Source organism: Dioscorea cayenensis, chromosome 15 (genome assembly GCF_009730915.1).
Source record: "Dioscorea cayenensis subsp. rotundata cultivar TDr96_F1 chromosome 15, TDr96_F1_v2_PseudoChromosome.rev07_lg8_w22 25.fasta, whole genome shotgun sequence".
Lineage (NCBI taxonomy): Eukaryota > Viridiplantae > Streptophyta > Magnoliopsida > Dioscoreales > Dioscoreaceae > Dioscorea > Dioscorea cayenensis.
In genome coordinates this window covers 14565065-14637153 of record NC_052485.1, presented here as the reverse complement: position 1 = coordinate 14637153, position 72089 = coordinate 14565065, and the positions used below count along the sequence as shown (strand labels likewise).

The 72089-nt window shown below is 35.5% G+C and overlaps 5 protein-coding genes across 6 annotated transcripts; 1 reads left to right on the top strand and 4 right to left on the bottom strand.

The window, feature by feature from the left end:
- The first annotated feature begins 19781 nt into the window (after nt 1-19781).
- Nucleotides 19782-21766, top strand: LOC120277718. The gene is made up of 8 exons (XM_039284570.1): nt 19782-20055; nt 20133-20447; nt 20597-20738; nt 20850-21004; nt 21060-21178; nt 21347-21430; nt 21629-21634; nt 21746-21766. The coding sequence occupies exons 1-8, from the start codon at nt 19782-19784 to the stop codon at nt 21764-21766; spliced, it is 1116 nt and encodes a 371-aa protein (XP_039140504.1).
- A 9622-nt stretch (nt 21767-31388) lies between these two features.
- Nucleotides 31389-32437, bottom strand: LOC120277880. The gene has a single exon (XM_039284728.1). It carries the CDS (start codon nt 32067-32069, stop codon nt 31461-31463), a length of 609 nt encoding a protein of 202 aa, XP_039140662.1. The 5' UTR covers nt 32070-32437; the 3' UTR covers nt 31389-31460.
- Nucleotides 32438-32930: 493 nt separating this feature from the next.
- Nucleotides 32931-47020, bottom strand: LOC120277970 (DExH-box ATP-dependent RNA helicase DExH6-like). 2 transcript variants are annotated; one of them, XM_039284847.1, is made up of 14 exons: nt 46784-47020; nt 44894-44984; nt 43762-44074; nt 43553-43627; nt 42381-42425; nt 41633-41723; nt 41468-41526; nt 40557-40718; nt 37883-37935; nt 37016-37049; nt 36805-36894; nt 35346-36350; nt 34173-35252; nt 32931-33812 (listed from the first exon to the last, which is right to left on the bottom strand). In XM_039284847.1, exons 1-14 carry the CDS (start codon nt 46902-46904, stop codon nt 33333-33335), a joined length of 3699 nt encoding a protein of 1232 aa, XP_039140781.1. In that variant the 5' UTR covers nt 46905-47020; the 3' UTR covers nt 32931-33332. The 2 variants fall into 2 exon arrangements, with proteins under 2 accessions (XP_039140781.1, XP_039140782.1); XM_039284848.1 differs by lacking the exons at nt 43762-44074; nt 44894-44984; nt 46784-47020 and having other exon boundaries at nt 42350-42425; nt 43553-43614.
- Nucleotides 47021-47658: 638 nt separating this feature from the next.
- Nucleotides 47659-48360, bottom strand: LOC120277716. Its single transcript, XM_039284569.1, has one exon. The coding sequence runs from the start codon at nt 48358-48360 to the stop codon at nt 47659-47661; it is 702 nt and encodes a 233-aa protein (XP_039140503.1).
- A 5215-nt stretch (nt 48361-53575) lies between these two features.
- LOC120277715 (rRNA 2'-O-methyltransferase fibrillarin-like) lies at nt 53576-54124 on the bottom strand. Its single transcript, XM_039284568.1, has one exon. The coding sequence runs from the start codon at nt 54122-54124 to the stop codon at nt 53576-53578; it is 549 nt and encodes a 182-aa protein (XP_039140502.1).
- Between the last annotated feature and the right edge of the window lie 17965 nt (nt 54125-72089).

The window sequence follows — 72089 nt, the reverse complement described above, 5'->3', positions numbered from 1 at the left end:
AGGCTTGAGGTTCAAAATTTTGGACAAGGTATAACAATTAGTCACCTGAATCAACAACAATTGAATTCTTCAATGGAATCTCTACCATATATGCGATCACTATAAATAGATAATTAGATAGTGTATGTATGTATATGTATATATATACAGATATACTTACTATCAAATACTTGCCACAAGCAGCTTGTCCTGGAGGTCCTACAGAGCCACATAATGCAGTTCATCCATACTTTTGCCTCCAAGTAAGACGCTTTTCATCATCCTATGCTACACAATATGCATTCAATGCTCTCAAAAGTCAGATGCGTGGATGAAACTTATGCTTGACATGTTCTGCTATGTTAGATGCTTGTTCATGGTTGAAATGTTCTGATTTTTTAATTTTTTTTATGTGATGTTCATGATGTGAAATTTTTTTGGTTAGATATTGTGATGGTATTTGGATCATGTGAATATATTTAAGTGTCTAATTTTCCTTTTTATTTTTTTGCTTAAGATTATAGAGTTATGTTTTTGTAATTTTGTTACTGTTTGTAGATGTGGTATTTATTTGCTATATCGGATGATTTCTTAAAGCTAGGTAGTTGGCTTGGGCTTCAGTAGTGGATTGAGCTCATAGATGAGTGTAAATTTGGTGCTTTTGTAACATTTTTTTAAATATAGAGATGTTCTTGATTTTTTTTTTTGTGAGATGAATTTGTTAGGACCATCATACGTACGCATAAATATATCTTCCTGCATAGAAACATTGGTTATATATTTATGAATATATTTGCCATCAAATGTATAGGCAATATAAGCAAGGATCATTAACAATTATAATATATAACTCAATACATTTGTGTCCATAAATCAAGCCTACTAGAAACTTTAGATATATTATATAGAGAATTTTGTCCAATTTGCATTTATTTCCAATTGAATTTCTTTGGTGTAGGATGGCTGTTTGTAAAGAGTACATTATCATCTACCACCATGGGGGGACATTATTAATATAAGAGGTTAGATATGTCAGTAGGGTAGTGAATAAATTTGTTGAAGACCCTGACAAAATTTGTTATTGGGATTTGTTAGAAGATGTGAAGAACATGCAATATGATACCAAGAAGGATGTGAGTTTGTGGTATATGGATGATGAAGGAGCATTAAAAATAATTTGTGATGATCAGGCTATGTTGGGATTGAGTGAAAGATTAAAAAGCACATAGGATTGTAGACATTTATGTTGAAATATCATATGTTAGGTATAAAAATAGGTTACCCGAAGCTCTACAGTCTAATTCTGATTCTAATGGTGTCAGTGATAATAGTAGTGGAGGCAATAAAGATGATGAGGAGATGTTGGTGGATGTTTCATTCATAACTTACAATTCATATTTTGATGAGGAAACTGAAGAGGCTAGGGTTAAAATTCATAGATATGTCCAATTAAAGAAGAAAATAGATAGTAATTGTGGTGAAGGTGATAATGAAGATGGAGATACAGAATGACCTACTAATGGTGAAGAAGGCCCTACTGCAAGCAATGTGAGAGCTCTTGGTATTAAGAGCGTCAAAGTTATTGGCTATGAGAGTGATTACATGGACTACTCAAACCATAGAAGTTATGAAGATACTAGTGAGGGATCAGATGCAGATGATACAAGGAGGCAAAGGTTGAGAAAGAATTGTTACGATACAAATGCCTTGTTAGAGGATTTCTTTCTAGGACTTCACTTTCAAGATTTGAAATTGTTTAAAGGTGAGCTTGTTGAGTTCTCAACAAGGAGATGATTTAAGTTTAACTATATTAAAAATGATGCAGTTAGGGTGAGAGCCAAGTATTTTGCTAAAGGATGCAAGTGGCTTATTTTGTGTTCATGGTGAAATAACGGAAAAACATATATTGTGAAACATTATATGGCAGATCATTCATGCTTGCTTGGAGCTACTATTAATAGAAGGGTAACAGCTAGCATGGTTACAAAAAATTTGGAGGGGTGATAAGGGGTATGACATTCATTAGACCTTGGCATTTGAAGGTATTGATTAGAAAATAGTTGGGTGTGTATGTTTCCAACAAGGGTTGCAGGAATGCAAAGGCATTGGTGTTGAAAAAAATTGGGAAGCAGTAAGGTCCTGAACAATTATGTTTTAGAGTTGAAGACCCCAAACACTAGTAGTAATGTGTGTCTTGTGTTTGAAAGGCAAATTGTGGAAGGGATCCCTATTTTTAAGAAGATTTACATATGCTTGACAACCATAAAAGGAGGCTTTATTGCTGGTTGTAGAAGAGTCATAGGGCTTGATGGGTGTTTCTTGGAAGAGCTCTTAAAAGGACAGCAATTGGTGGCGGTAGACAAGATGGGAGCAATCAAATGTTCCCTGTGGCATGGGAAATTGTTGAAAAGGAAAACAATGAAAGTTGGGCATGGTTTATAGAAACCTAAAGTCTAATCTAGGCAATAGAGATGGCCTTGGTTGGTCAATAATTAGTGATATGCAAAAGTTATGTAAATAAACTATCTATGAATTTTCCCTTGGACTAAAATTATAATTAAAAATTGTCATTGTTTGTTATGTAGGGCCACATTCATGCTGTAAGGACACTTTTTCCTTTAATTGAGCATCGGATGTGTGCTAGTTACATATATGCCAAACGGGGGAAGAAACATCTTGGAAAAGAACTGCAACTTCACTTTTGGAATTTTGGCAGGCCCACAAATCTTATTGAGATGAAAACCATTTAAAGAACATGAGAAATTTGCAGGGAGAAGACAAGGTTGTTGAAGTGTTGTTAAGTGATTGGCCCATAGAAGGATGGTGCAGTGTACTCTTCAATGATGTAGTGAAATGTGATGTTATTGATGATAATATATGTGTGAATCCTTCAATGGAGTGATGCCGGAAGCTAGGAATAAACCTATTATAACCCTACTTGAAGACATCATATAGTATATGATGAGTATAATAGCTATAAAAAAGGGGTATGTATTGAAATGGAAAGCTGAATGTGGGCCTAGGATAGTAAAAAAAATTGAAAAAAAAGGAAGAAGAGTGGAAAATGGCAAATAGAATGGAATGGGAGTAGAAAGCATGAGGTTTTTTACGATAATTTGGTGTTACATGCTAGGAAGGGTCATGTTGTCTTACTACAAAGCCAGAGTTGCCCCTGCGGGAAATAGGACAAGAGTGGTATACATTGTCAACATGAAATGGCTACAATTGCATTTAAAGGGGCAAATCCATTTGATTATATGGCTGAATGGTTCAAGAAGGAGACATATTTAAAACTTATCAATTTCCTGTCAATCCAGTGAGAGGAAGGTAATTTTGGCCAACAAGTGAAGAAGGTCCAATGTTGGCACCTACAGTGAAAAAGATGCTTAGTTGATTTGCAAGGAAAAGACGGAGGCTTAGAAGGCAAAAATAGAAGCCGAACAAAACTTTTCAATGAAGGCAGAGTGATGAAGTGCAGAATTTGCCATGTTGAAGGTCATAATAGGCTTCGATGTCCACAAACAATAAATATTGTAAGTTTTCTACTGCAAATTGTTTTTATGTGAGTTTTTTTCCTTCATTATCATGCTGATGAGTGTCGCCATGTAGTCCATATCTAATAACTCCCAGGTTAAGCCAACTCATAAAGAAAATGCTGCTTTTTTAGGTTAGAATAAAACTAAAACAAGAGGTGATGCTACTCATGTTGTTAGTTCAAGTGGGAAGAAAGAAAAACAGAAGGTGTTGCCACTCATGTTGCTAGTTCAAGTGAATTAATTGATCTCCTTATGTGGTAATTAAATATACTTATTGTCCTTATGTCAATTAGATTGTGGAAATTGTTGTCCTTTTGCAGGTTAGAGCTAACAACATCCAAGTTGAAACATCCCCGCCAAGAAATACAGCCACCTCAGTCGGGGAAAAAAGGAATGCTTCAAGTGTTGTTACCACATTAGTTGGTTCAATAACTGTTTTGAGAGTACGAAGCAACACACAAAATACAATAAGAACTCATTTAAATTGATGAGTTTTGATTAGTTTTGTAAGTTGCAATCAAGTGATATATGTCTTTCATGTGTTGCAGGGTGCTCATACTGGCCAACTAATTATTAAAAGGGGAATGGATCATGGTTATTCATTCATTACAAGCAGTGAATTAATGGTAAATATGTTCTCATTTTCAACATTTTTAACATTATATTGCCTATATTTTGGTTGCAATTAAATGTTATTGGTGTTTGTGATTGCAGGATCGAAAGAATAATAGAATTGCTGGATTGAGAAACCAAATTGAAGAGTTGAGTTAACAACCCTCTGCAATAGATGAATATCCAGAAATTCCAACACAACAAAGCAGAATAGATACTACCATTGAAGCAAATCCTTGTTAATTTGAAGCACTGAAGCAATTACCTGTGAAAACTCTTTTGAATAGGGTTTTGTTTTATTAGCATAAATCTGATGTTTTGTTATTTTGTATAATAGATGTACTAAACCAGTTTGTTAATATGGTTTACATATGTACTAAACATAGTCAATCAATTGTGAAATGTTCAAAACTTTATGATCAATGAAGTTGGATGTTTTCCATTTCTCAAATTGTGAAATGGACTTTATTGTTACTTTTATTCAATAGAAACTTTTAGGAAAAATTCCCTAGTTGTCTTTAAACCAAGTTTTATTTATTTTAAATTGTAGTTCTATTCTTGAACACATTATTGTATTTGTTTGAGAAAAAGTCTCCATTTAATGGAGTATGCATTTACAGTATTACATAGTTGTTTTAGCCATTGTTGCAGATATATGATGGTTCTACATTTGCATCTTCTAGCATTGCTAGGAAGATGTGAACGAAAAAAAATTCAAGGTAAACTCCACGAACTTCACTAACAAGATTATGTAAACCGTATTCACTAAATTTTGAAATTTTATAACTTTTTAAAAAATACATAAAAATCCTCCATTAATCAATACATCAAAACAACAAATTAAACAATTCTTTAAAAATATCCTAGATTTTTGAAAACATACACAAATTTAGCCTAACACTATGAAAATAGTTCTTCTTGTTTGCTACAAAAAATAATTCTCCATTAATTCAGAGGATTTCTTAAGTCACAATGCTTGGACTGGTGCCCTCTTTTGGGATTGTTATTATCACTACGATTGAAGCTGCGTGGAGGAAAATGGAATCAATAGTGATAACAACAGTGGTGATGTCACCGGTTCCCGATACTTTGGCAGCGCGACTGTATGGAGGAGGAGAAGAACAAAGAACGAGAAGGGAAGATGAATAATATTAAAGGACAAAGGAGAAAAGGAAGGGAGAAAGGGAAAGTGTTTCAAGTTCCATATTCGGATCCGAAAACTTGATCATCTTACTTTAGAGCTATTTTTTAATTTATTATATTTTAAAAATATTTTAATCTCAAAAAATGCCACAGTAGCGAAGAACGACAGTGGAATTGATGCCGATTAGAATTTGGACCTAATTGACCCAATTGAAATAGTAAAGGAATGAAAGGGGAACAAATTCAAAACTAGGGAAGAAAAAGGAAGAGAGAAAAATAGAGGGATCAATTCTGGTATTATACCATTTTAATGATATTGAAATCTTGCATATTTGGTAGGAAAAAAAGAATATAGAAATTTTTGAAAATTATTTTCAAAAATTCGGAATTTGGGAAGATGGAGAAGCATTTTTGTCAATAATAGAATAGAAAATTTAAAGATGAATAAGTGGAGAAGAATGTAACTTTTGTTTGAGAATATGAGTGTATTTATAAAGATAAAATTAAAAAATTAAAAAAAAAATAACCGTCGTATAATATTTACATTTTCAAAAACCCATGGGTCCCATGTTAATAATTTGAATATGTTGAAAAACCAATTGTTAAATTAAAATCCATAAATGGAACCCACCTTTTGACCACTCTGTGGTCATTTAGCCCTTAATGGCCACTAGGCACTTCTAACGAGCACTCATTGAGTAAGCACCAAACTACCATTAAAGTTGCTCTAATATCAACTACATCTCTAGAAAACGCATCCTCCTATAAACATACATATTGAATAGTTAAACATATAAATTATATGTTTAAATTTTATTTTTTAAAATTTATTTATTATATATATATATTCTAAAGATATGCCCTTGTGATGCATGGAGACATAATTACAATACATGATTTTAATAATAATATTCACACATAATACATAATTATGATTGATGAATTTGATAATAATTATTAAAAGTTAACTAAACATAATTGAATCAAATAATATTAAAGCACCAAATAAACAATATTAATTCCATTAGAAATTATTGCTTACACGTTCAAAAACAACCTGCTTAATCTCAATTATGAAAAACATCCCCGTTGATTCTCCTATTGGAAGGTTTTCCAACTTTTTTAAAAAAACTTTTTTTACACACTAGGCGATAAACACCCCCATTTAAGGTTAATAGTCAAAAATATGCACTGATGTGGAACGCATCCTCAAGCTCAACAACATCGTGCCCTCATCTTGCGTATGTTTCGATCTAGGGTTTCTCAGAAAAGAGAACCTTACATAAGAGATTCGGTACTAATAGACCAAAAAGTCGTTGGTTTTAAAAAAACTTATTTGAACACCCATAAGAAGTTTGAAAAAGAAAAATATTGACAAACTATGGAAATATTAAAATGATATAATTAATGCAATTATTGATGATGCATATAGATGGTGCATGGTTAATCAAATTAATTATTTTTCTATTCTTCAATCAAGGTCAATAGCCACGGATTTAATATGGTATAGTACCAGAATTGGTCTCTCTATTTTTTTCTCTCTTTACTTTTGGTCTCTCTACTAAAAAATGCTCCCACTTAGTCCCTCTACTCTTGAAAATAAGTCTATTTAGTCCTTCTACACTTGAAAATGACCCAATTATTCCCTATATTTTCAAGAGTAAAGGAACTAGTTGGGAAGAGACTAAAAGTAGCAAGACTAAGTGGGTCTTTTTTCAAGAGTAGAGAGACTAGTTGGGAACATTTCTAAGTAGAGGAACCAAAAGGGAAGAGAGAGAAAAGTAGAGGGACCAATTCGGGTATTAATTTAATATTAATATTTATAGCAAATGATACAATCAAACAATATACTTTCTTCAAAACTAAAATATTGTTCAAGTCTATGGAGTTAAAGTGACAAAAAACACAAATATGATCATCCTTTATAAATTTACAAAAAAAACTAAGATAAAATTAGGTATAATACCCATATTGGTCACTCTACTTTTCTCTCTCTTCCCTTTTGGTCCCCTTACTTATAAATGCTCCTAACTAGTCCATCTACTCTTGAAAATGGGCCCACTTAGTCCCTCTACGCTTGGAAATAGCCCAACTAGTCCTATATTTTTAAAAGTAAAGGGCTAGTTGGGCAGAGACTAAAAGTAGACGGACTAAGTGGGTCTATTTTCAAGAGTAGAGGAACTAGTTGGGAGCATTTCTGAGTAGAGGGACCAATTCGGGTATTATACCATAAAATTATGCATTACAAAATTTTTTCCTTACTTCATTTTTATCTTTTTTTTACTTGAAATGTAAATAGTTGGAATGCCATCTACTGTACTTTCTAATGAATTATCATTGATCTTAATATAAAATTTTGTCTTAGAAACCTTTCATCCAAGTTTGTGTTTATGGTATGTAGTCTTATATTTCATATAATTGCACCTAATTACAAAATTACTTATAGTTTTCTTTCGTGAATCAACACTTTGAAAGATCCAAATAAATTTTTTATTATTGCATGAATTCTTCTACTATACCTATTGAGGGAAAATTAAATAATAGTATGAAAATAAATCATAGAGGAATTGCTCAAAAGGTCCAAAACATCACCACATGTCCAAAAAACCCTTAAATTTTTCCAAATCCCTTTAAAGTCCCCCCTTTTTCACCGAATTTCTATTAAGCCCAACAGCTAGATAACCCCGTTAACTTTCAAAGAAAATGACCATGTTGCCCTTTACACATTCAGTTTTCACTGATTTGAAAGATTTGAAGAATGGGAAGTTTATAAAAAAATTATAACATAATAACCATCATAGCAGCAACTTCTTCTTCTGCCGAGACAAGTGGAGGCTTTTCATCTTCAACCGAGTTAAAAGCCATCCTCACTGGAGGTGAAGGAATTACCACCGGAGAACGAAGAAGAGCATTGGACTGGACTAATATCGATGCTCGTGCGCCTAATTACAAGTAGGCATGAAAGGCCTACAATTTCTATGGCTTTATTTTCATTTATGTTCTTGCGTATTGTTAGGTTAATTGGTTTTATTGTGCATTCTATGATGGAGCATGAAATTTTTTAGTAAATGAAACAATATTTCTTCTAAACCATTTGATCTTGTAATTTCTATCTAATGGTTAGTGTGATTACTTTGTGCCCTAATTTGCGATGAAACTAACAAAATTGTTTATATTTGTGTAAGAAAGTAGATTCTTGTCCAGAATCTTTATAGGTTATTTGTTAAAAATCACTGAGATGAAACTAACAAAATTGTATAAATTTGTGTAAGAAAGTAGATTTTTGTCCAGAATCTTTACAGGTTGTTTGTTATAAATCACTGAATTCAAATCTTATTATGCTGTGTTTGCAGAATTTTCTCAATATGCTGTGTTTGCAGAATTTTCTCAATATGCTATGTTTACATATTGTTAGTTATAAATCACCAATATCAAAACCACTATACATTTATAGTTTGCATCTTATTAATTTGGTTATCGGAATTGTTTTATGTATGGCAATATTTTCAGCATTTAATGCTTAATTTTGTTCTTTATTGTTCATTCAAATGATAGCACTTAATATGTTGAATGGATATGATTGTTGTTGCTATTTAGTTTTTTACAAACATGTTTAGTATCATCAGCAATAATCACCCAAATGTGTATGTATTGTTTGTGCAATCAGGAAAGTTATGCTTAGCCAGTCAGGAAATCTGGTGAATGGACATTGCTACTTAGCACCACTCATGGACACTGTATGCCAGTTGAAAGATAAGATGACACGAAAACACTGGGAGTTACTCTGACAAATACCATTTAGTCATCTGATGGATATTGAGCTAATAGCACAAGAGCGTAATGTATTGGATGCGTTGATGCAGGTTTTTGATGCACAGACCACAACCTTCAATTTGGGAGATAGTTATTTACAATTCAGGCCTAAAGATGTTTCAATGATGCTTGGACTAAAATGTGATGGTGTCGCAATAGATTTCACAAGGAAGAAGGAACATTGCACACTGGAGGAGTTCTTAACCAAAAGAGTAGACCGAACAAGGGAGTGCTTGGCGAGGACTTTAATGAGTTTGGTTAGCAAGAAAGAAGGCAAGAAATAAGACAAGAAATTAAGAAGAAAATTTAATAAAGCTTTTATTGATATACACCATGGGATCCTTATTTTCCCCACCACTTCATGTACATCTCCAGCTTGGTTAGCCTAATATGTGGAAGACCCATCAATGGTAGATTAATATGCATGGGCCCAAGCTACCTACAGGTGGATTATGGATGATTTGCCCACTGCAGCCGCCGATGTAAAGGACAGATGTTATGGGAAGCAACCATGCATAGGGTATTTGCAAGGATGTATAGTTGCATTGACAATTTGGTTCTATGAAGTAACGGGGACTGGGAAGAAGACCCACTTTGGAAGAACACCACGCATTCTCTATTATGGTGAAGCCAGTATCAAGAAGCAAGTAGGCTTCAGTGCCTTGCTCAAGTCATTGGAGGGAAAAAAGGTATGCAAATTAGAATTGATTGAGTATTTTCTTTTACAATTTTACTTTTTTGTCATTCTCATTGCTTTTATTCATAGATCATTAGTATCCATGTTTACTGCTCCGTATCACATTTAACCATTTAATATTCATGGTTTTTCTATTTTATATCGATTATAGTTTAGTATCTTGTACATTTATTTAGTTTTTTTATTGGATGTTCAATTTTGAGAATAATATGTATATGTCATTGTTAGTGTTTGTTATTGTGTACATTTGCTAGTTTTCCCCACTTATGCCTGAGAGATAATTTAAAGTTGACCTCATTGGTTCGGGAAAGATTGAGCTCAGCTTTGCAAGGACAACTTTGGATCCATCCGGTGCAACCAAAGCACCAAAAACCATCAAGGCATTGAAAGTAGAAGGTAAGAGGAAACAATGGGGAAAGGCCTCCCGTACAACAGATAAAACAAGTGAGAAGTCAGAGAGCCCACCAAGGGAGTTCATAAAATCATTATCTTCGAGTCCAGAGAGGAAATAGATGAAAGATAACAAATATGAAATATTGATAGCTGAGGTGATAGCACTTCGCCGAAGCTTGATATACTTGAAGAAAGCTTGATATACGAAGCTTGATAACAAATGACATTGACCCGGCTCTACCAGCCAAAAGAGCCAAGAGAGTGGCATCAGGCCACGAGCAACCAAACCAACACTATAAGAAGCCTCAGAGATGACTCAGGCAGAGAAACATGTCACTCGTGCCTCGAAGATAGAGACAACCGCACAACCAAAGAAAGTTACTCAAGTAAAAGATGCACCAGCAACCAGAGGTAGGAAACAAGATGCACCAACTCTATCCCAATTAAGTGTAGTGGACAAGTAAACAACAAAGGACATTGACAATGTGATAGAATCGCTAGTACAGCTAAAAACTAGGAACTCAATATACATACCCAAGGAAAAAGATACAGAAGGCGAAACAGAGAAATTGATAGAACAACCTGCCCCGCGAACCAATTTCAATCCAACCAAAAAAAGGCCTACCAGATTTGGCCAACTGCAAAAGATACACTAAATGTCATTAAGCGTTTTTCTTAATCGGAAAATTGGAGAGTAAGCACATTATTCACATTTTTTGTATCAGAATTTTAATTATGCAATTCGGAGTTGCAATCCACTTTTTTGCTAGAGTAATCTATATTTGAATTGGTTGATGTTTATTAATACATAATATTTACTTTAAGTATTAAGCATATAATATTTGAAATTACTATTTATTATTTAGCATACCACATTAGTTTCCAATCATATATATGTACTATCATGAACATGCATCACACTATCGGCTACCAAATTAATTGACTTTTCTATATTACATCAGAACATTGGTTAGCGAGAAGGGTCACACATCCACTTCTTATCTGTATGCACTGATTGATGTCAAACAAATGGTACCTGATAATGTAGTTAACGTCTTTGTTCTCATGTTACTTGATACTCTGAAGAAATCACCGAATGTGTATAAGATGACCTTAAAATATATACACCAAAAGCTAATACAAAACAACAAAAACACAAAGTACTCATTACAGTTAAAACCACATGGTAAAGCCAAAAAAAAACATTAAATAGAGATAGGACATGAGAATGTTTTAAAGTAAATATATTCAGCTGAAATAGAATGACAACTGCGCATAGTATTCTGATTGAATTATTTGTATGCATACCTTATCGAGTCGACCATGTTACAGATAGGTAGATGTCGTGCCTCCCTAATCCATGCATTGAAAGATTATGCAACATTCGAATACATCTCTCCCCAACATTGTCTACTAAACAAGTAATTGCACCAATGCAACATGTCCAACTTTCGAAATAACCAATTATGGGCCTATGTTGATGCCGCTGACAAGGCACCCATTGTTGCATCAAACTCTGAGGATGTGCATGCATACGCAATCTTGACAATCAACTCCAACACTCATTTTTTAATCTTTTCCTTAGGTAACCATTAGCCTTCAAAAAGTTTGCTTGGAGATGTCACAAACAATAGCAATGTGGAGCAGAGGGGAAGACTTTGGCAATAGCATTAACAAGTCCCTTAGAACGGTCTGAAATGAATGTGATAATTTTGTGGTAGTCATCTTGACCATATATTGCATCACTCAAAGTGGAAATGAACCACGTCCAGTTATCGTCAATTTCATTATCAACAATAGCAATAGCTAGATGAAACAAACCTTCATTATCGTCTTTTGCAGTTGTGCCTAGTAGGATGCCACCATATTTATCTAGCAAATTGGTGCCATCGAGAAATAACATAGGTCTACAACCACACTTAAAACCTTGAAGAGATGCATGAAAGAAAATAAAAACCACGCTTAAAGCGTTCTCCATCCCTCTCAACGATAATGATGCTACCTAGGTTGGTCTCAGAAACCTTACCTGAATACCATATCAACATATCATAACTTGCAACATCGCTTATATGGAGAATTCCCTTTGCCACCTTTTTACCCATTCAAGCTTGTTTGTATGGTAGCCGAACACCATGGTCACGCAATATATCATGTTGTATGTCTACGGTCCGGTATAGGGGACGATCTCATAATTTCCTTATTACTTGCCTACTAACCCATTTTTTAGAAGCCCTTGGATGAGATGCTATGCCAATATCCCCATCACATCTATGAGTATTTTAAGTTGTTTTGATTCTAAATGTGGGGAGGTTGCTATATCTTGAGACATGGACACGCCATTGACATACCTCGGCAACATGTAACAATAACTCTGTCTCTATCATTTTTTATGAACCTGAAGTTGAAATTATGGTTAATGGCTAAGTCACACAATGCATCCTTGAATTCTTTTTCATTTTTGAAGCGTTGCCAAACCACGAAAATTTTAGATTCTGTATCTTGTGAAGAAGTGCTTATAGTTATGGCTCCTCCATGTATCACTGGCAACAACGTCGGTAGTGTATTTGGCGATGTTGGTTCCCTTATATGCATTCGGTAAACAGTTAGTAAAACAAATAAACAACAACAATTTAAAACTAAATAGTTATGGCAAAAAGCTTCGACAATACCAAAAACTAATATCAAACAAACGATACCATACCCAAACACATATTAATGACCACATATGTGAAAATGAAATATAATACAAATCGTTGCCACATTATATAAGATATTTACAGTGGCATTGGTGAAGTAGAGATGACCTCCGTTGTTACATTCACAGTCTCTATGATCATGTCCACCACGGTCTTTTTGAATAAATGGTGAACATTTCACATGTTATGAAAGTCATCCTCTGAGCTAATGGAACACATGCCTTATGCTCGTCTAGGATTATATACTTTACTCACACTATAGGAGGTTCAAGAGCCCAATATGTGCATATCTCCTCAAATAATGTCTGTCATCCAGTCAAGACAATGAAATCCAACACATAACCATCCCCTTTATACTTCGCAACACTATAAAACATATCCATAGAGGGTCTGCATCAAGAAAAACCACTATAGATGAAGGACCGATGAACGTGATACAAGGAACGTCATAGTTAGTAAAACATATTAATAAGACCAAGATATACACCTTGATGGGGATCTAAGAGATACCTTCACACGTTCTTTGGGATAGAGTTCTGTCAAGTTAGCTCGCCGCCGATAAACATAGATAGGGAAATAAAGATGGGTGATAAAAAAAAAAGGATCACTCCAAATCCAACGCTAAGGAGGAAGAAAAGAAAATGAAATGAAGAAGATGCAAGCTTCTCCAGCAAGACACAAGGTAAGGAAGAAGAGTTTTGAGGTATGTTAAAGTACAAGCACCATGCTTCTTTAAGAAGACATGGCAGCAGATTTTGCTCCCAAAAAGCAAAGGGTGATGTTGGGTTTTTGAAAAATATAAACGGACAAATGTGAAGGGAGGGATGAAATGGAAATAGTTGTAAAAAGGAGGGACTGCAGAGTATAATATGTCATAAAGGCTTATTGGGATAAAAAAAATTCTGGGACTAATAAGTAATTTTCCCTAAATCATATCATATATATTATAGTCAAAAAGTCTAAGGACACGTGTCAAGTTAGGAAAAAAAATTTCCTGCATTGTGTGTTATAATAATTCAGATAGGTGATTTTATTTGTATTAATTTTTGTTATTTTAACTCATTTGATTAAAGATTATTATTTAATTTCAATGAAGATAATATAATTTATTTATATCATTTGCTATAAATATTAATAAAATTGTATTGGACATCAAAATCCCAAAAATTGAAGAAAATTAAATTGAATCATTTAGGAAAATAAAATATTAATAAACATATGTATATAACCAAATATTTAGCATATATATATATATAACCAAATATTATTAAATAAGTTTGTTTTCTCATTACCAAAACATCTAATTCTATTATATTCTTCTAAAATTAATGCACTACTTACGTGCAATAATTATTATATTGACTTATATATTTTCAATATAAAATTAATTTTAAATTTACTTAATCATTTTGTAATTAAGAATTATGAATAAATTATTGATGGACTATTAACTTCGGAGTGAAATAAAATTGTTAGATTATTATTATGTAGCCGAGTGAAAAAAATATTATCATATTATTATTGCATCAATTAACTTGGGTGAACATTAAAAATAAAGAATAATTTATGCTACCAGTTATAATATATGGCAATTATGTCTATGTTGCGAGCATTATTATTAACATCATCTATTGTGTTCATCTCTTTCGTTCATAGCACGGTTATACACTAGTATTTAAATAAACAAAAAAAAAACATTGTATAAAAATTTAACAGTAAAGCATGTAATTCTTACTTATAGGAAAAAACCAATTTTTGATATACCAAAATACATATAACACCACCCATGCAATAGCATGGTTGGTATTTCATCTTCTAGTTAACATGTAGCTTGTCCACATTTCTAAAAAAAAATAAATAAATAAATGCTTGCACAAAAATTTATATTTAACTAATAAAGCAATGTGTTAAAAAAAATGTTATCCATGAAAACTATCTCAATACTATTAATATTTAACTAATCAATAAATTCTTTCCTATTTTCAAAATTTATTTTAAAAATAATACTAATCTTAGAATTTAAATTAGTAAAATGTTAGGAAAAATTAAAAATTTCATGAACTTCTGATTTATACCTTAAGTATTCATGGTAAAAAATTAACTTTGATTTATTATAAACTAAGATAACTTATATTAATTTAAAAAATTAAATGTTATTAAAATAAAAAAAATCAATGGCATAAATTTTTAATATATTATAAGATAAGAGCCCGCCATATTTTAAAAAGTTATTTTATCAAAATTGAAATAATAATGACAAAAATTTAATTTTAACATATTATCATATAAGATTATCTACATCTATTTTAAGAAATTAATCCTAGGATTTAAATCAGCATTGAAATAACTAACAAGTGATTGACATAAATTAAGTTTAATATATGATAAAATAAATTAATCAATATATGTGTTAAAAAAAAGTTATTTTAAAACCCTCCCTTTCTTTTACGCTATGTTTGGATTGAGGGCCGGCAAGAGAAAGTAAAGTGAGGGTTTTGGAGGGTCAGAGTTGGCCTTTCCCTCTTTTGGATAGATTTTTTTAGTTTCACGAAAGGAAAAAATGGTTAACTCTGGCCCTCCAAAACCCCATTTTTCTAGCCCCCGATTTGAGGTGCCGGGGGAGAGAGAATCTCCTAAAAATTTTAATTTTTTTAAAAGACCTTAATACCCTTCATTTTTTAAATTAATTACATAATGACACTTCATAAGTTTCTTCTTTTACTTTTTTCAATCTAATTTTATTTTAATCAAGCATTCACATGACACTCATCACATATCCTTATTTTTATGTATCTTTTAATTTGCTTATTTGTTTATTTGTTTGTTTATGTTGTGTTTTTTATTTGTCAATTCATCTTTAGAAAAATTTATCTCAATAAACTTCTTTAATATCCAAATTTTATTCAAAGTACAAATAAAATTAAATTTTCTTTGAGTGAGAAAAAAACTAATAATTATCTAATTCAACATAATTATTATGCTATGAACTAAAATATTAGAATATTTTTACTAACAATAAGATAAAGTGATCTTGTGATGATCCAATAGAGTTGTAGGAGAAATTGATCTTTAAATAATGTATGATATACTTTCAAAGAAAAAATAAATGGTGGTATTTGAGAAAAGGTAAAATTAAAGTATAAAAATCAAAATCAAAATAATAATGATAATTTTAATAATTTTAATATTTATTAAAAACTATGTTTAAAGTGTGAATTTATTTGAGATATTCATAATACGTGTGTTTAAATAGAAATAAATATTTTTTTATATAATAATAAGAACATCATTGGTAAATCATATTATTATATGTCCCTTCCTTTCTCTTACTTTCTGTAACCAAACAAGGTATATCGGAAAACTCCTCTTTCCTTTCCCTCCAAAATATTTGTCTATCCAAACAAGAGTTGAACATGTCCTTTCCTTTCCCTTCCCTTACTTTCCCTCCCTTTCCCTTCCCTCCCCTTACTTTTCTTTCCACTTTTGAATCTAGATACTATACTACTTTCCCTCATCAAAGATCAATCCAAACATTGCATAAAAAATTATTTTATGAATATATTAATCTTATATAAGTTTGTATTAGTTAGGGATGTCAATGAGCCCCGGCCCCGATGGGGAACCCGATTCCCCGACCCGTCGGGGCCGGGGTCGGGGAATTTTTTCGGGGGCCGGGGCCGGGGCCGGGGGCATGAAAAAATTCCCCGTCGGGGTCGGGGCCGGGGTCGGGGAATACCCTCCCCGCCCCGCCCCGGCCCCGAAATAATAAATATTTAATATATATATATATTATAAATATGAAATATCTAAATAAAAATTAAACAAAATAGACATATTTAATATTTAATAAATTTATTTAATATTCTATTTAAATATATTTTATTTATTTAAGTTAATGGATTATGTTTATTTAAATGGATTAAGTTAAAGCATTAAAATATTTTAAATGCAATTTTTTTATTTAATTTCATATTTATGAGAATTTTATAATATAATATAAATTTTAAATTAAATAATAATAATAATAATTTAATTTATTAGTCGGGGTCGGGGAATCCCCGAAACCGAAAAATCCTCGCCGGGACGGGGACGGGGAAAAAAAATCCCCGTATTCGGATTCGGGGCCGGGGTCGGGGATAGGGGTGGAAAATCGGGGCCGGGGCCGGGGAATGTATCCCCCGGTAAATCCCCGCCCCGTTGACATCCCTAGTATTAGTGTAATATTTACATAAACAAACTTTATAATTTATAAAGACAAAGTAATCTAGGAACTTTTTGAAAAAGTTATTTTAGAAAGATATTAATATCACGGAATTGAATTAGTAATGAAATAAACAATTATTCACGGAGGTATCAAAATCAACATAAGATAATCTATAAAAAAAACGTTATTTTAAAAATTAATTTTTAAAATATATCAAATTACTATAAATTAACTTTAATACTTTTATTTTAAAATAAAATAATATACTTTACAATATAATACAATAAATATTTTAATATTATTATATTATTATGTATATTAAATAAGTTTTAGCAAAAAAAGTAACCATTATTTAACACGTGGCACTTTACGGTAAATATAATGTTATGCCCATACGAAAAAAATAAATATATGTTAAAAATAATATTTGACAACACATTTAATCTAAAATTAAAAAATTATTTTATAGATTCTCTCATTATTATGAACGATTTTATAACTTAGCTTTTAGTTAAATAAAGTGATGTTATATATATATATATATATATATATATATATATATATATAATGAATTCATGTTGCATATTATTTATAATTTACTCTCTTTAATAAATCATAAATCATAAATAATTTAAGACTAAATTATAAATACTTTTGTGGTTTAGCAAAAACAGAATTACAAATATTTTTATGTTGTTGCAATACAACCCTCTAATAATCTACAATTAATTACAGCTTGTATTTCAACGATATTTTTTTTATAAAACTTTAATCAATTTTAAATATTATTAATACTTTATGAATTTTAAATATTTTTGAAATTATAAAACAACCTAAATGGTCCGCTAGCTTATAGTGTGTTTTCATTCGGTCACCCACCTTTAAAAAGTTATGATTTGGTTCCTTACCTTTGTTATGATTATGTTAACAGGGATCACATATGGCGTACTAAGTGGCATATCTTTGCTGACCTAACATGTTATTTGATGTTAATGGCATCTGCTCGAGTGACCAAACCATAACTTTTTAAAGATGGGTGACTAAAATGAAAACATAGGAAAAAGTAAGGGACCATTTAGGTTGTTTACCTTTTAAATTTTTAATACAAAAATAGAGATAATTATAAATATTTAAATATTGTTATAATATTATATGATATTGATTAGTAAAAAAACAATATAATATGATATTGGCAAAAAAAAATCATTAATAATGGCTGTGGCTTTTCTACTTTAATATATATATATATATATATATATGATAGTTTAGATAATGCTGAAAATTTAATATACAATTGAAACTTGAAAGACGATTGTTAGCGATGACCATTATTTATCATTAAATATTACTTAGATAAACTTGGAAATACACCCTTACAAAATTGTTAAATTGCATAATAATGTCTTAAAAAAGAATATATTATTCTTATTTTTATCAAACCACACTATAAACAATATATATATAGGGAAAATTTTTTGGGAGGTACCCAAACTATACCTTAATTTCACTTTGGGGTCCATACTTCAATTTGTATCAAAATGGTGTCCCAAGATCTATTCCTGTATCACCAGCTGGTTACCCGCTAATTTCCGTATCTATTCTTGTATCTATTCCTGTCTAAATAATCATGTTGTGGCCAAATAATCAGTTGGGAAGTTGATGTCAGCACTCTTTGGACACCCTGGAACTCCCTATGCTCCTCCACGTAGGATTATTTGACACCAACACCTGGGGGTTGCCACGTCGGTCATCTCCCACGTGTGAGCATTCAGACACAACGTGTCATAGAAGCCCCATTCTTTTCCTTGGTCATGGTGAGAGGTCGGTGAAAGGGTTCAGACACAGTTCAGTCCCCTTGTTTCTAGGGGTTTTAGTCTACGAGGGTAGCAATCATTGGTTTTTTGCTAGGAAGCAAGACATTGATCGTGTGCATCCTTCAACCCTACGAGGAGACCAAGCAGAGCAAAGACTGAGGGTTCAAGCTATGGCAATGAACTTGGAAGTAAGAGCCCAAGGGGAGGAGCCACCCGAATACTATAAGTCTCCTCTTGAATGTCTTGATTCGGAGAGATTGTAGTTTAATTCTAGCAGAAGCGTTGTGGTCCCTCTTTGTTTGTACTCATTTTTATTTTTTATATGTGTGAGGTGGTCCATTTGTAATGAGATTGATGACACAAGATCCATATGTGGTCCTTGACCATTATTGAAACTCTGACTTTAGAAATGGAGCTTCTGTATTTATTTGCAAACTGGATTTTTAAGTTTGGAAACAATACTTAAGCAACATGGCATGGCACTATGAAACTATAACTAAAAAATCAAACTTCTACACCAGTTGCAGTATGAAAGTATGGGCACTACAAAACTAAAGTTGAAGTTGAGTGGCAAGTATAGTAAGAAATTGAAAGAACCAGGTGTAAGTAAAGGTATAATTGCAATTAGTATACTTTAATTTGGTTTAACTGTCATTACATTTGATGATTACCTTTGTCTAATTTCAAATAGATTAATCACCTTAGTACTTTACTTGGTATAACTGCAATTAGTATACTTTAATTCTATTTAACTGTAATTACCTCTGACGATTAATTAATTTTGTCTAATTTCAAATATATCAATGGCCGTAGTACTTTACTTGGTATACTTGTAATTAGTGTACTTCAATTAGGTTTTCCAGTAATTAACCATGTTTAACAGTACTTACATGTATGTTGTTTACCTGTGATGACCCATGTTTAAATGCACTTACATTCACTTTGGTTGATACAAGTGATTGCAGTAAAGAAGTTGATGTTTATTTAAAAAAAATTGCTAACAATGAGGAAGGTGTACAGGGTGTAAAGGAAGAAACTGAAATAGATGAAATGACAGTAGGTTTGGTAGATGTTGACTGTGAGGAGAGTGAGGAGGGTGAGGAAGGTGAGGAATATGATGAGAGTGAAGAGTATGAGGAGGAAGGAGACCTGGAGGAAGTTCTGTTAGGTAAGGGAAATGGAAGGGATATAGTTGATAAAGACATGCCTTCCATGATAGTGACTACAGTTTTGATGATGAAACAGATGAGGAGGAAGTGGTTAATACTACTAGAGTTAGGGTAGAAGTAGAAGTAGAGGTAGAAGTTGATAGTGATGGTGATGTGGAGACCGAGTATGCAAGGTCTGAAGAGTTGCAGTCATGCTCTTCAACAGATGAGGATTACATGATCCCTATAAAGCCTAAGTTTGCAGAATTTAATGAGGAAGTGGATATGAGGAACCCACAGTTCAAGATAGGGATGAAATTTAGGAGTTTTAAGCAATTTAAAGATCCTGTGAAAAATTATGGGATCAAGAACCGTTATAGCATGAAATTTAAGCCCAACGATAAAAGGAAATGTAAGGCTTTTTGTAGCAAAGGATGTCCCTTCTACCTATGGGCTTCTCCTATGGTGACTGACAGGAAAACAGTTTAGATAAAGACAAGTTGTTTAGTACATGAATGCACCAGGGGTCATGTAAATAGGCAAATAGGCATGTTAATGCAGATTGGATTGCAAGAAATTATTTGGAACAATTTAGGGCTGATCCTACATGGAAGATTGTTGGAGTAATACAAGCTATCAAGACCAACCAAGAAGTTGACATCACAAGGTTGCAAGCTTACAAGGCAAAATGCATTGCCTACAGGTGATTCCCAATATTTGAGCAATGTCAATTTTCAGTTATATTCAGGATGCCTGAATTTTTTTTCTTACTTCTATCTGTGTATTTTTTTTTTTTGTTTTTCTTTGATCAAAGGCTTATAGATGGAGATGAGGAATCCCAAATGAAGAGCTTATATGATTACAGGTTGGAGTTGTTGAAGACTCATCCTGGTTCAACAGTGATTGTGTCATGCACTGATGAAGGAGTTTTCAAGTCATTTTATGTCAGCTTGGCACCACTGAAGACAGGTTTTTTTGGAAGGGTGCGGGAATTTGGTCTCAAGTGATGGATGTTTTCTCAAAGGAGTCTATGGAGGGCAGCTTCTATGTGCAGTTGGGATAGATGGCAATGATTGCATCGATCCCATTGCCTGGTCCATGGTGAGTAAAGAGAACAGGGAAACTTGGAAGGACTTATTGCAGGTATTTTTTTTATTGCTTTAATTACTGCTTTGAGTTATATGGTGAGGGTAATTAGACATCATCGCAGTACTAATTTAGTATTGCTATTTGCTCTGCAGGAGTTTGACATTACTTTTATCTAGAAATTATTGATATCTTATTTATTTGTAATTGTCCTTCATGTGACAGAAAATTACCCAATTGCAGGTGCTGGCCCAAGATTTAAATATCACTAATAGCAGACAGTGGGTGTTTATGTCTGATAGACAAAAGGTAAAATAAGCTTTTGTTAATGCAATTGAATGTTCATGAATGAAAATGAGTGTGTTTATGAATGAAAGACAATGTATTTTGTTCACATTTACTGATTGAACAATAGCTGAACATTTCTTTTTTATTTTCTAAATTGTCTGGAAATGAGAAGCAATTTTCCAACAGGTCTTGATATATATTCATGTACTACCATAACAGGTATTGGTATGTAGCAATTGTAGTTCATCAACAGTGTTCAATTTGCTGATTTACCTTTATATGACTGCAAGTCATTAGCAATGTTCATTTTGCTAATTTACTTTTAATTGAATGCAGTTCATTGACAATGTTCAGTAAACACAAATTCGACTTCATTGTTATTTCTGCAATTTATCAACTGTAGATTCTAAATTAAAAACAACATTCAACAACACCATTTTGCTAATTTACTTTTAATTGAATGCAGTTCATTGACAATGTTTTGTAAACACAAATTCAACTTCACTGTTATTTCTACAATTTATCAACTGTAAATTCTAAATTAAGAATAACATTAAACAACAATATAAAAAGAAAAAAATTCATTCACATCTTAAGAGCTTGTATAGAGCTTGTATAACATCCAAAGTGATTAGTCACAAGCTCAAAATCTGAAACCATTAAAACAACATTCATTACAAAAATAAGAAACCTAAGCTAAGATCACCACCGATTCCTCCCTTATCGGTGAACATCTCACTAATCCCTGCAGATAAAAACAAGATCGCCCGTCTCCACCATGCTGCCTTTCTATCCTAGCTGAAGAACCCTAGCCAGGGGGTTTACATCATAAAGATGGATACTCACACGTGGGAGATGACCGATGTGGCAACCCCTGGGTGGTGTGGCCAAATAATCCTATGTGGAGGAGCACAGGGAGTTCTAGGGTGTCCAAAGAGTGCTGACATCAACTTCTTGGCTGCCAGCTTAGCAGGATCTGACTGAAAATTAGCAAGTAACCAGTCGGTGATACAGGAATAGATCTTGGGACACCAATTTGATACAAATTGAAGTATGGACCCCAAAGTGAAATTAACGTATAGTTTGGGTACCTCCCAAAAAAAATTCCCTATATATATATATATATATATTAAGATGCTTTATAACTTCATGAAAGACTCTCCCATTTTGACAGTAATATTAAGATATAAGGGTCCATTTGGATACAAGGATTGATCCCCAATTCATATTTGGGCATGCACCAAGGGACATAGGAAGGGATTGAGGGGGGATTGTATGCCCCTCAACCCGTTCATGCTCATCCCGCTCATTTTGGGGGGATTGAGCATGCCTGGTAAGCTAATGACATTTGTATCCTCTACAAATTACAAAATGACATGCTATATATTTATGAATTCCTCTCTCCCACTGACCTTGCGTCTGAACCCTACCTCCACTATAATCGTCTTCACCTTATTGTTACCGCTATCGCCACCTGTTGCTACCGCTGCCGCCACGATCGCGATTGCTGCCGCCATAGTCGCCACCAGAGGATCAAGTCTTCCTGGTTAGTTAGGAATCTGGCTAATAGTTTTTTTACACTTATTTTTTTAATAATAGTGGAGATCTAGAGAGAAAGGGAGATTTAAAGGGATAATCACTAGGCTGGATCTTTGGTCAAGAGGATTTTTCGCAACAAGTTTGGATTTAGTTTTATTTCTTATTTTGGATAATTATGAATTATGTTTATTATTTTTTTTAATATAAAATTCGGTGAAATTCTTTAAAGATTTGAATAGGGTATCATTTTTTTTTTAATCCATTCTGTTATATGACTTGTGTGAATTTTAATACACTTTTTTTAATATCACGGGATGATTAAAAGAATGTATTATAATTATGTTTAATAAAATGGCCATTATGCTCAAGGATGAATGATATACTTTACCCAGGCTTAAAAATGAGGATTCTCAGTTAACAAATAAAAATTATGTTTTAATTTAATTTAAATTCTTATGAAGATTCTCTTGATTAATAGTAATTCAAACACACACATATTCTTCATTCGAGTTATATACTTATATTAGGTCTAGTAAATAGTCTAATTAATTTAGTGGTAATACTTTTTAATAAATTATAAAAATTTATATGAAATTTAAGATTTCTGAGAGTTGTTTCATGGATCCGCAAGAGCGTACTTGGGTTCTCCAATATTCATATTTAAAAGTTTCCCAAAATACAGTGAAAGCTGGAAAATTTAGAACAATTTGGGACACCTCAAACTAATCCAATGTTATCCCCATAGAAGAATAATGCAAACTTTAGGTAAAATGACCAATATATATGAGGTACGAAGAACAAAAAATAACCACAGAACCAAACATCAATCATGCAAAGTTGAACAACTCTATGATTTCCTCCCATTTATTATGTAATCCTCCAAACAAATACAAATATATGAGAAGTAAATTGGAGCAATTGGATGTAAAAAAAAAAAAAGAGGGAAACAAAAGCAATGACTTCTGTAATGGCCTAAAACAATAAGATACTTCTTGCCAATAGGAGGCAAGTTTCTTCTCATTGCTGTTCAAAAAGAGCTTCATACCTAAACACTTTAAAAAAGCAAGCATTCATTAGTTGAAGGAAGGAATTTGAATGCCATTAAGTTTGATTGTTTTCTTAGTTACTTGGTTTAGGGGGATGGGTTGGATAAGTTTTAATTTTTAATTTTTTGCTTAGATTATACTTTTATGTTGTATTAATTTATTAACTAACTACTCTAAGAAATATTATCATGCCTCTAAAAATGTATCTCAACTTGATTGTTTCTTAATATATATCTTTTGATTTTGATCCTGCCTTTAGATCTCATTGTTTATTCTTCAGGATTATGTAAAATTTAATGCATTGTTTATTCTTGTTTTTCCTATATTATGAATTAGTCATGCTTTTACACAGTGTTTATTCTTGCCCAATTTAATGCGTTGTTAAATTTCATTTTAGAAATGGACATCAATGAAATGGACGAGTTGGAAGAGCTTAAACTATATGCAATGTATATGTGCTATTTTTTTTTTTGTAATGAACGTTATAATCATGGCATGTGCGATAAGGCACCGTGCTCTTAGAAATGGTGTGATTGAAGATGCGATTGACTCAACATCTACTAGGCGACACAAACAACTTGACTATCTCCAACCTGTAATTTATGAAAGTGATGTAAAATGCATTGATAAACTACGCATGGATCAACATAGTTTTCATCGATTATGTCAACTATTAAGTATGACTGGTGGGCTACGAGGCACGAAAAATGTCATGGTTGAACAAATGGTTGCAATGTTTCTGAACATTCTAGCACTCCATGTAAAAAATAGGATAATCAAATTTGATTTCATCAGATATGGTGAGACAGTTAGCAGATTCTTTCATGCCGTCTTAAAGTCAACAATACTCTGCCATAGTGTCTTGTTAAAAAAATTAGAACCCATCCTAGAAAATTCAACTGATCATACATGGAAGTGGTTTAAGGTATTATTGAAGTCCATTATTTTTTAAAATAAATAATTATTTTTTTTTAGATAGTAATATTTTATTTTTTATTTAATATGGAATTGCAATGGAGCATTAGATGGAACTCAAATTAGAGTGAATGTGCCAAAAGCTGATCGAGCAAGATATCGATCAAGAAAACCTGAAATAACTACTAATGTACTCGGTGTCTGTAGTCAAGATATGCAATTTATATATGTCTTGTCTGGCTGGGAGGGTTCAGCTCATGATGGCCGAGTTCTTAGGGATGCGATAACAAAGCACAATAGATTAAAGGTTCCAAATGGTAAATAAATTATAATTACAATGTTCTTTAGATGCTATTAGTTAGTCCTTACAACAAATTTCTAATAATAATTATTTGTTTGTTAGGATTTTACTATTTGGTAGATTCTGGATATGCAAATTGCCATGGATTTCTTGCGCCTTTTCGAGAGCAACGGTATCATTTGAGTTCTTGATGCCTTAGTGGAGCTATCAACAAATTCAATGTGGTGGGCGGAGAATGGATTTTGCAATGACTATCTCGTTCAATTAGAAATAATGATAAAAGAAAAACTTCCACAGCATGATAAAAGCTTCACCTAATATCGAGTCTAGGGTGAAGCTATTAAGGAAACAGACTGCTGAAATAAGTGACATCTTACAAATTAGTGGGTTCATTTGGAATTATGAAAAGTGCGTTATTGAGTGTGAGAAAAGCGCATATGATGAATATATTAAGGTACATATCACTACATTTCATGGTTAATTAATAATTTAATGGATATATTTTACTTATATCACTTATTTTCTTATTTGATGCAATGTAGAACCATAAAGAAGCAGCTGGTCTTTACAGGAAGTGTTTTCCATTTTTCAATGATCTTGCTCCAGACAAAAGATAGAGCACAGGAAACTACATGGGGTGACATTGGAGATGATACAGAACAATATGCTCAGGGAAACATTAGTTTGGATGAGGACATGGGGTTCTCTCAGTTACCAATTGATGAGTTTTCCACGCCTATGCAAGAACCTGCATCACATCAATCACCTGTGGATTCAGAAGGTACTAGTACCTCCAAATCCCGCCGAAAACGAAAAATTATTGGTCGGGACCCTTCCATAGACACACTGAATGAAAATTTCTGTAACTTTGTAGAAATAGTTAGACCAGGATTTAGGTCAATGGTCGATGCAATTGCTACAAATGATGCTAATCGTGAAGAGCATGAAGAAAGGAGGAAATTGCTACCTCAAATACTTCCATTGGTTGAAGGTCTCTCTATCCATGAAGTGATGTTTATCTTGCAGGTTTTGCCAAAACATGAAGATAAACTCAAAACATTTATTGAGTTACCAGGTAGCATGAAACTACCATTTTGCCATGTACTTCTAGCAAAACTTGGATATATACCGCCTAGTCGATGAACTATGCATATCAATGGTGTTATGTTCCTTGTTTTAATGCTTTATAAATTATATATAATGGTGTTATGTTTCTTGTTTTTATGCTTGGCTATGTAATGGATCCATCATATTATGTCAAACTCAAACTTTGAACTTTCATGTAATATGTCTACTTCCATGTGAATTTTATGATTTTCTTAATTGGGCACAGGGGTGGAACCAAGAGGGGGCTAGCGGGGGCTTCAACCCCTCCTCAGCTCCGGCGATCTCTTTATCCGGCCGGCGAAACCAGCGGCCCCTTTATCCCTTTCAGCCCTTCCATCCCCTTCACTTCTAGGCTCCACTTCTATTAGTTTAATCACGGAGCCTTGCCTATTAGCTCACATGGTGGCGATGAAGGCCGCTAGGGATGCCGGAGCTTTCTCTCTTATGATCCAAATGTTAGGCTTCCTTTGTGGCCTTCTAAACAGGCTGCCCGTGAAGGCATCATGAGTATTTGGAAACATGCTAATTTCATTAAAGTAAGTATATATATATATATATATATATATATATATATATATATATATATATATATAAGCAAAAAACCTAATCAGAAGAAGAAGAATACCAGATCTACAACAAGAAGAAGATAAACAGTTACAAGATATGTAGAGATTCAAGGACAATCACTCCACTCCAAAACCATTCCTAATCCATTACTTCTTGAAACTCACCACATATATCTATTACAAAAGAACTGACAACCACATTACACCTTTGCCCATTACAACCAAATTGACCCAGCCAAACCAGTTTAATACAAACCTCTCAAAATGCCTCGCACTTACACACAGGATTTGATGATTCAATCTCAGCCCTTCAATTCAATTCTACAATTCCCTCCAGAGAGCAACTGTAACAACTAACTGCATCACTCCTTAAGCTTCATCAATTCATCCCGAATTTTTGCAGCTGAGTAGTCTTCAGTCACCCCAACAATTTTGTATCATGATCAACGTTTATAGATAGATATCATTTGTTTGATATATTTATATTAATGGTGTTGTTTTGAAATTGATCAGGTGAGTGATGATGAGGTTGCTTTCTTAACATAAGGAGATCCTTACAATGAGGATGTGGTTCTTTCACTCTGGTATGAAGGTCTTAAGCTGCTTCTTGTTACTGATGGAGAGGAGGGTTGCAGATACTTCGCTAAGGTTCATCAATTAATTAATCTACTTAATTAATTATCATTTGGATATCTCATATATATTAATATATATAACATAGAAGGTAATTATTCAAATAAATTGATTTGTTTTTTATTATTTCTGAATTTCAAAGGCAAGGTTGGAGGGTATTCAGTGAAGACAATGGATACCACTGGAGCTGGTGATGCTTTTGTTGGAGTTTTCTTGTTCACTGTTGCTTCTGTTGTTGAGAGATCTCTCTTTGAGGTATTAATTTTTAGTACAATTTTCACATCATAATTTTTATTTTTTTTTAAAAAGAAACAAAACAAAACATAAATAATAAGCTATAATGGAACAAACATATCAATTTACAATAATTATTTATTATAATATTCATTCAGATGTTGTATTAATTAATTATTTATTCAGGGAGTAGATCTGAGGCCATGCAATCTTGTATTTCTATATATTATTAAATAAGCTATAATGGAAAACACATATCAATTTACAATAATCTCTGTGTATATATTTATACCGCCAAACAAATTTTCTAACTAACTTGATCTAATCAATTGACTAAACTTTACCTGTTCAATTGTTACGATAAATGAATCTTTTTCTACATTTTGCCTTCAGCCCCCCTATCAATAAGTTCTGGTTCCGTCCCTGATTGGGCATTCCCATAATGTGTTTTTTTTTTCTATTGGTGCATAATATCTCAAAATTTTTTAGGAATGTTCTTGTGATTTTTAAAATGAGAAGAAGCCATGTTGATTTTATTTTTAATTTTTGAATAATGTTTTGGATGGAAATTAATAATCTCATTATGGTTTATATTTATTTTTGAAATATTAGATTTATTAAAATTTTGGTGATTTAAAAATAATGAAATTTGGACATTTGTTTATTTTAATTAAAAATAATTAAATTGTATTTGTCAATTAAAATGTATAAATTTAAAATTTTATTAAAAAAATAAATATATCAATAACTCATTTAAATATTATTAATAGAAATTGGTGTCATTTAATAATTGTTTCTTTTACAATTAAAATACATTATTTAATTAAATTATTCAAGGGTACAAAAGTAATTTTATTAAAATTTTCCCCTATACCCTCTCATATTCCTATCCCCATTCCCTTCAACCAAACATTACAAAATTGTAAAAAAATCATTTTTGATATTATAATTTAATTATTTATTTATCTAAATACTTTAAATTAAAATTTTCAAAATTTTATGTATGGGGGCATTTTGGTAAATATAAAGGTATATTAAAAATTTGTGCAAAAAATTAATTTTTGAAATTATAATTTAACTATTTATTTATCTAAATACTTTAAATTATATTTTTCAAAATTTTATATGTAGGTGTAATTTGGTAAATACAAACGTATTTTAAGAATTTGTGAAAAAATAATTTTTAATATTATAATTTATTTATTTATTTATCTAAATACTTTAAATTATATTTTTAAAATTTTATATATAGGGGTATTCTGGTAAATTTAACATGATTACTATGACCAACCAAAAATATAAATTTTTAACCAAACATGATAATACTGCGAACCAAACGGCCCCTTATTACCATTCCCAATCCCATATTCCTATTCTTATCCCCATCCCTATCCCCGTATTCCAATTCCCTCTAACCAAACGGAAGATGTTAAAATAATTAAAATATCAATTTTTTTGGTCCACTTTTTCAATTTAACCAGTTTACGTGTTTATCAGCTTAAAAAAAAAACTAGAGAAATCGTTTAAGAAATTCTTGTTCCTATTTCGCAAAATTAGAAAATCATGAGGTTTTTTTTATATTTTTCTTTAATTTATCTCCCAAAAACAACCCTCATATTTTTCATATTTAAGTATATATTAAACTTATCCCCACAAAATTATCTTGATTTTGATTAATTAATATATCTGCTTATGACTATAAAAGAAAAAATTAGAAGATAAATACATCATATAAAGATAAGATTGAAAAACTCAACTTTTGATGAATTTTAATTCGAGATCGGTTTAATTATATGATTTTATTTATTTTCTTCTTAAAAAAAACCATTATTCACAATGCACCCCAACCCATTATTTTTTTAAAAAAAAATCAAATTAAATCCAAACCATCAAATTTCTATTTATCTAATAATAATAATAGTAATAATAATAATCTAATTCCAAAAAATAAAATTATATGCATATATTTAATAAAAAAAAATTTGAAACCCAAAACTAGTATTACAATGATAAATTTATCTCCAAAAACAACCCTCATTTTTTAAAATTTAAGTATATTAAATTCAAATTGATTTTGATTTAGGGAAAATTACTGTTTACCCCTCAAGAATTTGAAAACTTTCCAAACAGCCCCTGTAAGTTTTGAATATCTCAGACAACCCTTCTTTTATTGTTTAACTTCCTTTTTGCCCCTGTAAGTCACTAGGACTGGCTCCATGTTATGAAATTCCATCGTTGCCCTTAAAAATAGTGGGAAAATAACCGCCTAATGTTAAAACTTTTTGCATACATTTTTTTATTCTTTTTCATTCCTTTTTGTTAAACAGAAACATAAACAAAAGAATATGTTAAACAGAGAACTCATTTCTTAAACAGAGAACTCATTTTTTTTAAACAGAAACCTCATTTCTTAAATAAAGAACTAAACTCATTTCTTAAACAAAAATCTCATTTTTTAAATAGAAATATTCATATTTAAACAGAAAAACAAATATTGACCTGACAAATTAATCTTGTGTATAAAAACCAATTAATCTTGGTCACTTGTACATATTTAAATAGAAACAATAATATTTAAGCAATTTTTTAAATGTAAACACAATATATTAAATAAAAACATCGATAGTTAAATAAAGATAACTAAGCATAAAGATAGCCGTTCTTTATTATATGGAGATAACGATATTTACATTAAAAATTTAATAAGTCTGTGGAAAAGAATTTAGGTTAGCATGATTACATTATAACTATAAATAAGCTTATAACTACAAAAAGAATATAGAGGTTAGGTTAGCATGAAGAGAATGAATGTACTCAGAGAAATTATTTCTTAAACAGAGAACTCATTTTTAAACAAAAACCTCATTTTTTAAACAAAAAAACTCATTTTTAAATGGAAACATTGATCGTTTTTAAACAGAAAAACCAATATTTACGTAACAAATTAATTTTGGGTATAAAAACCAATTAATCTTGGTCACTCGTACATATTTAAATAGAAACAATGATATTTAAACACTTTTTAAATGTAAACACAATATAATAAATAAAAACATCGATAGTTAAATAAAGACAACCAAGCATAAATACGGTCGTTTTTTATCATATGGATATAAAGATATTAAATTAAAAATTTAATAAGTTTCTGGAAAAGAATTTAAGTTAACATGATTACATTATAACTACAAATAAAAGAATTTAGGTTAACATGAACACTGATGCATGAACTTATTTCTTAAACAGAAAACTTATTTTTTTAACAAAACCTCATAACAGTTGCTACAACTTCCCACGCAAGGGTCAATTTTGTCCAAAAAATTCTAAATTAACTCTATCAATTAGATGCTTGGGGAAGGGTTTTTTTTTTATGGATATTCAAATTTAGGGGGGAGAATATGTACATACTACTTACTTTGGGGTGGTTTTAGTAATTTTCAGATTTATTAATATATTATATATCTTATTATTAATATAAAAGGAAAAATTAGAAGATAAATACATAATATAAAGACAAGATTCCAAAACCCAACGTTTCACAAACAATAAAATAAAATAAATCCAATCCAATCCAATCCATCAAATTACTATTTATGTAAAGTATATACATATATTAATATCTATATATATATATATAGTTTGAAAACCAAAACCAGTTTTACTTTTTTTAAAAAAAACAAATAAAGAAAAAAAAAATAAAGAACTAGTTTTACTCAGTGTGAAGAGTCCATCTTCTTCTCATGCTGAGAAGGAGCAGAGCCGATGAACCGAAGGACGGCGGCGAGGGCGGCGCCGGAGGCATCGGCGCCGGTGGTTGTATCAACGACGATCTTCTCAACATCAGCACCATCCATATCATAATCGGTGCAGCCACCATAGCCTTGCAGCAACCTCTGAAGCTCCTCCCAAGACCTCGGTTTATGCCAGCTATCCCCAACCCTAGTTTCGATCCTGCGCTTCCACTCAGCGATATCGCCGGCGACGCACTCAACGACGATGAGGCGAGCGGAGTGGCGGCGGGAGAGATCAAGGAGGCGATCGAGGTGGGATCGGCGAGAGAGAGGGGAGTCGATGACGAGGGAGATTCGGAGGAGGAGCTGGGTGTTGGCGAGGTTCCAGAGGGTGGAGTAGGAGAGATCGTTGAGGAGGGGGATGGAGATTGGGTGGTGGAGCTCGAGAGGGAGAGTGGCGTCGCGAACGTCGTCTTTGTCGAGAAGAGGGCAATGGAGAGAGGCGGCGATGGAGCGAGCTAGGGTGCTCTTGCCTGTGCCTGGATGACCCTTCATTGCTACGATGATCAACGGTCCAGATCTTTCCTCCATCTTTTCTTTTCTTTTCTTTTCTTTTCTTTTCTTTGTGTGGAGCTAGCTAGTCGTCGTTCTCGTGTGGTTGGATATATATATATATATAGTGATTGTTTGGAATTTAGATTTTTGGTTTTTATTTTGAGATTTTATCCACGTCAGCGTTAGAGATTGATATGAACTTTATTTTATTTTTTTAATTTTTCTATTTTTGTATTTGAGAAGGATAAGGATTGTGCTATGATTCGTCAGCTAGTTATTTGGCTTATTTCAAGTAAAAGGGATATATATATATATATATATTAAATAATGATTTTATGCGTAAGAATGGGTACCGTTAGGGACCTAGGGTAGAATTTTATGCTTTTTTAAGAAGCATCGTCATGGATGCACTCAATTGCTTTGGTTTTTTTTTTTCTCACTTTTAGAGAAAGCACTAAAAAGGGGAATTATATAAATAGAATGAAACCATAAATTCCTATGTGGAACCAATGACTCCTTATTTTTCACAAATAACAATTCGAATCACTATTAATGAAATATTTCTAAGAGTATACACATATTTCTTCACCCTTGCTCTACCAAAGCATTTACTTTTTTGCTTTTTTTTTTTACCTAATTGCTTATCTTGACAAAATAAAATAAAATAAAATAAAATATATTCATGTATTTATTTTCTTTTCTCCTGAGAATTGAGTTTGTTTTTATAAAATACCTCAGCAACTTCGTAACATAATGAAAGCTACATATATTGGTTTAGATAATAGGAAGACAGACAATAATAATATAAAAAATAGAACACAAAAGTAAAATAAAGTTCAATTCCTTTTTTTTAAATCAAGAACTTAATTTAGACGGTCTATAAATAGTGTTCAAAGATCAGGAAAACAAATGCTAGTTTAAACAACAGGAATCTGATGGTCTGACAAAGAATTATACAGAAGATTAATAAGATCAGGAGTAATCTTTCAAGAAAAAACTTAATTTAGACAGCTGTGTAGATAATGCTGAGAAATGAGAAACGAAATACCAACGGAAGATAAGTTCCAGCAACCTTGCAGCCCTTGTGTTGATTTCTTGGATCTTTTCATTTTGTTGGGAAACCTCATAAAAAAAGAGTATGATTCCAAGTAGCAATGGAGACACCAACACTTCAATTGGGAGACCAACTGCAGAGCTCACACTGATGATGACTGATTTTTCCAATTAAGCACAACTGATTGATCTCCACTGCATCAAGTGTTATCTTCTTCTCCACCATTTGATCTGGATACAGAGAACTTAAGCTTTAGTTTCAGTAATTATGTCAGTAGGTTTTTCAATAGACTTGGACTTGCGTTTCCAGGTGCCACTGCCTCGTCGCCTTTTCTTGGATTTTTTTGCAGGAGCAGGGTTGCTTGAAGCTGGTGGGGCTTGAGACTGGGGATTCAAGTAAGGCAGCTCAGCTTGATTGTTAGGAGGTGTTGTGAGAGGACCACCATTGGAGAATGTCACAGCCCGGAGCATGCGTGAATGGGGATGGATAATTCGGGCCTGGTCATACATTAGAGATTGCAAGTATTCAATGGATCTGGTACTAGAACTCTGACCCTTCAGTCGATTATCTGGAATAGACCAGCCTTTGCTATCCACATCAATCGTTGGTGGTGGATCATCAGGCAGTGGTGGTATGCATGACAACCCATCATATGATAGGATGCAGGCAATGGCAAATATTGAAGCGCCAAGGGCTGGAGGCAAAACTTCCCGCGGATATTTGACCTGCGAAATAGTAGGTTTAACATTGAGTGTGGAAGCATAGAAAGAGAATCTAGGGAATGCAATTGAAATACCTACAAAAATCAATACAACAATAAATGGAGGAATTAAGATGGACAGCGAACAAATGAAAATGTATTGATAGAATTTGCTTTTCATTCCCTTAGTTTCAATTATAATCATCTCTATTCATTCTTGCACATGTACAGTGGACTTTAAAGATGACCGCAATACCAAAAATAGCATATTTGACACTGAATTGGCCATCTCAAATTTATGAAAATGGCAATGAAAAAATAATTAATAACCTGCTTGCAAATAGGAGTTGGTGCAAGGAAGAAAACCAAGTTTAAGAAGACTTACTTTAAATAAGATTGCCGCAGATAATCTCTCTCGAAGGCAGTATATCTGAGCAACATCCAGTGCAGTTGAGTCAAACTTAAGCCATCGATCAACAATAACTGTAACAACATTCTCCGGTGAAGACATGATTTGCTTGCTGCGATGCCCAGAAGATGGTATATCTGTACCCTCATCATCTTCCTCCCCACTGGAAACTTCTGCATCTTCATCACTGTCATCATCATCATCATCTGGAGGGGCAACAACCAATTCCATTGACAATAAAAGCAAGGGGTATGGTCCAACTAATGAGCAGTTCTTGATGTACATCCCCGAATCACCACGAGTTATCTCATCATAAATGATAAGCGGGGAACCAACAGATTTACTAAATGACAAGTTGAAATTAGAAGAGTGAGGGTGCAAGCTAACTTTAGCACCGCTAGCTGTCTCCACAACAGCCCGCCTATTTTGTTTGCGGCGGGGAAGCAATCTTCCCACCATGGGATAAGCACCTGCCAACAGGACAGCCCTTAGGATTCCTGGATCTTTGGCATTCAAGCTACAGCAGGAAACATCGCTGGGAATGAATCCAATTTTAACAAGTTCCTTTTGAAGTTGTTTGCGCATAAGAAATAACATCTTCATGATATTTGGGGAGACAAAATATCTGGAACAGTACTCTTTTTCCTCACCCCTTTTTTTTGCTTGCCGCCAACATTCAAAGGCAGCAACAATAGTAAGCTGATCACTATATCCACCATACAAGGAAGCGAGCTCAACTTTGGCAAGTGCTGACTTTTTCTTCTCATCTGGTGCCATGGGTAAAATAAACGGATCTCTGAAGTCTGATGCACAAGCTAGAGTTAGCGCAGGATCAAGACAATTCATCAAGATGGCAAACAAAAGCATCTTGCTTGTTGATGGATGAACAGGAAGAAAACCCATTTTCTCCCCAAGCTCAGTGAGCTTTTCATCGTGGGTTAAAGCACCAATATCTTGAAGAACAACAATTCCATTGCGTATAGTTTCAAGAATTGGAGGATCCAAAGTTTTCTGAAGAAAATCTGTTATATTACAATTCGGATCAAGCAATTTCACCTGCCAAAAGAACAACAAAATTCAGCAACATGATTTTCAGACAAGAAGAAGAGCCAAATAATGCCAATGTTTCAGAACATTGCTAATTCTTGCCTGCAAACATAATTCTTCAATTGGCATCCTTTTTATCTCAGGAACTTGGTAATCTAGCAAGGAATTTGCCCGAGCCTTGGAGAAAAGATGGTAACAAATTCCAGGCTGACAACGCCCAGCACGTCCTTCACGTTGCCTTGCACTGGCTTTAGAAACCCATGAGGAATGGAGAGTAGAGACATTATTATAAGGATCATAACTCTTCTCTTTCATTCGACCACTGTCAATAACATATACAACATCATCAATGGTAACTGCAGTCTCAGCAATGTTAGTTGAGAGAATAATTTTACGGACACCTGCAGGAGGCTGTTTGAAAACCTTCTTCTGCTCCGCAGAAGGAACCATAGAATGAAGAGAGTGAATTACATACTTCGAAGAGTCCCTAAAATAGGAAGAAGAAAATAACCTCCCTCTAGTTTGATTTATGTCATCCCAGCCTGGAAGAAAAATCAATATAGCTCCTTCACTAGAATCTGTGGTGATTTTTCTTAATAATCGCTCTATAAGTGAAATATCAATGTGTTCTGGGTTGATGCCCGTCAAATAGTTGTTAAGTAGCTCTTCCTCTTCCACTGACTTAGGTATATCTTTTGCTATGTGTTTTTTTATAACTTCACAAGCTTGGAGGTGATTCTCCCTTTGAGCCCAGTCGAGTGCAGTGCTACCATCCTTTGCTCTCAAAGAGCAGTCAGCACCATATGTAAGGAGCCTACAGACTTCACCAAGTTTACCTTTCCCAGCAAACACCATCAGTGGAGTGACACCAGTTGAAGCATGCTGGTAGTTGAATATGTTTGGACTTGCCTCAGCAGAAACTAGTTCCAGTAAAGGATCAAGCTCGTCACTTGACAATGCCAAGTTGATTGCTTCATCAAGTGCAGCTTTGTACCCTTCGGTCAACAGAGCATCCTCTGCCTCATTGCTTATGAAAGGGGTGTTCAAGTGATTGTCACTTTTTGATTTCAAGATACAGAGCACATCCTCCAAATAGTAAGCCGTGACCTAAAATAGCAATGCAAGTAAGAGCATATATGAATAATCATAAAGTATCAAAAATTTTAAAATCCAGACTAAACTGATAAAACCAATGCACAAATCATAATTTGTGACTGCCTAACAATTTTTAAAGTAATCTACCAAAATCCTATAATTTACTTGTGATATTTCTCTCAGGAGTTATATAGAAAATTAACACTTATCATAACTTTTATTGTACAACTAAAACGCCCAAACTAAAACCAAAATTTAAATATCTTTCGGCAATTCCAATTAATTAATCCCAAATGATTCCAAAATCTTGAATTGTTTAGCATCATAAAGTTTTAAGTGTTGGCGAGAAGATGGTTAAGAGCAAGAAAAAAAGAATTCGGGAAAGAAAATAGTTGAATGATCAGATAAACAGTATATCAATTTAAATAAATCAAAAGATACTCAAGTTCGTGGATAAAATACTCACAGGGTAAGTAAATCCAGGGACCTGTATTATCGGGCAACCACCAAAATACTGTGAAAACCGCTCAGCATCTATTGTCGCACTCATAAGCACCTATTAGATTAAAGGAAACACTAACTGATACAGCACAAAAGGAAAGTATTCTTTCTGAAATTTGCAGAAGCAAATCACAAAAGCACAAATGCAAAATAAGGAAAGGGAACATTCTACTAACCAAATGTAGGTGGGGACAGAAATTCAACAAATCTCTACAAAAAATAAAAAATAAAAAAAATAAAAATATAAGAACACACAAATGAAATAAATTAATTGCAAAAAAAAAAATGATATTGCAAATCAAAAAAGGAAAAAAAAATTCTATAATGCTTGGATCCGAAATTTTCAAGCATTTCAGTTATTGAGACCTACTTATCCCACATCCATGGGTGGCTAGTGGAGCACCAAGACGGACCACTCTTAATAGAACATAATGTGTAATAATGGTTCAACATGCTAGACCCTGGTCAATGAGAATTCTATTAACATAAATTCAAACAGTAGGGTATTCCCACACATCAAACAATAACAAAATCACTTCAACACTGGGTTTTACCCTCGTAATTCATCATAGCGAAAAATTTAGCTCACTTGACCATCCACAACACCACCAATTCTAGCATAGCTTACTTGTATGTCTTGGGGAATTTTAAGAAATCATGTCAATATAAAATAAAAATAAGATGTTCTTTCCCAACCGAATTAAATACCTGGTCTATCTATTAAGTATTCAACTTGTAAGAATTATCTTTCCAAACTAAATATTTTTCAAAATACTGAAGAGTATATCTAATTCAATAAACCTCAATGTGAGATCATTTGATGAAAATACTATCTAAATTTGAGGACAAATGCATACTACTTTAATTAGACAAAGATATCCATTTAAATAAATTGTAATCACATAGAAACAATACATTCAGATACTGTTTCACATTTGAACTTTAATTGTAAATGAACAACAATATCAGCTACAACCAACACTTATTTTTCATCAGAGAGTATCATAATGCAGAAAACCTCAAGTGCTCACAAGTTACCTTACCTTAATATTGTCAGCATAAAATCAGAAAACCTGTCCCTTTCATGAATTTCATCCTGAACAAGAACAAATATATCTAAGATCAACAGTAAAGAAATAAAAGAAAATGAAATTGCTTAATTAATAGCTTCCATCTAAAAGCACCATAAGATTAGAATATGTACTTGAATAATTAGCCAAAAAGCAAGAGGAAAACAGAGAAAATTTGATAAAATTTCCGCACTGAAGTGGATGTCTTATAGCCAACATAACAGAAAATCTCCAGACACATCACACCACATAGCAGCAAAAATACGCAAACCTCTTTTAGTTCACTTTTCCCAACAATTGACAATTTCATAAAAAAGTTCAATATTTGCATGTAACTCCATGAACGAGGACACCTTCCAAAATTTGTCAATGGCAGTTAATTAAATTACTTAAAAACCTTTGAAAAATTTCATCATATGAACAAGGACACCTTCTAATCTCTTTTATTGCTTTTTAGTCCTCAATTTATAAAATAGTTCCCTACTCATCCCATAATTAGGTTTAGACATTTATTTTCTTAATACCAAAATTGCCCTTCCGTCTATGTAAGCAAGGTTGGCAATGCTTGGTGGAGAAGCTTTGTTTTGCTGAAGCTATGGACTCCAGGATGCACTGGTTGCTTGGTTGCCTAAGCAAGCTCGGTGTCAGTGAGGTAATTGAAACCAAGGGCTCTTGGGTGAGCTTCATGTTGATGAGAGCCCGAGCTTGCTTGGATACCGTTGGACCTGATGCAGTTCACTGGCAGCAAGCTTGGCTGCGCACCCATGGATTCCACATACCTAGCTATGCGTTGGTGAGTGCTCGGTCCCACTAACATTAAGTATGCTTGGTTGCACCTGATCTACAGGCGCCTAGGCAATCACAATGCTAGTAAGGTGCACTGGATCCACGGGTGCCCAAGCGAGCTCAGTGCTGGTGGGGTGTGCCGGATCTTGGGGTTCAGTGTGGCGAACTCATTTGCTCGCGGAGTGGATCCAGGGCCTCAGTGCCAACAATCGGCAAATGGACCCGCCGCCTTTGCCGCCAAATCTAAGGAGCCAGTTTTAAATGCTCAAGGCAAGATCCAAAAGCCCAGTGCCAAGCATTCGTCGAATCCAGAGATGTGCTCCACAAATGGGCTTGAATCTGGCTTCAAGCGCATGAATCGATGCCGAGTTCTCGGTGGATCAGGTGCCCATTCCATGAGCACTGGATCTACACTCACCAGAACCAAGCTTGGCATAATGGAACCATGGTCATTTGACAGACCTTGGCGCCAGTGAACCACGCCAAATCTGCTGCCACTGATTATCTTCCTAACAAGATACTTGTCACAAGATGCACAAGGAGAGGTGAGGCTAATAATATTTTTATGCCCTATTAACCTGTTAAAATGTGATTAGACCTTCAAAGTAAAATATTTAAAAGTGAGGCATCTCCAAGGAAGCTGTAAAAATTGATGGACCTATTGGGAAAGTGAAAATTTCTCAGGGACATTCTATTACTTTAATTATCCATAGTATTTTCCCTAACTTTAATCTAGTTAAACTATGGCCTAAGTTATGAAATCATCTTCCTGTCATTCAATATATAATAGTGTTAATATATAGATGTATCTTAATACAGACAACATTTAAGAGGTACCATAATGAAAATCTCAACAAAACCAATACATCCCAGTATCACTGAATGATTTCATCACATAACTATCATTTCCAAAAACCTAACAGAAAATGAATCTCCTAGAGGTAGGTTTAGCATCTGACAGTAAAGTAAACACTTCTGAAAGAAAATAAAATCAAAAGAAGTTGCTGGAGTAGCAGTCCTTCAATCAAATAGTATTTGCCAATTTAATAACATGATGGCCAACATTTTTAGATCTATCCATAAATATTTAAAGCATTTGACATTTTTTTCAGCAATTTAAGAGCACAAATGCATTGTCTGGGCATGCAACAAACATAGGATTATGCCACATTGCGCAGAGCAGGTTATCTTCAAACAATTAAATTGCAATAGATTAGCGCCAAAACTTAAATTTCTAGATTTTACAAACTGATCACAAAGAAGACACATACAAGAGCGAAAAATTTCTTGAATGGTCACTACTGGAAAAAGGACCTTGTCAAATTGTCTCTGGCTCAATTAAAAGAGAGTGCATAACACATGAACAAGTGGGGAACAATTGCTTAATGTTCGTCGCAATGCAAAGGATGAGTAACAGCAATGCAAAGATGGAGTAGAGTGCTAGCATAGCCTTCCATTTTACCAATCAGAAGTATCATAAATCCAATAGATTCATCCTCTCGAATACCATGGTTCCATTGTAAACTTTATTGATAAAAATTACAATAATAAAAACATCTCCAAATGCCACATATATAGATATAAGTATGCATAATTTGATTGTAAATGAATAACTGAAGTTCAAATATAAATATATTGGCAGAGTTTCAGTGAGGTTTCAAAATTTATTGACCCATTGTAAGGTATGCGATCAAGTTTAAAATACACAAGTATTTAAGGATGAGAAAAAAAAAAATTTATCCTTTCGCTGTTCCATTGGATTTTCTAAAGTATGACACATTCATTGCCTGGTTAATCTTAAATTTAAACAAATACAAGCAAAAGAAGCCAATTTTAAGTAACAGGACATCATAATACATACCACAACTATATGGGTAATTTCCTTAAGGCCATCTTTCAAAGGTTTGCTTGTGGCATCTGCATTTGATATATCTGCCCCTCTGCTAACCAGTACTCTTAGAAGAATACCATTCGTGCAGAATATTATTGACGAGTTTTTCCCACCTTTTGACTCCATCCGTATCTGAAATTCTCAAAATACATGAATTTACTAGGATATACATCAAACTTTTTATGCCAGAATACAGCTTTTGCGTTTTCAAAGTGGAATTCAAACAACAAAGAAACAAGAAAACAAATGGAACAACAAGCAATCACCACATAACCAGAAAGTCTAAAACTGTACTAAAATACGTCCAACCGATAAGAAACCATGACCAAGACATCAGAATTACACAATCATTTCAAGGAGACAAATGGCACAGCTTTAGATGGTTACCACATCCCAGTAAATAGCTGATCTACATTTACAACAGAAATTTCCTCTTTCTTTTAAAGGTGGCAATATCATCAATGAAGTGCTTAAAGTTTTTATCAATATACACAGGATCCAAAGGAAAATCACAGTGATCCAGTCACCAGTCCCAAATAGCAAGCAATAATACACAGACAAGAAAACATGAGGCCATATCATCAATGAAGTTCTTAAAGTTTTTATCAATATACACAGGATCCAAAGGAAAATCACAGTGATCCAGTCACCAGTCCCAAATAGCAAGCAATAATAAACAGACAAGAAAACATGAGGCCATATCATCAATGAAGTGCTTAAAGTTTTTTATAAATATACATAGGATCCAAAGGAAAATCACGGTGATCCAGTCACCAGTCCCAAATAGCAAGCAATAATACACGGACAAGAAATCATGAACAGAATAATTGTTCCCGTCCAAATAGATTCATATTTCTTGTAATATAAGTAAATTTAATTACCTTGTATCCAACAGTATCTCCAACAGATTCTCCTCTTTCATATGAGATCCTCTCAGCAACTACAAACAATATGTTCAAATATAAGAATATGTTATCAACTGATAAACAAGCATGAGAATTCTATTCTTTTTTTTTTATTATTAAAAAATAATATATTCAAAGTACCTGAAATGGCAGATATCCGCCTTGGCTGTGTACACACAATTTTACAGGCCTTGCCTTTCCCCCACATATCATCCAAAATATACTGTGGAACCTGCATATAATAGAAATAATATATTTGAAACCGAAAGGAAATAAAAATAGTAGCTATGGTGAAAACTATACCTAGAAAAACGTTAGATCAGAGGAGTTCAAAAAAACAGAATCTAGAACTAGATATCATCTGTTCATCAAGCAATTTTTAAAACCAGCAAATATAATAGTCAACATGTAATCGGTATCAGACATCCAATACACGCAACTGATATACACCTATATTATTTGGTGACAATTTGAAAGGTAAGCCCTATATCAATCCCATATTAAACTGATTTCTAATGTATCAAGTAAATTTTTTAATTAAAATTGCATCAGAATGTAAGCTCCAAAAATTTGAACTCCTTGTTAAAATTCATAATGAATGAAACAATATACATGAGTGATCCTTTTATTAATCCAAAAAAGTAATCATTGAAAACATACAAATGAAACATCCACACACCAGAGTTTTACCAGCATAATCCGGTTGATATTAAAAAGCTACAAGAGATGGGCGTAATATATTCAAACACAATTCAGCAATGTGATGAAGGATATGCCTTGGCAGCATACCGAGCAGCATGGTAATGATAACAGGTGGATATCAAAAAGAAAAGAAACAGATATTTATATCCAATATACCAGAAACAAAAGCAAGCAAAGAACTGGCAACCTGAGTAGTTTTGCCACATCCAGTCTCACCAGATATCAAGACCACCTGGTAAAAATACAGAGAAGAAAACTTAACTTACAGCTTGCATTTAATCAAAGAACAAGTTAAGCCGAATTTCCATAGGATGAAAACAAAAATTCAACAAAAAGCAAGAGAAGGTATCAAATCATTGAAACAGTAAACCATATATATGTGTATGCCTATGGGTAACATTTTAAATTTGGCAAATAAGAATATATAATTCTGTTCCCGTTCAATTTCAAAAAAATACAACTAAACAGTGGAGTTGTGCACCTATCAACATGCGTGTCTTAAATGTTAGCAGCTAGCAAGTTGTAAAAAGTTAAGAAATCAAATGATCCATAACCTCCAGGATATATTTATTCCATATTCCATATGCTTAATCTAAAAAGAGGAATTCTTACATACTAAAATAGTGAAGTAATATTCGTTTGATGTTTTTGTCAATCAGTAGGGTTGCAAAACCCAGATGCTAGACCTGACAAAGGACAAGGCAGGTCAAGTATGCCCCTGGGGTGGCTTACCCACATGTAAGGGACCAGGCCATTCACCCAAACACGCGCACTTACCAGTGGGCGCCCTCATAATAAATAATTTCATATGTGTAACATTATAGTTTTTTCTCTCCTTGTTATGCATGAATAATTGATTTTAACTGAGAATAAAGGCAACAAAAAATAATATAAAATTTAATTTTGTACAATAGCAAAATTCCTATCATAGACCTATATTTTAAAAGCACAATTATTAGCATTCAATTGGTGTATTTAAGGGGTTACTTGTGAGAGAAGAAATTTTAGATAATTAAAAAGCAAGGCTAATTATGAAATTAAGTTAGTCCGATTGATAAATAAATTTCAATTCAATTATATAAATAATGAACAAACTAAATAGTTTTGAATTATAAAAAACATTTGGTATAAACTAAATAATGAATAAAAAAAAAAGTTGATGCTTTCAAGATTGAATGAGGTGTGTAACATGTAAGCTTAACCACTTTGGGAAGCGATATGCTTAAAACAGATCTATAATAATACAGGAATCTAAGTTTCTATTGTCCATTCATTGAGTAACAGCTCTATATTTTACCGAAGAAGGCATTAAAGCCTATAATAACTACATTAGCAGGATGATGGGTATATCTGTATGACCTGATGAGACTCCAATGTTGATGTAATCACATCCTTGTAGGATGCAATAGGAAGTTTAGCTCTGTCTTGTGTGACCTGTATGCAACCAAAACAAAACAATTCAGTAAGGAGGGGAAAAACTGAGTATGTATATCAGAAAGGGTGACAAGTAATATAACACAAGAGTAAGAATAACTGAATAATAACTCAGATTAAACAATAAAACTAACCTTTTTCAAGTGCGGACTCCCATTTATTCTCGAGGCATATAACTCAAGCTTGTTTTCTATGTCAGCCTTATGCATCAATGGCTTGCAAAAGCAAGAATCTTGCTTCCACTGCCCTTGATCAGCCTTCTGGGTGCCATTTTCAAGTGGGGGTTCACACAACTCTCCATCATCTGGAGGATACTGAGTGAATAAATCATGGAGCACATTGCTTGTCTCTCCCTGAAACTTCAAAGAAACAGTAGATTCTTCCTCCTTATTAGATCCTTTTTTCTTTTTAGTTTTATAAACAGAAAGACGCCGTCGATCTCCATACCTGTCAATTAGACAATCCAGAAATGATGCATCATTTAGCACTAGGCTGATAGAAATCATGTCAATTTTCATTGAAAAATAATGATCATTAACTTAAGTATAGAGCTACTCCAAGAAGTTATTAAGCAAATATTAAACCTTTTGCAGGTACAGATTAAATTACACTTGATCAAATACACCTCATAGATATAACTGACACTTTATAAAATGACCAATTCATGGTCTTCACCACCATGTGGTTACTAGGACTTATTTATAGCAAGCAATGCATTCCCTAAATGAGGCCATGCCACTTAATTGCTCTTGAATGTTAAGGACAACCATATCAAATCTTCTATTCATTTTTTCCTTTCGTATTGTTGTTTACAAACAAGATTATCATCATAGATGAACAATAGTAATAGAGAATAACTCAAAGTGAAACTCCACAAAAGAAAATGATCAAACATTTATCAATGATGTGAAATAAGACAACCTTCAACATGTTGCAGAGGCTAGGTTATTAACAACAAAAAAAAGGGGGGCTCAAAAATAATTTACACAAATGCACAGGAATGCACAAATTCATTTGTGTGCATTAACAGATTACCAATCCCATACAGACCATATATTTGAAGGTCACCAAAAAATATCTCCATTAGTTAATTTGGAAAGTATAAGAATGATGAAGCCAAATATACTGTATGCACATCTTCACAAACATTTCAAAGGATCCAAAAAATTGTATGTGCACGAGTGAATGCATTTATAACAAATGAATGTGTTTGTGTAAATGTGCATGAGTATAGAATATCATTTTTTGAGCCAATCAAATACTCACCCAGAACTTTTTGAAACCATACCCATCTTCCTGCACATTACATGTATTGCAGCACGTTCAAATCTTGATAATCCAGGTTCAAATGTGTATGCTGCAAGTTCAAAATATGCTCAAATAAGATCTGCATTGTAACTTCTAGGTTTTTATTACCAGAGGCAAACTAGATAACATCCTTCAGGGCATACTATGTTAAAGGAAAGAGAGTAGGCAATACCAATAGGTAATAATTTCATCAAAGAGATAATTTTTTGTAAGTGGTGATAGGATTTTCACAATTCACTGGCTGGGAGAGAAACATGACGCAACAACTTTTATTATGCAACAGAATGGTCGACAATAGAAGAATGGTTCATGATTTATAAACACAACAACAGAAATTACAGCCCCCAGGGTCAAACCTACTTGACAGAAGCTGCATACTTTTCCACTTAGGTTATCAAATGTTCCAGAGCTGGACATTACATATAAGAATGACCAAACTCAAATTTCCATCATAAAATGAGATCCAGGTTAGAGGCAATAGATTTTCATCAAAAATATGTACATAAATATATATATATATATATGAAAGACTAGATGTCTAGTAGCTTCCAGTAACATATCTTATATGGAAGTGTACCATTCATATTTTTCTATTTGATTGTCCACATAATTTAAACATATAAGTTCGCTAATTTAACAAATCATTAATAATGCCAGGTCAGATGACACATGATACTCACTAATGACTTAATTGATTACTATTTTATTAATTATCTTTATCCATCTAGTACTATTATTATCTTTTTGCTTATGTGGAATTTCGGCAGCACATCCTTGCCACATTAGGTTACACACAGCATCTCCAAGCCAAATTAGCAAAATTATGGTTTTGAAATTTGACTAGTGGTGCTAACCCCTAGAACTGAGTTGAACATGTCCGTTCAGTCAAAGGACCAATTTATTACACTGGTTATGGGTTAAGGACCCAATTGAAGATGAGGGTAAGAACCAGCAGTGCACTTTCACATATTATTGACACACATAAGACATTTAAGCCAAAAATGACAAGCATTGACTTGTTCAGGATCAGAGACACTGAATGTTATGGAGATGAAAACAACTTTCATCAGTGGTTTCAATGCAACAGTTCATTTGCCACGTAAGTTTTGTGAATGGTGCTATGTAGAATATCATATAGTTAACAAGTCTCCAGTATTGTTAAAGCTTTCCTTTAACCAGTGTCCAATATGGCTGAAAATTCACATTTTCCAGCCTCCCTTGCCTTCAAAAAGGCATTGCTCTCTTCTCTCTAATTAACCGAATCAAACAAAGGTATACGAGGGAGCAATCAAGGGAAACAAGCAACAAATATAAAATATATAAATATGCTTAATTAATGGCCTACAATTTCAGGAAATTGAGCAAAGGAAAATTTTTAAATAACAAAACATGAACAGTTCAAAGAAAAATGACAATTTTAAGATTCCAGGCTAAAAATAAAATTTTTAAAATAAAATAAACATATAATTAACGGTAAGGAAGTTATAAAATATTAAAATCCCATTTAAAAACTTTAAACAGGACTTCTCATCAAACCAAAAGCAAAATTATTCAAGAGATAAGCTGAGGAACAAAGAGAAAACAATGAAACTCTAACCCTAGAATGTGTCTGAAAAACCAAAATTTTCCATTAACCCACAGAAACCAACTCAAATTAAAAAAAAAAAAACAACAAACCCAACCAATCCACAATGCAAAATCAAACCCTAAAAAAAAACGCAACCAAGACCCTAGAACCCCAAAAAACAAACCCCATCAATCCCAAACCCAGGGGGCACACCAGCACCACATCAAAACACTAAAAGTAACAAAAACCCTAATCCAAGAAAACCAAACAGAAACTCAAACCTTGCGCCTCGGAGTTGCGGAAATCCTCAAGAGTTTTGCTCAATTGAATACGAGCCGTCTCCGAGACGGGGGCTTGCTGCTCTTGCGACCCCTTCCCCTTCTTCTGCCCTTTTTTCCCCATCTTCCTCTCCTTCTCTTCTCCTCTCTCTCTCTCGCTAGCTCTCTGGGGTTCTGGTTCTAGAAATCCCGGTAATCGTCGGAGCTCGAGAGACTGAAAAGTAGACGGGAAGGGGTGGAGAGCACGGGAGTGGGGACGAGCCCTTAAAACCTAATGCTTAGCGGATTCGGGTATCGCAGGTTTCGGATTCGGATCTTTTGAACCCGTTATTTATCTGGTATTTTCACTATGTACCCCCTGAAAAATAGAGAAATTGCTTTATGCCTTCTCAGTTTTTGGAAACCATTTCTCAGCCCTTCATTCTTATTTTGGGTGTCTTTAGACTGTTATTTTTTTTAAATATATACTAGGTAAAATCCCCAGCTCCACTTCAGGCATTTTATAATTTTGAAGATTTTGAGATAATATCATAGAATACAATAGAAAATAATACAATGAAAATTGTTGTCCTACCTTAATTTTGAAATGTTTTTTTTTTTGGAATAAAGTAGATAAACCACTAATTTATTAGAAAAACAAAGCACCAAACAACAAACAGACAACAAAAGGAAACAGTCAGAAAAACAGAACGAAAACAACGATAAAAAGGACGCTACACCAGCGGTGTGACAGTCCACAACAAACGACAAAAGGAAAAGAAAACGGAAGCATCAAATACCAACTGAAACCCCCAGCCTAAAACTGAGAAGACGAAGTATACCAAGAGGCAACAAAGGTCAACTCAGTCAGACTAAGAAGGTTCACTCCTGAAGATGGGCTAGATCGAGTTGCTGGCGAGGTCCGTTGGTCTGGCGCTCAGGAAGTCGAGAGAACGCTTGACGGATTGTATGGAATCACTGGAAACATGCAGAGTAGGATCCCTAGCTGCAGAACACCAATCAATAAGCATATGAGAAATTTTAAACAAGATTGCAGTAGTGGAAAGAAAGGCAAGATTGAATATTCTATTATTCCTTTCCAACCAAATATTCCAGAAAATTGCTCTAGTAAGGAGATCCCAGAAGGTGCGCCTATGCGCTTCTAGGGAAGGAATCCAAGTTATCCAAACTTGATCAAGCGAAATTGGAGCCGTAAGTAAATGTAGATTGTTCACATAGAACGCCCAGATACGGGAAGCAAATTCACAGTGAATCAGAAGATGGTCAACAGTTTCAGAATTGTTGTAGCACAAGACACAGGTATTTGTTGCTTTCTGAAAGTTACAGCCAATCTTAGCAAGGTTGGACATGGATGGAATTTTGTTATCATTAGCAAGCCAACAGAAAAGTGTGACCTTGCTGGGACAATCCACTTTCCAGAATGAGGGATAAAGTGGTGTGCGCAAACCACCATCAACAAGGAACTTATAGAAGGAGCGAACCGAGAAGGAACAATTTCTTTCTAAGGTCCAAATGTACAAATCCTCCTGGGAAGAGGAGCACTCTGGAATAGACTGAATAATGGGAAAGAGATCTTCCATAGTAGTTTCGTGGAAAAAAGAAGCGAGAATGGAAGAATTCTGGTAAAAATGTCTGGTGGTGGTCCAGGGTGTCAGGCAATTGTTAAAAAGATCAGGCCAAATATCTTTAGGAGCTCGGCCGCCTAGCCAGTTATCAAACCAGAAGAAGGTAGAGGCCCCATTGAGTATTTTTTTTAAAGTACAGGATCTGAAAGCAGGAAGTAATGGGGTGATGCCAGCCCAAAAAAAGGATTTGTTCCTTGGCGGGGAATGAAAGAGTGGCCCAGGAGGACCTCCACTAAGGTAATTGAAGTGAATGATTTTGGACCAGCAACCTTGATGCCCAGTGAAAATTTTCCACCACTATTTGGCGAGAAAGGCATTATTAAAGAAGCGAAGATTAAGAATACCCCAACCACCCATGCTGCGAGGGCGACAGATTCTGTCCCAAGCAACCAGACGAAGACCTTTGGAATCAAGGTCCGGACCTTTCCAGAGAAAATCTCTACGGATTTTATCTATTTTCTTAATTACCCAAGCTAGTAATTTGAAAACAGACATCCAGTAAGTAGGTATAGAGGAAAGGACCGAATTAAGAAGGGTGAGACGACCCCCGAGAGAGAGATAAGTGGCTTTCCAAGAAGAAAGTTTGACTCTAACCAACGAAGTTAATTTGGACCAATCTTCACGCTTGGGGCGTCGACCAGAGATTGGGATGCCAAGGTAAGTGAGTGGAAGGCAATCCCTTGAACAGTTGAGGATAGCAGCAGAAACTACACTAGGTTGGTAACCATAGTTGGTGGAGTAAACACAACTCTTATTAAAGTTGATAGTAAGACCTGAGGCCCCTTCAAAGAGGTACAGGATAAGTTTGGTTACGAGAAGATCATCTTGACCTCCAGAAGAGAAGATGATGAGATCATCAGCATATTGAAGATGGCAAATACTATCAGAAGGACCAATGGGAATGCCAATAAGGATGCGATTACGAAGAGCATGAGAGAACATCGCACTGAGGGTATCTGCAACAAGTGCAAACAAGAGGGGGGAGAAGGGGTCTCCTTGGCGTAAACCACGTTTGCAACGGATGAATCCATGAGGTTCCCCATTCACTAGTACTCGGGCCTTGGAAGAGTGAAGGATGTTAGAGATCCAAGAAATCCAACGTAGACTAAAGCCACGAGCAGCAAGAATATCGAAAAGAAAACCCCAATCAAGTGAATCGAAGGCTTTTGCAAAGTCAACTTTAAAAGCGTAGCCAAGTACTTTTTTCTTCTGAAGATGGAAAATTAGTTCATGGGCAGCAATAATATTATCTGCAATACATCTGCCTTTAATGAACGCCGATTGTGACTCATCGACAAGGGAACCAATCACATTTCGCAACCTATTAGCGAGGACTTTAGATAAAATTTTGCATGAAGAGTTGATTAGGCTAATAGGTCGGAAATCAGAAATCTTATCAGGGGAATTGGTTTTGGCAATCAAAGCGATGTGAATCCAATTCAAGCGTTCAAGGTTGGCCTTCCCTTCAAAAAAAAGTCATTGCAAAGGGTAGCCAGGGAATCTTTCACAAGGTCCCAGTTCTTTTGGAAGAAAAAAATTGGAAAACAATCAGGACTTGGAGCCTTGTCGGCGTTCAGGTCGAACACTGCCAGTTTGAGTTCCTCCAAGGAAAATGGCAAGTCCAGGTGAGAGAGGTCAACATTATCACGACATCTGAATAAATGTTGCCAGTCCAACATGAAGCGAGAGGGTCTAGCAGTACCAATTAGAAGGCCCAAATGGTCAGAAAAAAGTTTACCCAAATTTTGGTTGCCATCGATCCAGGAACCATCGACACAAATTTTAGGGATAAAGTTTTTGTTGCGCCGGCCATTGGCAACTGAGTGAAAGTATTTGGTATTAGAGTCACCTTCTTTAAGCCAAGTGATTCTAGAACGTTGTCTCCAATAAGTTTCTTCATCTCTAAGAATGATAGAGAGGTCCTGGCGTAACTGAGTGACTCTAAGTAGTTCGGGGTCCGTCCAACCCCTGCTCTCGCTAATGGAACCTAAGGAGTTAAGTTCAAGAAGAAGGGCATTTTTCTGCACTGAGATGGAACCAAAGTTCTCATATGCCCAAACCTTGAGGCGAGATTTGAGGTGAATTAGTTTTTTAGAAAGAATAAAAGCCCCGCATCCCACCTGATTAGATTCAGACCACCAATCTTGAACAAGTGTGAAAAGATTATCATTGGTGTACCAGGATTTTTCTAAGAGAAATATACGAGATCTCAGAGAGTGGGAACCAAACTCTAGGCAAATAGGAGCATGATCAGAACCAAATCTAGCTAAAGCAGATTGAATAGAATTTGGAAAAACAGAAAACCAGTCATGGGAGAGGAGGAAACGGTCAAGACGCGTCCAAGTTGGATCGATTTGTCCATTCGTCCACGTAAAGCGTCTCCCATAAAGAGGAGGATCTGCCAAACTGAGTTCGTTAAGAAAATTTTGCGCCGAGGCAAGATCCTTGGGGTTAGGGAAACCTCTGTTCTTGTCATTGAGGGAAAACACAGTATTAAAGTCGCCACATAAAACCCAAGTGGAAGAACACAGGTTACGGACAAAACGGAGTTCCTCCCAAAATTCATGACGAATGGGTCTGGAATTAGGTCCATAAACAGTTGTACAAACCCAAGAAAGATTATGGAGGTTGCTGGTAAACATTAAGGTAAGGGAAAAGGTCCCCGAGTGTAAGAGAGTTCCAGAGACTTTGGAGCTGTCCCAAGACATGATGATGATGCCCCCAACAGAACCAGTAGCAGGAATAAATTCGAAGGAATCAAGGGATCTCCCACCAATATTAATCCAAAGGGACCGGTGAAGGTCAGGTAATTTGGATTCTTGTAAGCAAACAACGTCGGCATTAATAGAAGACAGGAAATTTTTAACTAGGTGGCGTTGAGAGGGCCTACCTAAACCCCTAACGTTCCAAGATAAGATTTTCATAAAGCGGGATTATGAGTCTTGGTGGTAGTCCTCACAGGGTCTACCTCAGGGGAAAATCTCTTTAATTCTAAATTCTTCATAATATCAAAGCATTTGGATTTATGTTGTGGGGACCCAAGGAATTTAACCCCGCATGCAACACTATAATTATGAAGTTGTGCATCAGACCAAGAATTAATAGAAAATGCAACAGAGGAAGAGTACCTTCTCTGGGGTCTTCGGGAATCTTTTTCTTGGTAGATCTGGGCGGGTGAGGTATAAATCCCGCCTCTTCGTTCCATCTGGTGGAAGGTTTTTTGGTTCTGTCACTTCGACGAACATTTGAATTGGCCTCAGATTGCTGGGGAGCCAATGTGATGATGTCCGGGTCAACGGGGTCAATGCCGTCCTCTGGAGGAACATCATCAACATCTGCGAAATCTTCATCCAAGAAGTCATTATCATCATCATCTCCCCAGTCTACTAATTCCTCATCTAGAGGATCAACGTCAGTAGAAACAATGGGAGGTTGGACAGGAATTGAGAACTTATCGGAGTTGACCTTGGGAATTAAGGTCCAACCTCCATGTAAAACCACCCAAGTGTAACCTTCTGGGATAGGAATAGAAGGTGGGAGGAATTTTAAGTGATTAGGCAAAGACCCTGATTTAGCTGAGGAGATGATTTGAGAGGAGTACTTTAGCGAGAAAACCGGTGTGATTTTGTTCTCTTCATAGGGAATAGAGTGAATGCCCACAGAGACCTCATCATGGTGAAAAGAATCATCATCATTGGAAATGGGATGAGTAATAGATTCAATGTTAAAAACGTGAGCGTTAACATTAATCACATCATTGGAAATGGATTCATTGATTGGTAATGATGAAACAGTGATTGGCTCATCATGAACTAAAATCGGATCACAGAGCATCGGATCAGAGAAAAGAGGATTGCAAGAATGATTATCTGCTGGGTAATCTCCAGAGATCTTGGAAGATTGCCCATCCTCATCACGAGGCAAAGCAGATGGGAAAGAGGAATTATCAAGATGCAAATCACAAGATGAATTAGTGAGATCAGATTTTGGAATCTCAAATGAAAGCATCTCCACATCACAAGGCAGAAAAGGAGATAACATCACCCTTGAGGACGCTCCGGGATCAGCATCCAGGGGAGCAACCATATCTCTAGGCCAGGAAGCTGCCGAATGCATGGAGACAAATGGCATGCATGAAGTCTGATCACGAGGCAAACCAGCGGCCTGTGAGCGAGTGCTTGCCACGTCCGAAACAATTGTGCACAGTTTGTTTCCTCTCTCGGGACTTGCACCACCAATCGAGAGGATGAGACTCTCCCGCCGGTCGCCGGAGTTCACTACCTCCTCGGTAGGAAAACCAATCACCGATTGGCCAAGCATGGAGCCGAGCTCAACATGTTTGCCGGAAATATTGGTGTTGGAGAAGCAAAGACCGGAGCTTTTCCTTTCAGATCTGGGGGTGGCTTGAAGGGGTTGCGGTGGTCCGGAGGGGAAACAGACCCAGCACATGAAGACTTGAAGACCTCCAAATTCTCCACAGGCTTTACCGAAGAAGCGTTGGCACAAGAGATCTTGGATCTAAGAGAAGGAATGCCGGAGTCCTCAAGCATGACGAGGAAACTCCTCATCCCTACATCAACGATCATTTGCATAGGAAAGGCAAGGGTTTCTTCAGTCTAGCCATCACCCTGAGGAATTTGAGAGAAGCCTCTTCCCGCTTTTGCACATAAATGAGATCTCCAATGGGCTGGAGAATGGAGACGATGGATTCCCAGTTCCAGCAGTGAAGGGGTAGGTTAGAGAGCCTAATCCATTGGTAGTTACCAGCAGCGAGGGAATGGGATTTGAATTCCAGTGTCCATGGCGAGAGGTTGATCGTGCAGGGGCCGTGCTTCGAGGTAAATGAAAGTGGACTTTGCTTGACAGCCAGAATAGCCGATCTGGTGGAATTCATAGAAAGAATGAAGTCATCGTCGTAAGGAGTGATGTTGATAATGGATCCGGTGTTAAGGATCTCAGGCAAGGAAGCCATCAGAGAGGTAGTGCTGGTATTCCCTGATGCGACCTTGATAATGATCATTTTCCGTAGGTCCTCTTTAGATTTGTTAATTTCATCAGTGATAGGAAGAGAAACACAGATGAGAGGGAGATTCAGTGAGGCAATGGCGGATGCAGAGGAAGGAGCGACGTGGAGAAGAGGACGGGCTTCAGACTTAGGTTTTTTGGATCTCTAGCGATAATTATCACTATCAACACCTTGAGGGGATCGTCTGGGACAGTGGACAGCGACGTGGCCAATCCCAACACAATGCCGGAAGGTTAATTGATGCCTGCATTCGTTAGATGTGTGCCCAGATCGCAGACATTTTTTACAGACTAATTTGGAATCCGAGAGCCGGCGCTTTTTGTGGACAGATTGCCAATCAGAATCGCTAGGTTGTGAAGAGTCACCCGACGGAAGTGAACGGGCAGCTTCAGCGTAGGATAGATCATTTCGCACAAGAGAGTTAGTTGCCAGAGGGGAAGGAGCAGTGCTGGCCTGAGGAGCTGAAACAGTCGGAGCTTGTCGCGAAGGAGCGTAGCCACCTCGCGACCCTCCCCGAGAACCACCTATGAAACCGCCTCTCGGTCTACCACGACCTCTTCCGAATGTTCCACTCCGAGATCCACCAAGTCCGCCAATCGAGCCACCAACACCGCCGTGAGATCCACCAGGTCCGCTGTGAGGTCCACAATGTCCGCCGTGAGCGCCGCCGCGACCGCCGCTGAAATGTCTCATGGATATTTATTGTATAAACAAATAAGTGTAATTAAATTTTTTAATTATTAATATCTTAATTAATATAAAAAAATTTAAATGTAATAAAAAAATTTAAATTTATTTCTTAAAATACTCTACCACGCGGAGTATCACGCAGATTATATATCTACTTTAATGATATGTATAGATATGTAGTTTCTTATGTAGTGTATAATTAGAGTAATGTAATTACAATAAATTTTATTTAGTAATGTAGTTAAATATAAATAAATATAAAATAATAGAATAAATCATAAGCCAATTATATGATAAATTTTGATTAATTATTGTTATTTACTTTGAAATCAATGCATATTGACAGCTAGTAAGTTGTGAGAGGAAATAGGGAAACTTAATCCACTATTTGGTATTTTATGAATTATGCAACAATAGAGTAAAGTTTTTTTTTAAAAAGACTTATATAGAATGTTAAATTCTTTAGTTTTATGGATGGAATGAGATTGTTGTATTTCATGAGAACTCAACAAATGAGGGATTTTTACTTTTTTAAAAAGAAAAAAGAAAAATCAAGTGGATTAGATTAAAAACTAAGAAGAATAAAGGGTACAAAGAGTTGAAAAATATAAAATCACCACCTTATTAGAAGTGGAGAGAAAATAAAATATATAAAATAAAGAGGCAAAAAACAGCCACAAATAACAAACAAAGAAGAAAACATAGCTATAGCCTATTGGAAAAAGATGTGTAATAGTCTACTACTAAGGGGACCTTAATAAAACAACAAAGTATTAGTCGTGTCCTTGAGGTCATGGAAGACTCTCCTTCATAAAGGCAAATATTGTGCCTTACTCAATGAACTGAATTTTTGAATTTGATTCTCTTTGGATCTAGAAATGTAGAGCCCCACATAAGGTATGATTAATTTTCAATAGTAGTGTCTTGAGCATCAAAATTTAAAAAATTAAACATATCATCATTGCTATATTCTAGATAATAACTAGTGGCAGGATGTCTTATGTGGCCTTTAATATAATACTGAGATTATGCCTCTAGGGCATCAAAAATCATTAATGGATTGGGTAGCTAACCTGAATATGTATTTGAAGTAGATCCAAATGGGTGTAACAAAATGACATGAAAAAACAAGTGATGCACCGACTCAATCGTAGTGTGACACAGAATACAAATAGTTGTAGGGAGTTTGTTGCATCTCCTATGCACTAGGTGTTAGTGCAACCGCACTATAATTGGCATGATTTGACACCAAGACAAGATGACGTGGCAACTTGTGTGACGTGGCGTAATTGATGACATGGCAAGGCATGGTGACATGGCTTGGAGGCAAATATATTGAAGATCTTGGTGGAGTTATTTTTGGCAATATATTGCAACTTGCGTGATGAGGAACTGAGGAGGTAGGCTAATTGCCGCCAGTCGGGATCGGGAGATTTGGCTACACCAACTCGGACTAAGCATAACCGGGAGATTAATGGGTCTTGAGGTCGTTTACAACGTAACCATAACTCAGTCAAGTCAGCAGTCAGTGCCATGTTGTAATTCATGTTACAACAAGACTTGCAACAGCTAATTTTGGAAGGTTTTTCAATTAATAGCTGCGGAGATTCTAAAAGAGGTATGTGCTATATTTGGGACGTTGAGGCGTCTATATAAGCTACCTTGCTCTGAGATTGGGTGTGTCTCTTGTGGAGGAGAGTGTGTGAGCACTAGACAATCTAGAGATGGTAGAGATCTTTATTGTTGGGAGAGTGAGTGACAAGTGTTTGTACTCATCTATTTTCACCTCTTTTAGTGGATCGTTTATCTTTGGGTTTGACCCCCCAGACGTAGGTTAGTGGACGCCGAACTGGGTTACCAATCTTGTGTCTCTTTCTTGTTTGGTTTGTGTGAATATTTTATGAGTATTTGAGTGTTCTCTAAACCACAAACCACATCGGCAGAGCTAACAAGTGGTATCAGAGCATTGGTCACTGTGTTCGCTTTGGTTTCAAAGTCGGCGAGGTCCTAACATGTTCCATTGATGGCCGAAAAAAAGGAGCTTCCATCACACGACCACCGTTGTTAAATGGATCTTATTACCCATATTAGAAAACACGCATGAAGGCTTTTATCAAATCCATTGATAAGAGTGCATGGATTGCCGTGGAAGAAGGATGGTCTCCTCCCACTCTGGTTGATGAAGATAAGAACAAAATTGTAAAGAAGAAAAGTAATTGGAGTATTGAAAATATGCGCAAAGCTAATACCAATGGGAAGGCTCTCAATGCAATCTTTGGAGGAGTTAATGAGAACCATTTTAAATATGTTGCAACATGTGAGTACGCCAAAAAAGCTTGGGAGATTCTTCAGACTATCTATGAAGACACAAACTTGGTAAGAACGTCTAAACTTCAAATGCTAACAACTATATTCGAGAATCTCAGGATGGGAGAAGATAATGCGATAGCCGTATTCAATGCCAAGTTAATGGACATTGCAAATCAAGCTTACCAACTTGGCAAGAAATAGTCGGATAAAAAGCTAGTCCAAAAGACTCTGAGATCTCTACTAAGAAGATTTTATGGTAAAATCTCCGCAATAGAAGAAACCAGAGACATCACGACTATGAAACTTGACGAGTTGATGGGGTCTATGCAAGCATATGAGATGAATCTAAATCCTGAAAGAAAATTAGAAGATATAGCTTTGAAGGTAGAAGCAACAAAGTAGAAGAAGCTACAACAGGCTGGCTTAACAGAAGATGAAGATGAAGAAGATAGTGAATTTGTTTTTTTGTCAAGAAAGGTACATAACATGATTAGAAAATATAAGACAGAAGACAAGAAATTCCAAAGAAAAGATCCCCCTAGTGAAGAAAAGGAAGAAGTTGTAGATCATCAAAAGAAAGTCAAGTGTAAAGAATATGGAGTATTTGGACATTACCAAGCCGAGTGTGATAACACTCTCAAGAAGAAAGGGAAGTCGCTCAATGCTAGATGAAGTGATGATTTAGATGGTAGCATGGAAGAAGACGATGAGGGAAGTCTGAGCAACCATCATACATCCTTTCCTAGTGTGATGAATGGATCCAAGCTTGTTGTAGAATATGTTACAACATCAGCTACAACATCCACTGAAACTAACAGTGAATATAATGAGATAACAGAAAATGATCTTCTCACAGTTTATAAACTCATGATGAACAAATTCAATGAGATGATGTTGCAAAGCCAACAATTGGAGGAAGAGTTGAGTGTATGCAAACAAAAGTTGTGCCATGCTGAGAAGACCTTGGACTCCATGAACAAGGGTAAAGCCAAGCTTGATGAGATTTCATCAGTTGGAAGAATGAGTAAATCCCGACATGGTATTGGGTATATTGGGGAAACTTCAAATGTCAAGACAGAAAATTCAGGAGTTGTGTTTGTGAAGTCAATCGCTCAACAAAAACATCAAGAAAAGCAAGTCAAAGTAAGGGAAGAACCGAAAAGAGAAGTGTTTGCATGCTTTTTACTCGTGGAGAGACTAGCCACATAAAAACCCAAGTGCATCAAATTAAAAAGAAGACTTGAAAAGTGGAAGAGTAGTTGGACATGAGAAGGTAGTCATCAAAAGGAAAGTCAAACGAAAGACTATTGTAATTAAGAAATTATGGATCCAAAAAGATAAAAGACCAAGAGAAGATGTAGAGGTCTCCAGTTCTAATCTGAAGATGGTGAAAAATCGGGCAGGTACTGTGGACCCCACTCTCTTTAAAATTATCTTCTTGTTTTTTTTATTATTTAATTTAATTAGTTTCTTTTAAAAGTTTTATCTTATCCTTTCATAACCTTCTACCCACATTTTAGGCAACCTCCCACCTGCGAGATTTTTTTTAAAATCTTAATAAAAAGGGATAACTTCGCAGTCTTCTCCCTATCGTCTCTTTAGCATTGTGGTGGCAGAATCGAGAGGTTCTCCTAGTCCCGATTGTCAAACGAGGATCCAAGCGACTTCCAAATACAAGGTTAGGCAATCATCTGATTTCTGTACCTTGTGGTGGTCTTGTTTGGCAGTGTTGGGTGTTTGTTTGGTGTTGTATGTTAGATGTTCTCTGCTTGTAGGTTCTTCATGTTCTTTTAAGTTTCTCTATTAAATACGGCTTTATAGTTTTTGCTAGTGGTTCAGTAAATTCAGGCAAGCTTTACTTCTCCATGTTTCATCCTGGTTATTTATGGATGCCGTTGTGTGTATATATATTATCCTTCAAAGGTTAATTAGTAATGCTTTAGCAGCTTTTAATTTTTCTTCTTGATGCAATCGCATCTGCTTTGGGTTAGGATGTGCAGTGTTTTTGATTGAGGTCTTATATTATCCAATGATATTTATTTTCTGATCCTTTCTAAGATTAAGTGTTATACTTGGAATCCAAGAATCCTAGTTAATTTGTAAAAGTTAGGGTTATTGAACCGATTTTTATGTCTATAGGTTCTTTTTGTGGAGAGTTAAGTGGGAGTCAATTTGGATTTTTTTGTGGATTTAGCGAATATCGGTAAGTATCCCACATATAAATTATGCTATGTATATACGCTCCTTGACACTAGCTAAATTTATGAATTTAATCATTTTAAGTATTCATGTTTATAAAGATTAGATTACTGTTATGAATCTGACTTATCCTTTCAAGTATGATTAATTTCGGATTTATCATTTAGTTATTTAAAATATTTTAAATTAAAGAAGTTTCTAAACTAAGAGTTCTGGATTCATTAAATGTTGATTATTTAGATTTTTTGAAATATTATGTACTTTTTTTCGTAAAAAGAATCCTGATCATATCATTTGAGTTTTTATTTCATTTGTTTTAAATTATATTATATTTAAAAATCTGAATTTTTTTAATTCATTTTGTTAAACCCAGGATTTCTAAATTTTTCTTTTTATTTATTTATTTATTTTTTTATATCAGACACTTAGTTAATTTATGATTATGTTACTTATTTAATTCAGATTTTTCTATTTTTACTGATTTTTGGGTATTTTATTAAATTTTTTTGTTTAGCAAATATTATTATTTTTATTATCTGTTAATGTATGGATTCTATTAATTTGTTTTTTTGATATGACAAAAATGGGATCATGTTACTGTAAACTCTTGTACTTTGCTTGTTTTGAATTTTGCTAGTTCATCGCTTTGTGAACATAAGGTACTTTTGATATAAAATTAGTCCCCCAACTAATGCGTGCAATAACCATGTCATCTGGAGGTTAAACATCGATGCAGGTCGACACGTATTTTGTTTTTAGAAACTATAGTTTCCCAACGCTGCCGTCGATGCGAATATCGGCCTTTTGTTAATTTTTGGCTCGGGTCACCGAGGGTAAAAATATGACTTTTGTTTTGTCTCGGGTCACCGAGGGTAAACATATGAATTTTGTGATTTTGTTTTGGGCAATAGTTTTTTGGGGGACCTATATGCTTAATTTTTTTGACATCTATGTTATGTGAATTAAACTTATGGTTGGTTTTTGCAAAATTATTAAATTATGATTTTTTTGATCGGTGATCCCTATATTTTTTTAGTGGGTGCTTACTGGGCTGTCAAGCTCATAAATTTTGTTGTTATTTTTCTTTCAGATCAGGAGTAGAGGTCGGGTGACTGGATAGTTTAGCAGGGGATCGTTGGGCACCGTCAATCTTCTTAGCATGTAATAAGTCCCGCTTTGTTGTGGGCATAGTTTTTATTTGATTAAATTTGTAGCAACTGCAGAGACACTTAGTTATTTCTTTTAGTGTTGAACTCCATTCTTATTTCTAGCCTTTGCTCTCCGACAGATGTGATTTGTTGAGAACAGGTTTTTGAGGCCTTACATGCCTCATCGGGCCCTCGGCTTGGTTGGTGTGTGGTCGCTTTGTCAACGATCTGGGCTTGGGGAGCCGAGTTCGGGCGTGACAGGTACAACATCATGTTACAACCAATAATGTGTTGACCGAGGACCTATGAAGTCAACAAGTGAAAATCTCCTGATGTCACTCAAAGATTTAAGGAAATAATAAAAATAGGGGAAATTAAAAAATTCATGAGGGATATAAAAAGAGATATTTATTTTTTTGAAAAATGTGAAAGGGCGCCTTGAAGTTATAACTAATTATTGAGGCATAAAAAAACCTTAAATCCCAATTTATTTCTAAACTAGTTTTTGAATTCAAAAGAAGAAAAAGAAGACAGTGTTTTTGTTTTGAAAAGATGAGAACGAAGAGGATGGCCCGCCGTGTTCCTGCGACCCCACAGAAAATTGCTGCCCGAATTGAAGAAGGATGAGAGGCACTAACTCTGGAGGAAGTCCATCAAGAGGAGAAGAATTATAAGATCTATCGAAAGCGATTGTTCCCTACCTATCTTCTCGGAATGCTAAAAGTAATGGAAGGTGAACATCATCACAAGATGTGCTCACGAGTGTCAAAGATAGAGATGATCTTCTTAGATGGGTATGAGAGTCATTTCCAGTAGCGTATATCCAGAAAAATGAAGAAGATGAACAAGATGTTTCGCCTACAGTCTCAGATGAAGAAAGTTCAAAAACAACAATCGATCGGGTGTAGAAGATGCTTTATAAAAAGAATTGGCCCCAGCACAAGCAGAAGAGCCTATCAAGGAAAGAAAGTGCGGAGGCTTTCACGGTCATCGAAGAAGAAGTCGCGCTATTCTAGGTGAAGTTCTGGGTAATTTACACTGACATGCTGAAGCACCCGTAGATACAAAGCATGTCACACCACTAGTTACAACATCTCCTGCAACATCAGATAGTTCACATAGTTCTAAAAATATTTCTCTCAGAGATCGTGTTTCCAAGATTGCTAAAGAAAAGAAGGCCATGACAAGGAAGAAATCCCAGAAGAAGGAGAATGTTAATAAGTCCAAGAGGAAGTCTTTCTCAGACCCCAAAGTAGAAGCCTCTCCAAGGCCCAAAAGGAAATGCACAAAAGCTACAAAACAGGGGGAGAAACCATCATCATGTTCTAAAAAGGAAAAGAACTTTGAAAAAGGGAGGAGATGTTGCGCCCAGTTGATATGTGGAAGATGGGCCTAGAGTGTGATATGATGTGTGCCAACAAGGCACCTACTTTTGAATAGAGATAAGAGCATTGAAAGGATGAGGTGATGTTGATTCTAATTGAGATGTTGAGTATGGGCTGAGCGTGTAATGTGATGTGTGTCAGCAAGGACTTGGAAAAAGTGGGAAATGAAAGAACACCTACTTTAAGATATTGTTTAGTTGGTAGTAAGTAGGTGCAAATAGATGTAATGTAAGTACTTTTACATGTAAAAAGAACAAAAAGGGTGTTTGGTTTGATGTAAAAATCAATTTTTATGTAAAAAGTTTCACAGCAAAGTACACATTTTGCTGTATTTTCACTTATAACCAATTTGACCGTAAGTGAAAATATAGTAAAAAGCAACAGTTAAAATCATCATTCTCTTTATTTTTGGAGCACTATTCTCCCTTTCTTTTTTACTTTTGCTTTACAGAAGCTTTCATTGTCATCGGGCATTCGTGTTTCAGAGCCTGACCACCCTCCATTGTTGTTCGTGTTTCGAAGCCTGATTATCATCCACAGCCTTATCAAGCTTACACCACTCCCGAAAAACCTAGCTGAACTCGCTTCACCTTTTCCTCTGCGATCTTTGGATTTCCATCTTGATCACTTGATCGGGAATGGCTTCTACCCCTCCGGATCAGTAATTAAAGCTTCGCTGTTAAATCTGAATTAAACCATTATTTTTTTATTCCTGATGATGATTTGAAGATTTGACCACCTTTATTTGGTGGAAAATTCGATCTTTTGGATTGGATGTTTGTAGTCTGTTATGTTGTTTTTATGATTGGAATCTTTGTTTGTTTGGTGATTTATAGTGCTAATTATGATTGAAATTGCTGCATTTGTGGATTTTGAGCATCTTCGAGTGGTGTCCAATCCATGACTGTTTGGATAATCTTGCATTTTTTGTTCAAGTGATTATTGGTGTGTTGTATTTCATGTGGTCCATCAAACAGTGAAATAACTTGTGTACGAATATTAGTTTCTACAACTCTTACATTTCCTTGGTCTTTTAATTCGTGAAGTATGATTGTGACGTTAAATAAAACATTATCTTTTGAATTGTCTTGTTGATGGTTATGCATGTTGTCATGTTGAGTTTGTGGTTGTGGGTGGTAACTTGTGCTTGTGTTAATAAGGATAATTTCAGAAATTATGGCCAAGTAACTTGTGATATGGCTATCATTTTGGCTTATAATTTTTCGGTGGATGTTTAATTTTGTTCATACTTGAAATCTTGTAGTGTTGATGGGGTATATTCATAAAGCATTTAACTCTTGATAGGATAGAACTCACCGAGATACTCTTAGGAAATTCGAGATTTTTGTGAAGAATGTTAGCAAAGATCTTTTGCCTCGTCTTGCCCTTGAATGGGGTATATCCATAAAGCATCTCAAAAGAAGGATGCCTGGAAATTTGAGATCTTTGTGAAGAATATTGTGACATGTGCAATGTGGTATTTTTTTTTCCTTGTTTAGACAAGTGTGATGTTGTATTTTTTTTTTCTTGTTTGGACAATGTGATGTTTGGACAAGTGTGGTTTTGTATTTGATAAGTGCTTGTGTAATAGTAATACGAAGCATTCTTTTCTTACATTGAGCATTACTTTTCTCAAGTTTATCACTTATGCATGTGTATTTGTGTTCGTTTGTGCATGTAGGGTTGTGGAGACAATAGTGGAAGAAAGAACCATAAGTAGATCGTGGATGCATATTGTTGATGAAATCTTGGAGTGAATAAACGCGAAGACACAAGTTGTGCTCAAAGACATATAAGTGTGTGCCAACCTCCATTGTGCTCGAGCGAACATACAAATTGGAGGGGCACAAAGGCAGTCACACTCATGTGTTCCGACTTGTGTAATACTAGCAAGATCTTCATCAAATGTGATTTTATTGAAGACGTAATGCGATTTACTACATGGATGTGTGCCCATTCATGTGGCCTCAATGAAAAGTTGAATTCAGGAGTATTTTTGGTGAGCACTGCAGCAGGCACTGTAGCAAATCGATGTAGTAAGATTATTGTAGCAATTACTGTTCCCAGCTCGCAGAAATTCAATTCACACAGGCGTGTGGAAATTTCATACGCCCATGTGGATGCCGATTCCAGCCCTATTTAAGCCGCGATTTCAGACGTTTTGGGGATCTCTCTTCCCCATCTTTTCCCCACCTTTGAAGGCGTTCGAGGATAGAGTTTGGAGAGGCTTTGGCTAGGTCTTTGGAGGTTCTATATCCTTCAACATTGTGTTCCTTCAAAAGATAATTATTGGGGGAGCTTTCGTCTGCATCGATTCGGCGAGGTGTGCCCTAGGCTTGATGAAATCTTGGAGTGAATAAACGCGAAGACACAAGTTGTGCTCAAAGACATATAAGTGTGTGCCAACCTCCATTGTGCTCGAGCGAACATGCAAATTGGAGGGGCACAAAGGCAGTCACACTCATGTGTTTCGACTTGTGCAATACTAGCAAGATTTTCGTCAAATGTGATTTTATTGAAGACGTAATGCGATTTACCACATGGATGTGTGCCCATTCGTGTGGCCTCGATGAAAAGTTGGATTCGGGAGTATTTTGGCGAGCATTGTAGCAAATCGTTGTAGTAAAATTACTATAGAAATTACTGTTCACAGCTCGCAGAAATTCAATTCACACAGGAGTGTGGAAATTCCACACGCCCATGTGGATGCCCAATTCCAGCCCTATTTAAGCCGTGATTTCAGACGTTTTGGGGATCTCTCTTCCCCATCTTTTCCCCACCTTTGGAGGCGTTCGCGGATAGAGTTTGGAGAGGCTTTGGCTAGGTCTTTAGAGGGGTTCTACAGCCTTCAACACGGTGTTCCTTCAAAAGATAATTATTGGGGAGCTTTTACGTCGGCATCGATTTGGCGAGGTGTGCCCTAGGCTTGACGATGGAACCCTTGGAGAAAACGGGCAACTCCACAAGACCATCGATCGCGGACTACGAGGGGTTTTTTTCTTATGGATTGCATGCTTTTTACATTCGATTTCATTATTGATTGTATCTTGCTCCATGGAGAGCTAAACACCTAGTGGGTGCTTGGACTTGTAAACCCTAGGATGATGTTGTTTCTTTAACCTTTATTATGCTTCTTTAATTAATGTTTTAATTGAGTTCCATCCTTGAATGTTTATTACATTGATTTTCCCTTAGAGTGACACTAGAGTTGAGAATCTATCTTGGTAATCCTTGTGGATGAATGACACACCATGAGGGTTGGACAAAGCATGGTTGGAGAGGGTCGAGAGGGTGAGTCGAGAGGTAGCAGAACGTCACATTTCCCTTCCAATGTGATTTATCCTACCTCCACGTTCCAAGAGTTCTTTGTGGTCATAATAGAGTGAAGAGGTAAGAGACAAACTCCACTGAGGCTTAGTTGCACAAGCAACAGAGTGAAGCGTTAAAATAATCCTTAGTGCTGGGGTTTAATTGTGACTATGGGTCTTTCGCCTGGACCAAAGGGTTAGATCTATATTAGGAATAGGGTTTATCACTTGGAGTCCCAGAGCTTCTTGCAACCCCACACAATGTGAGGCGTCAAGAATACTTCTTTCCGCCGGGGCATAGTATGAGGGTTAGTCACGGTTGACCTTAGGTTTGGGACTTTGTGACTTAGGATTTCCACGGCTCATTAGACATCAGTTAGGAGACATAATGATTGGTTTTGCACTTAAAACAATAGTCCTAGGGTGAGCAATGTCCGGGATCCCCACTTTCATCGATTGCCTCTTCTATTATTCTATTGCGTCTCTTTCTTCTTTACTTTATTCCTATTTGCATTGATATTGTTCAAACTACTCTTAAATCATCTTCACTATAGCTAAATAACAATACTTGTGTTTCTGAGCACTATTCCCTATGGATACGACTACCCACTCACCACTCACCAGGGTATTTTGTTACTGCGACAACCCGTGCACTTGCAGTACTCACGGGGTATTTTTGTTACTGCGACAACCCGTGCACTTGCGATACGCACTCGCAAGGGATATGTCAAAGTTTTTGGCGCTGTTGTCCGGAATCAAACCCGGGTCACCCGCGTGACAGGCGGGAATACATGTATGTGGTAACAAGATTAATAGCGAATGTTGAATATTTAATGTTTTATTTAAATGAATCTTGATGTTATTTAATTATTTTTAATTTAATAATGTGGTATAAAATATTCATTATTTAAATTAAAAAATATATATATTAATGATTAATAAAAATAATTAATATTTCTAATTTGTATAAATAATTTATTAAATTTATTAATTAGTTGAAATTAATTTTAATAAAGAGTATTAGATAATTAGGGTTAATAACAGATAATGGGGTAATCTTAGCATCTTACTTACATGGTGACTATACTCTTTCACTTACATCAAACCAAATAAACAAAAGGGAAAATTACTGTTCACCCCTCGTAATTTTCAAAACTTCCCAAAAACCCCCTCCTACTTTTACACACCACGGACTGACCCTTCGTTAGTGTTTAACTTCCCTTTTACCCCCTACCGTTCACTTCAAATGGGTCCATGTTGTGAAATCCCATTTTTTGGCCCTCGAAAAATGGTGGGAAAGGAAAGCGCCAAATCACATCATGTTCGACCTTTTTGAAGGGCTTTCTGCTTGGTTTCTGATAGACAATGCCAAGGAGTTACATTACATCTTGTTGTTCTCCTCATTATCATACCCGAAATATATAAATCGGTTTCTCGAACAGAAAATGAAATTGATTTCCATCGGATTGGTCGAAAGTGCACTTCATCTTGAATGAGTCGTAGTCGATTTTTATTGTCGAGGCGAGCATGTGCCATTATCAGTCTTCTCGTTTATGGTTGTAAAGTTGTATTACGACGAGAAGAGCGATAATTACGACGAGTTCATTTCGTTGTAAAGTTCTTCTCGTTTATGGTTATCTATTTGTATATTTTTAAATAATGTTTAACTATTTGCTATTATCCGTTTAAATATTTTTACTAATATGTTTAATAATTGTCATATCCGTTTAATACTTCCCATCTCCGTTTAACATTATCTTTACATGTATAACTATTCATAAAGCGTGTAAATTCTCAAAGTCTCTACGTAAAAACGGTGATCTTTTTCGTTTGATCCGAATTGTTGGCATGTGGCAGCGTGGCGGTGGCAAGGTTATGGTATCCCGTGCGTAGAATTAATGACGGCATTAATTCTTATGACGCGATAACATCATTTCCGAACACCCGTTCGTTCTCATCGATCAATGTCGGCCACTTTGTGCGTTTAACTTTTTTCTCGGATACGAAGAGTCAGCCTGCTTGTGGACTTCACACCATAAATAACCAGGAAGAACCCTCCCCATGGACAACCACTCCTCGTCGTCCTCATCATCCTCCTCCTCCTCCTCCTCCTCCTCTTCCTCCTCTTCCCATGGACAACCACTCTATCTGAAAGGATGTTTCGTGAGCCTTCTTCCTTATCTTGAGAATCAATTAGCCGTAATCACCGAACTAGTTAAACTATCTTTTTCACCCCTGAGCGAAGTCCTCTCATAATTGGGTCGAATCGCGAGAGGATTCTCCAGTGTGGATGACGGGAAAGCAATTAAGAGAGCATTTCGACTTGGGTATGAAAAGAAAGTTTTTCACGTATTGCGTGATTGCGGAGGATTCTCTAGAGGAGGGAGATCATGAAACATCCTTTAAGACGAGGTTGACATTTACCACTGAGACTTTCTACATTAGCGTTTAAGAAAATGGCGTCGATGTACTGGCTATTACGTTACGTGTTTAACTATCGGGATCGTCGTTTAAGTCCTACCATGACACATTGATTAATAGTCGTTTTTCATGAATGTGTGTTGTTTAACCTTTTTAATGTTGTATGCGTTTTTGCGAGGTTCAAGTTGATGAGCTTGTTATGCAACCGCTGTGAGCATTCGAATGTCTGAGACACTTGTTTTCAGTTATACAGGGTCGAGTCGTGAGTGTCCAAAGTCCGGCGGGACGTTGTAAATGTTGTAAATGTTGTAAATCTTTGTAAATGTTGTAAATGTTGTAAATCTTTTATAAATAAAAGCGAAACAATCGTATTTGATTTGTGAACTACGAAATTTAAAGCAGAGACCTAGTAAAAACAATGTGGGAAACAAAAAGCGTCATTGTAAACAATAGAAAAAGTTAAACAATACTCAAGTTACTCTTTAAACAATGACAACGGTGTTTAAGAAAATACGTAAATATGTTTAAAGCAGTGACCCGAGAGGTACCCATCTAGCAACGCGATGTCGATGAAAGCATTCAATTTAAACAATAACATATTATTTACATGATATAGACTTTAGTTAAACAGGTTAACCGTTATTTTTAAACACTATATGTATCTGTTTAAACATAAAAAGCTTAGCGTTTACGCGAGACTCATGTTGAGTTGAGAACTTTCATTCGAACGATGACAACATGTCTTCCTCGCGACAATGACATATATTTCCCTTTTTGCCCTTGGGATGGAGGGAAAAAAATACCGCCCAATCACATCACGTCTAGTCTAACCTCTATGCATACAAGCTATGCACTTTTTTGTTTGCCTTTCTGATTGCTGTTTGTTCTTTACATCTTCTACTTCTTCTTCGTCGTCTTCGTTTTTGTTCTTCATTTCATTTTGGTTTGTACGATTTGGTTTTCGGCCGATATATTATGGAGAGTTTTTTGTGGTATTGCTAGATTCAACGGGGAGGGAAGAGTGCTAATGTTCACGGCTCAGACTTCTTGGGAATTGGTGTTAGGTGAGATATGTGAGCGATGGGGTCTCGAAGTTTCTCTTGTCGGGGGTTAAGTTCATCACACGAGATGGATATAAAAGCGGTTTGCCCAATAGAAAACGATGTTGACTTCCATCGGATGTGTCACGTCCCACTCCATCTTCAAATGTGTCTGTAGTTGATCTTGTCGTCGAGACGAGAAAAATGTGCCATTGCCGAATCCTAATGAAAAGCGAGGTTTTACTCGTTGTAAGTTCCTTTTCTTTTAATTATTTCGGGTTATGCAGGGGTCATTATTGTTTAAATATGTCCGTCATCTGGTTAACATATTGTACTAGTCCTTTACGTTATTAGTTAATTGTTTAAGTATTTAATTTAACGTTTAACTATTGTCATTATCGCTTAAACATTATATTCTCCCAGCTTAACATATTGATCTTTTCATTTGGTGAAGTGTTGGCGGGGAATTCGGATTACTGCAGTGCTCCCATTCATCCCCATGGTGACCCACGGCGGTGTGGGATGTCTTCCTTCCTCGTCGGATCATTACGAAGTGTTGTCGTTGGATATTGGTCAGCGTTTTGACGGTGTCGAACATTTTCGAGGGGATGTACTTGAAATCATGCAATCAAAAGGAATTTTTGACTTCAAATTCATAAAGAGCGAAAAAAACATCGAGTGTCGTGGAATGCTGCTGCCGATGGTTGTCGTTGAGCGCCTTCATGCATCAAAAGAGTATAACAAAAAAATACTTTTCGGAATCAAGACAATCAACCCGTCACACACTTGCGGTGGTGGCATAGGTTGACGTCACATCCGAAAAGCGTCCAAAAATGGGTTAGCGCACGAGTGATTCAGAAGCTCAAGGACCGTCCCTTGTACAAGGCCATCGACATTCGAGAAGGACATGTTGCGGGAACATGGTGTCCACATACCATACAAGCGAGGCTTGGTTGGGGAAAAAGAGCATGCCCGGGTGGTCCCTCGGCGGCGGTGACATCTCCGACTATGATGTTTGCTTTGGTATGTGGATAAGGTGGTCGAGACAAATCCCGCGGCGTTGCGATCGTGGAGAGACGGTGATCGTTTTAAACGTGCATTCTTTTCTTTCAGCGCGTGTATTGTGGGATTCAAGAGGGCTTGCAGGCCGCTGCTGTTTCTCGATGGTACCCACCTCCTTGGAAAAAATATCGAATACACTCTTGGGTGCCACAGGGAAAGATGGTAACAATGGTTTTTTCCGTCGCCTTCGGTATGAGTCGACACAGCGAGACCGATGCCAATTGGACTTGGTCCATATCTAAGTTGGGCGATGCCTTATACGAGGGTGGAGATTATCATGAGATAATTACCTTCGTGTCGGACGAGGTCGAGGGGCCTTGTGAGCGCAATTGCGAGAGTCTTCCCTTCTTCGCCACATGCGTCGCATGTCTTCGACATTTTGGAGGCCAATTTTGTGAAAGCCAATGTCAGACTTGGGAAGGCATTGAGGGAGGAGTGCTGGTCTATATGCTTCGCATTGCGTGGGCATCCACGGCTAAAGATTTCGATGATCAGTGAATGAGCTGCAGGCCGTATCACCCGAGCTCATCATTTGGTTGATTAATAAATCGGATATGACACATTAGTCGAATTATCTGTTCAGAGGTGATCGTTGGGGTGAGATGTATTCGAACGTCATGGAGTCGTTCAATGCTTGGATCAAGGAAGCTCGTCATTTACCGGGTGGCGAAAATGGTGCGACTCCATAAGGTCTGCGAATGTTGATTTACTCTTAACATTTAGTATTACCCTTTAAACATTCTCAATCTTTGTTTAATTACACTTTTCTGACTTTTTAAATATTAATCATTTCGTTTATTTAATTACAATAATGTTTAAACATGTTGACTGAATTATTTAACCATCAACTGTCTTTGTTTAACCTTATTTGCAGGTTCGAGTTGATGCATGTTATGTAACCAGGGCGTGAGCAAGCGACCAAATGGGGAGACCTACTTATGCCCGGACATACATTAGAAGTTAGAATCATTGTTGAGGGACAGCCGAAATCTTCGTGTTGGTCGTTGTGTCGATGATCGTTACGAAGTGATCGACCAGATCGCGAGCAACTCCGTGGATCTCGCCATCGAGAACTTGTTCATGTCGAAGGTGGCAAGTTTGTGGTATCCCTTGCGAAACATGCTTGCGATGACAATGCAGAACCGGACACCAGCGTACATCGATTTATGAGCGGGTACTTCACCGTCGATAATTACAAACTGGCATACAGGAAGCTATATTCCCCGTGCCGGCTTGAGGGGCAGTCGATGAAATCGTGAGCGTTTGCGGCACCGCATGCTAGAAGGCGACTGGGCGTGAGGCGAAAGAGGATCGAGTCGCCCAGCGTTTGATGTCCGCGAGTTACATTCGCAGTCACTGCCAGGATCCAGTCGCGTCAGCGATCTTGCAATGAAACCCATCGCCGACTAGGCATTGTTAATAAAGCCAGACGATGGCAGGAAACATTGTGTATTTATCTTGAATTGAATGTATTTACGTGGAGACATTGTGATTTTAAGCGGATACACTTGTAATTTGAAATATTTCAACGATGTTTAAGCGATATATGGTATATTTAAACAATGAAAGCGGAAATGTACACAACTACAATAAATTAAACAATGAAATGAGCGAATGAAATTTAACTACCTTACAATTGAAAACAAACAAAATTTACATTGAGATATACAAGTCATGTTCTTGAAAACAAAAACAATGAATTGAATTGTGTATTGATGGGCAACTTTCCATATTTAGTTAAACAATAAGTGCGTTCTATTTTAAGCAGAAAGTGTTATTTTAAGCGAATTTTATACGTAATTTGAAATATTTAAAAGCGATGTTTAAGCGATATATACTATATTTAAACAATGAAAGTAGAAATGTACACAATCACAATAAAATTAAACGATATGAAATAAAACCCGAATGGAATTTAACCCGCTTTAGATTCAAAACAAACAAAATTTGCACATTAAGATATACAAGTCATGTTCTTGAACGCGAAAACAATGAATTGAATTTGTCGATTTACGTTTAAAACAAAATTGTGATCGGATATCTGAAGACATGTTATTCGAGCAATTTAACCCTCTTGTAGCGACCCCTTTTGCTCATGGGCCTTACTCTCTCCCTCGCTAGAGTATCGGGTAACATACAGTGTCGGGGTAAGGGGCAGCGATAAAGTACCGCGGTGGCGTACTACTTCGCTGATGGTGCTCGATAAAACCGCGCCCTGGCGTGAGCCCAGGCAGCGATCGGCGCTTCCTGTTTTAGCGTGGGGTTTCTATGTCGTGCGGCAGGTACTAGTGGCCGACTCGCTTTAACTCCATGTCGACCTGAAAGGTCGAGATAGATTCTGTCGAGATATCGTAGTCGAGTTAGAATACCCGATTTAAATACGAAAGCGGATATTAATCGGACGTAATTAAGAACTTACCATGTCCAGCGTCGCTTATCGTGCCGGACATGAAGAATAATGCTGTATTCTTGTTTATCGTTGTCGGGGCGGCGACATGGAAGTGGCCATTCATGATTATCGGGAGGATGACAATTTGAACTTCATGCGAGGTTACCTTGCGGCATCCCCGATCATAGCCATAATTGTGTCATATGCGTCGTCACAGCTTTGACATCGCAAAGCAGATGATGACGATGATAGCGGCTTCTTGTAAGGATACAGCTCTTTTGCTCGGCGACTTTTTGTATTATGCATCGGCGTCAGTCACATCATCGATGACCATCTCCTTCCCCTCAAGCGTGCTGCATAACCTTTACGTCGTGCGTGTGGTCTTGTGATCTGTCATACGTCCACACAGAGCAGTCTTTCGAGGTTAGACAATTCGCAATATTTGAAGACCATATTAGTCCATTGTTCAAATTGTTATGATATTTATATATAATTCAGCAGTAAAAACTTAAATGATAGTAACATAATGGTATTAAACACTATTAGGTAATAGTTAAACACTATAAAGAAACCCGCTGAAACAATATCATAAAGCGTTACATACCGTCCATAGAGCGGTTGAGGAAGATCCTCATCGACTCCTTTTCGTATTTATTAAAACGACTCGAGACCCATTTCTTCTTCCGGAATAAAAGCTTTCGAGCAA

Excerpts from the sequence above, each read along its gene's own strand:
- LOC120277970 (XM_039284847.1), bottom strand. The coding sequence starts at position 46,904 with ATGGGGAAAAAAGGGCAGAAGAAGGGGAAGGGGTCGCAAGAGCAGCAA. Across the intron at positions 44,075-44,893 it reads ATGGTTTCAAAAAGTTCTGG|GTATGGAGATCGACGGCGTC; the intron begins GTGAGTATTTGA and ends TCTAATTGACAG. Across the intron at positions 37,050-37,882 it reads TTTATGCTGACAATATTAAG|AGATTTGTTGAATTTCTGTC; the intron begins GTAAGGTAACTT and ends TATTTTTTGTAG.
- LOC120277715 (XM_039284568.1), bottom strand. The coding sequence starts at position 54,124 with ATGAGACATTTCAGCGGCGGTCGCGGCGGCGCTCACGGCGGACATTGT.
- LOC120277718 (XM_039284570.1), top strand. The coding sequence starts at position 19,782 with ATGTTGTTTACCTGTGATGACCCATGTTTAAATGCACTTACATTCACT. Across the intron at positions 20,448-20,596 it reads GCCCAACGATAAAAGGAAAT|ATTGGATTGCAAGAAATTAT; the intron begins GTAAGGCTTTTT and ends ATGTTAATGCAG. Across the intron at positions 21,005-21,059 it reads CTTGGCACCACTGAAGACAG|GAGTCTATGGAGGGCAGCTT; the intron begins GTTTTTTTGGAA and ends GTTTTCTCAAAG.
- LOC120277880 (XM_039284728.1), bottom strand. The coding sequence starts at position 32,069 with ATGGAGGAAAGATCTGGACCGTTGATCATCGTAGCAATGAAGGGTCAT.
- LOC120277716 (XM_039284569.1), bottom strand. The coding sequence starts at position 48,360 with ATGGAAGATCTCTTTCCCATTATTCAGTCTATTCCAGAGTGCTCCTCT.